Source organism: Parasteatoda tepidariorum, chromosome 6 (genome assembly GCF_982258835.1).
Source record: "Parasteatoda tepidariorum strain Cologne lab strain chromosome 6, Ptep-v5.0, whole genome shotgun sequence".
Taxonomy (NCBI): Eukaryota; Metazoa; Arthropoda; class Arachnida; order Araneae; family Theridiidae; genus Parasteatoda; species Parasteatoda tepidariorum.
Genome location: NC_141760.1, coordinates 8,638,790 through 8,710,878, shown reverse-complemented (window position 1 = coordinate 8,710,878; position 72,089 = coordinate 8,638,790). Strand labels below are relative to the sequence as shown.

The following is a 72,089-nucleotide window of genomic DNA, read 5'->3' as shown; positions in this document are numbered from 1 at the left end:
TCATTCTCCTTTTGACTTGTGGACAGCCGGAAATTACTTCCTGCTGAATTCTCCACGATGGTTGCGTTTGAAATCTCGTCTCTCGGTATTATGCGTTCTATGAAAACTTAAGACTAAGAGCACCGGTATACTTCCTGTCGACACTGCGCTGCTCTGACAAAATGAATTATTGAAACTTTACTCTCTCACTTTCGAGAATTCTAAATAAATCATTTCTCCTCATAAATGCCAACTCATAAATGCTTATTAATGTTTCCTTATTATTGTTATTAAAAACTGTTCATTGGAAAATCTGTTTCAACTCCATTTGTAGTTCAAAATCCAATGTTAAGGGAAAAGTAAGTTTTGGTAAACCAAAAGAAAACCATAAAGTTTCAAATGATGCAAAGAATTTCAAAATAGGATTACTAACCCACTGCTTAATCTTAAGTAAGCAGTGGGTAATGAAACCTTATAAATGTTTATTAATGTTTCCTTATTATTGTTATTAAAAACTGTTCATTGGAAAATCTGTTTCAATTCCATTTGTAGTTCAAAATCCAATGTTAAGGGAAAAGTAAGTTTTGGTAAACCAAAAGAAAACCATAAAGTTTCAAATGATGCAAAGAATTTCAAAATAGGATTACTAACCCACTGCTTAATCTTAAGTAAGCAGTGGGTAATGAAACCTTATAAATGTTTATTAATGTTTCCTTATTATTGTTATTAAAAACTGTTCATTGGAAAATCTGTTTCAACTCCACTAGCAATTTAAAATTCAATATTTTGGGAAAAAAAGTTCTGATAAACCAAAAGTAAATCATCAAGCTTCAAATGATGAAAAGAATTTCAAAATAAGATTACAGGATCACTAACTCACTCTGCTTAAAACTGAGAAAGTCAGACATAACTTGTTTGTATTCTTATATTTTTTGAAAAACTTTTCTTAAATTGAAATTTCATGATATACTTTTTCAATACTTTATTGAAACTACTTATGCAAGTGAAAATTAATTTGGCAAGAAATATTTCTCCCGCACTATGGCTTTCTTTTAAGCTTTTATTCAGGGAAGCAATGTTTACTGATGCTACCTACTGCCCTTTGGATTCACAAAGCCTTTAAATTTTTTGTCCTTAGCTGTTTTTTTCTTCCATTTTTTTTAAAAATCTTTTCCTTTGATTTGAATTTATTTGCGAGTTCATGTTAAAGTACAGGTTTTGTAAATTTATGCATAAAAAAAGAATATGTTGTGCTTTCATATACTGAAATATAATATTTTGTAATGTACATAAATTAAACAAAATGGCATATATTAAAGATTGCACAGGATGTATGTAATGTATATTTTTCAACTACATCTCAGGTACAAAATCTCCATAAAACCTAAAATAGACAAATTAGTGACCAATGCGAAAACGAATTGTGGGTCACTCTGAAAGGAACTGCGGAAGCAATCCCGGGGTTCACGCAATATTCTAAGGATTGGACTCCCTATAAGAAATATATCACTGTGCGAATTGTTACTCATCATCCATTTGCAATTACTTTGAAAGCAAATCATTCAATAGTATAGAATTTCAATCATAATAACTTGGTAAAAATTTATGTGTTATCAATTAATTATTTGTAATTCAGTGCCGAAAAAATGACCCAAACTATTTAAAACTAAAGTTGTAATAATTCTTTTAGATTATTTCATAAATAAAGAAGCAATAAAACTGCATTTTCTAGATTTATTTCCACACAGTTGGACAAAAAGTTACTCTACAAAAAATTAATGAACCCAAATACAAAATACGATCGTAATTCTATCGGAAATTCAATTTCATCCATCTCTCTTTCGTTTTCCAAATATAATTTGACGGTATACTATCCTTAAAATTTTAAAAAAAAGCTGAGATTTATTGTTACGATGCCTAAGCATACGTGTGATAAAAGAATCGAGCATTTCAGAAATGAAATAGCGCTTTAATAGTGCGTTTTCGATGTATCTAGTAACTTTTTTTTTACCACTTAACTTTATTTAACTAAGAATCTGTTCATAAGTTATATAAACTCTCAATATATTTACCATAGCAGTCATACATCATTAGAAACTAAATTGATATAAAGTGCGTAACTAAAAGCCGGTGCAACAGTAAACTATCGACATTAATCAATAAAAATGTCTTAAAGGAGACAATAATTGATAAGAACGGCATAAGGAGACAAGGCTGAAAGTATTTATGGTTCATAAAGGGACGTTAAATATTGTCTTTCGCTACCTTCAGTTTCAATCAATATTTTTATGGCGCTTTATAAAGCACTCTTCGCGTGATTCTTATTGAAAAACTTCATATTCCAGACTTCAGGTTATAATAAAGAAGGTAATGGGGGTAAAAGTTAAGTTTATACAGTCTGGGATACAAAAATGTTAACTGCTTTGAGATATTTTGTATTACAGTTTTAAAACATTTTGTTTTTCGGATTTTTTTAATTACAAACAATTGTTTTCCGTATTGAACATGAAGTGCTACTGAAAATTTTAATGTTTTTCTCCGGGATCATGATTAATTTTTATTTCCTTCATTAGTTCTAAATGATTGGCGAAAAACGCAAACGGTGAAATTAACGTGAAGGGCTTAAATTTTCAGAAATGTCATTTAGCTTAAATTATTGGGATATTGTTTTCTATATTGTGACTAGAACCGCAATGGCTCAGGGGATAGAGCTTTCGCCTTCCAATAAGGTGAACCAGGTTCGAATCCCAACAATTGCTAGTCGATACGAATTCCACATCCGACTTGCACCAAACACAGTGTTGACGTGAAATATCCTCAATGGTAGACTGATCATGGGTTAGAGTCCCCGTTCCCGTCAGGTTCACGGTGTGAGGTTCTCGTGGTCTTCCTCTCCATGTAACGCAAATGTGGGTTAGTTCCATCAGAAAGTCCTCCATGAAGGCAAATTTCTCCCAATACTTACTCCTGGAGTTCCCGTGTCTTCTGGATTGGGTTCAAAATTATAAGGCTACGGAGTTGAACATTAGTAGTCGTAAACCAAAAATTTGCTCAGCTGTTCAACGACATTTATAAAATAAAATATATTGTGGCTATAGTGAGGCGTTACTGAGTGTTTGAAATGAAAAAGTTATATTGTGGCTATTCTATTTTGGGAATGAAGAATCTAAATCGGCTGTTCATTCAGAGAAAATACGTTTTTGTGTCTGATTTTGTAATCTATAATCTTGTCTGCACTTATTAATTAGCCCATTTAAAGTTTAAAAGATTAAGTCCTGGAAGGAGTAAGACCTAGTACTTAAAAATTCTATTAGTAGAACAAAAGATAGTGAGAGTGTTCTTTTTTTTTCTCCGCACAGTACAGCTATAATTTCATTCTAAGATCCTCTACTTACAAAAAGGATCAAAGTTTTGTAGGCAATTGGATTTATAATACTAATGAAATAATTTAGATGCCTTTCTTTTTCTTATTTTTCATTTATTCTTTACTAGGAGACGCCCCTTTTTACCGCTTCACTCGTCAACCCCTGTGAATGCTTCTCTTTCTTCATTTTTTACCCCTAAAAGTTGATGTTTTTCACAAACGCAAAGAGAATTTTGTTAACCTAAATTAATACTATTAAAGAGTATTAATCTAGGTTATAACTGTTTCTCTTAACTGAACAGTTAGGTCTATCGTACTGAAATTTGGATGACAACAGAAAGGGGGAAATTTCAGCCTTCAAATATAAAATTCGTTTGAAAATTTTGAAAAATGACAATTAAAAAATGGAATTTTCTTTTTGTTTTAAGTTAAACTAAAGACAATTCTATTTTTTTCGAATATTTTAAAGATAAAGTCATTGATGTCAGCTAACTTATCCATTTGATCAAAAAAAAATAATAGTTTATTATACGTTCTTTAATATTCAATTATTTTTTATTCAATTAATTTAATTTTTTATTTATCCTTTCTTTTCAGATAAATTCAAAGCATCTGCTTGTTATGTTATTTTTTTTTTAATTTATTTACTTTCTATCTGAAACTATTTGTATATTCTGTTTATAATAAATCTTTTTAAACGTGTTTCTATAATACTAAATAATTTAAAATCAACAATAATAGAAATGAAAAAAAAATTAGTTATGCATTGAAATCATCTGAAAATTTGGAATAATTCATTTAGGAGAAATGCAAAAAATTGCCATACCATTATTATTGCCAATGATGCTTAATTTAAGTAATAGGTACATATTGCAATAAAAAAGGTATAATCTGTGTTCGAAAAAGCAAAGCTAATGAAGTAAAGGTACATAATTATTCGTTTTCAGGAATCGTAAAATATTATCGTACTATTATTGACGCCAATGATGCTTAATCAATTTTGGTAATAAATAATTAGATGAAATTAAAAAAAAAGTAAACATACTGCAAAGCAAAGTTAGTGGTGAAAAGATACGTATTCATTTCGAAGAGCTGTCAAAAATCGCCATTATATTGAAACCAATGACTAATTAATTTTAGTAATAAATATTAATTGAAATAAAAAAAATATGGTATGTAATAAAAAGAAAGTTTATGGAGCAAAGATACTTTTTTCCTTTTGGGGAACTGTAAAAAATCACCATATTATTATTGACGCCAATGCTTAATTAAGTTTTGTATCTTGTATTAGTTAAAATTAAAAAAAAAGAATAAAATATGCACAGAAAAGAAAAGTTAAAGATGAAAAGGGACTTATTCGCTTAGGGGAAATGTAAGAAATAGCCTTACATGGCATAGATGACGCTTAATTTTGATAATATATACTACTGGTATTACGGTTACTAGTGTAGTATAATAATTAAAATAATAATATAATTTAATAAGAATAATATAATTTAATAAGAATAATATAATATAGTAATATTACTATAATATAATAATTTTAATATGTAATCCTACTGCGGATTTTCCGTAGTGTCAGAAAATATTTTTTTCCTGTGGTAGTGAACAGTGAGCTAATATTTCAATAAATTGGAATTAAAAAAACTTTTTCCTATCACTGCATATAAAGATTTTAAACAGCATAATAAATGTCAGATAGAGTCATGTTTTAAAATCCATATCAAGGTCTTATAAAATTAATTTTTGTTTTTAAAGTTTCGACTTTAATTTGTATGTATTTCGCCTAAAATGTATATAATAGGTACCAAATATACTAATATAGGTTCAAAGTAATAGATTTATATATTTGTTAATTATTAAAACTACACCAATAATGAGTAGTTTAAATATACTGTAGGTAAAGGTGTATAACGGCCCCAAGAAAGGGATAAGTAACGGAGAAAATTAATTGATAATGGTAAATTTTGACTATCATGATTTGGTCGCTACCAATTGCATCATGTCAAGTTATACTGGAGATGGTTAATCTATACTCTGATGGAATAAAGCATAAAAAAGTGTTTTGCTTAGTTTAATAACGTAAAGCCACCGAGAGGAGCATAATAAATCTATAAATAATTGCAATTAACTTAGTTTTATTATTTGTGTCGATATAGGCATTTTAGTTTTGTGCATGATTTAATAGCGTCCCTTACAGAAATTTAAGGTAATTTGGAGGTTTATTTGAGGTTGTTTTGAGGTGCCGAAGTTGATTTGAGGTGCATTCGAAGTTGATTACAAAGACAAGCTTAAAAGATCAATCTCCCTAGGTATGAATGAAACAACTTCATCCCAAGGTGTATGAAATTAATTTATTCACATTTGAGGTTGATGATTTATTTTAGAGCAACCAGCTTAGGGAGGTTGTCTTAGAAGTGTACGGATTATTTTTTCTACATTTCAAGCAACTGTGTATACTTGAGGCGTTGATAATTTCAGCCCATCTAAACTAAAATTATTTCTGAGTTATATATGAGGTTGATTTTGTAGGTGCAAATGAAGTTTATTAATGAGGTTATTTTTGGTGCAAAAAATAACCTCATTTTCTACCTCAAATGTAATGTTCTACATCTGTCAACGTCAAAAACAGCTTATTTTTCTATAAAGAGTTGTCAGTATTCATTTATTCATTTTTTTATTCACCCCGAAGCAAAGAGCATTGTGATGCCACAATTGGCATTACATATTTTTTTTTCTATCCTTTTAAATATCTCTTATTACTTAAGCTGATTTCTATTAATAGAAGAATTATTTTTTTAAATAAATCAAAAACTTAAATCTTTTTAAACGAACATAAAATATTTATTTCTTTTCTTCCAGATCAATGTAACGGATACTTTTTATTTCATTATTATGCAGACATATTAATTCACTGTCGCCTCTAAACGAAAACAAAAATCTATTTATAACTTTTTATTCTAATTTCTAACCGCAAAAATGTTTCAGTTGCATGGTTGTAATAATTCTCATAAATTTGTTGGCGACTCGTGATCGCCAAGGTATTATTTTAAACCCAATATTGATATGCTGGTTGGCTTTGTTTTGGCAATGTTATATTTTGATAATTCGCCAATTTTGGATCTCCTACCCATGCTTCTGTGTCCGTTGGGAACAAAATACACGTACTTTTTAATTTGGCTTTTGACTAGGCAGGTTGTGGGGGATTTATTCTCCCATGGCCTGTCCTTATTAATATCATTATGCAAAATTGATTCAACTGAAATTCTTATGGGTAATATGTATATTTGGTACCTCGAGCTCTGCAAATATATTAAATAAAAGCTTTTTATTAATTCTAATCCGGCTCAAGTATTATATTCATCATCTTCTGTTTTCATTACTATCTTCAACTGGCCCACTATACCAATACAACCTCCACCCACACCTTAATATTCCACCATCTCAACATAAATTGGCACCCTTGGCTTTTCTTCCCCATAAGCATGTATTCTGCAACTAAAATATTATTGTAATCTTACGCACGGACGTAATTATTGTAATCTTACGTACGGACGTAATTATTGTAATCTTACGTACGAACGCTTGGTTATTTGTAATGAAATGAATAATATCCTGGATTTGAAAAATAATCAATTGTACTTAATAAAATAAATACTTGAAAGATAATCAACTGTACAAAATTAGATTAGCCTAAGGATTACTGATTGCGTTACTCAACAAGAAATAAATGAAAGTAATTTTACTGGCTAACAAGACTTATATCATTATATTAGCTCCAATCCATAGTAGTAGCCTGAGTAGTTTCCTTAAAACAATGCTTAAATAAGCATTATTTAACGCAAAAAAAAAGTTAACAAATGGTCACGGAAAAAATCACTTAAAATTGTCGTAACTTTCGCACAATTTGAAATTTAAAAATAGAAAAAAAAACTCAAACTTGCATTAAATGATCCCTTAAGCATGTTCAAATCCTATTGTGTTGTTGCATTTCATCGGGCTGCAGATCAGCAATTACGGTTGTTTCTAACTGCAAATTTAAAAGTTTATAATTTTCGAAATAACTATCAGATTTCAAATTATTTTATTCTATCGCAGTTTCTGTACATTTTACACACCTTGGTAATTTCATATTTATAAATTTTGTAGTTGTGTCTCAAAACAAAATTTAACGTTAAGCGATTTGTAAAAAAGTACTAAAAATTGCAACATTTTTCGAACAAATTGGAATTCCAGAAAAATGTAAAACTCATATTAAGTTGATAATCAAAGATGACCTTTCCCACCATGTGTTTTCTCGCCCTAAAAAAGCACTAAAAAATGCAATATTTTTCGAATAAATCGGAATTCTAATAAAAAAAAACGAAACTCATTTTAAGTTGATAATCAAAAATAGCCTTTCAGCTCTTCAAATAATATATGACGTCATATATATGAATTATAAATGTTGTCTTCTTTGATTTTCCAGAACTAACAAAAAAATATCTAAACCACTAGACTTTCAAAAAATCTTAAAATAAAATCTCGTTTATAAATTTAATATGAGGTAAAATCACTGTACTTTTGTTAAATAAAATGACAAAAAGTACATTAAAAACGAAGTAGTTTTTTTTTAACTACATTAACTATTTTCATTTTTCTGGAGAGACAATTAGCAAAATTAATTGTTAACTTAAATCTTATTTTACTCTAGAAGAATATTTTATGCGTTTCTTCAGATTATGTGCTTCAAGTTAGAAAAAAAAAACTTTAATTAAACTCTGGAATACTTTACTCCACCGCTACTTAAATAATATATACGCGAAGTCAACCCGAAACTTCTACAGTATTTACAACTAACGAAAAGGGAAAAAAATTAAACCTATATATGAGGACTTATAAGAACGAAACATAAAAAAACTTGTTAAGAAAATTAATTCCTAGTAAAAGAAATATGCGCTCAGAAGCGCAAAACAGGTTGTTAAGTAGATTAGATACAGTTGCTTATTTGAAAGAAGCTTTGCGAAAACAATGATAAACTTAATTAAAATAATCTTTCACTTTACCAAAAGAAGTTTTTTTCCCTAACATTATGTTTTTTTTCTTTTTTAGAGAATCATTGTAAGTATAATAACAAATAATTTAAACGATGCAGTAATTAATCACACAATATAACTTGTTGCAAAGTTATTTATTTAAATAATAGGGGCGAGCTTTGTAAATTGCAACGAACAGCTTAGCCCTGCCATCAATTGGTAACTAACCAAACTAACCTGATATAGTTGTTCCTTTAGCCATCAAGAGTTAGTGTAGTGTAGCTAGCAACTTTAAAGTGAGATCGGTAAAAGCTAGAAAATAAAAGCTAAAATTTCGTCAAAAAGTAAATTATTATTATTTCATTTTTTTTTTCCTCGTATTTTTTTCTAAAAATTAGTATCAAAAATCAGATAGTGTATTGAACTTCTAATTGCGTTCTACTAGTGTGGTTAATTAATCTAATCAACTAACCGCAAACACTTTTACAGGCCATGCTTTTGTTTTTTCAATGGGTTATACCCAGGAACTAAATTACAGTTGTACTTTAGGACGAATACAATATCTTGTTAAAACGGAAACGAACACTTTCCTTTTAAGAAATGAAACTATCTATGAAATAAATGAAGAAGAAATAATGTGTAAATTGTCTTCTCCCTTAACAGTGCGTCAGAGACCATTATTCAAGTTCTCTGTGAATTTTAGTGCATATGAAATGTCCGTGGACTAATCTGGTAGATAAAGAAGCCTTTTTCTATTTTTTTTCTATTATGTTTTGTATTTTATATTCACTAAGAAAGGTTTATTTGCTATATTTTGTTAATTTTTCATTTTGTACCAATGAACAATATTTTGCACCCAGTACAACACACTACATTCCAAGGCGCAGCATGGTGTTGCAACTTGGGTTACTTAGCAAAGTTGTGAAAAAAAATGTATTACTCTTTTTTTAAATAACTTATTTTTAATTTTAAAGTATTTATCGATTCTTTAAATGGTAAGCAATAAGACATTACATATTTCTTTACGTTTTCATATTTACTTACACTTTAATACATAATCTTTACCTAAGTTAAACTGTTCTCAAACTTTCCCTCAAGGTTCAACGCCTTCCCCTACCTTGCAGAATTACTATCGGGTCTAGGGTTAATCATCTAATAATTCTAAAGAAAATTTCAAGAAGGCTTCCAAAAACCATCAAAACTAACCTTCAAATAAAGCCCTTTTAAATTTTCGATGTCACATTCTATGTAAGTTTATTTTAGAAAAAAATTACAAATCGAAAGCAGTGTTTATAAATTTTAAAAAAATAAATAAGGTATTCATTAAAATGAATGTGTAATTTAAGAAAGAAGTATAATGCAAATAAGTACCATACGAAACATATATGACATTATTAATCCTTAGTTACAAACTTCACAAATTAAGCAGTATTATGAAATGGTTTTTGATATTCATAAATTGAAAGAATCCAGAAGCATATTATTCCATCTCAAGAAATTCCATTCAATAACAACATTTGTTATTGAAGCATGTTTAAAAACTAAATTACAAGACCACAATTTATAAAGCGAATACAATATAGTAATTTATAAAATGAAAAATTATTTCACAAGCAAATACTCTAAATAATATCAACCAAAATTAATTTTAAAAAATGTCAAAAAACGATGAAAATCTAAAAAAATATTAATTAGTTAATGAGTATTAAAAAAGGACAGAAAAATTAGAAATAATGCAAAAACAATCAAAACAATAAAAAGTTGCTCTGCATGTACACAGTTTCATGAAGTCAAGAGACTTCATTTTAGTGTAGCACAAAACACTTTTTTCCGAAAATTATCTAAACTGTTTAAAAAACTGTTTAAATTGCAAAATTCTTTTTTTCTTCAAAAATTACAGAATTTTTTTTTCAGTGTCTTCTGCTATGAATAAGTTACACGGCACATCAATTTTACACGGCTTGCTCCTGCTCATGGCCAGTTAAAATTTATTACTCATTATTTACAAGCGTTAATTAAAATATGCAGGAACTTTCGAAATTTTAATATATGTTTTAAGAATTCTTGACAGAATTAAAGGCACTGTAAGGGACGCAAATTTATATTTGAGAGTGGAAAAATAGAAAACGGAGAAGTAAAAGCCTATAACTTTTCTGATTGAATGATGATGTTTTTGATAATTGCCTAACATCTTATCTCAATTTTATATGGAAACATACATATTTTGACAAACGGAATCGTGTCTTCCTCAATCATAATTCATCAGAATTTGTTTATTCTTCTCCAAAATATTATTGCGGAATGCCTATTGAATGCATAATTTTGATTCCTTTTTTAACAAGATTTTAAGATGACAAATAAATGATAATCCGGTGAAACGTCGGATGATAAGGGGGATGCGATATCACTTCGTAAGCAAGTTCCAATAATTTCGAACGTGCTGCTTATGATCTGTGAAGCTTCGCATTGCCGCGGTGGAACATGATTCCTCCGAGCTTTGTGATCGCCCAAATAGCCCTATAACCTTCCACCATCAAATTATCATTGATTTAAAAGTTTATGAGGCTTTTTCAGTCATAAAAATTACCTATTATTGCAATTGGAGTCGTAGTGGCTTAAATTATAGAGCGATCGCCTCACAATGAGGTATCCCGGGTTCGAATCCTGGCTGTGGTTAGTCGATGCGAATTCCGCACTCATCTCGCACCGACCACAGTGCTGAAGAAAAATATCCTCAGTGGTAAGCGGACTATGGGTTATAGTCCCCTCTCTGTCAAGCTAACAGTGGGTGGATTTCGTGGTTTTCCTTTCCATAAAACGCAAATGCTGGTTAGTTCCACCAAAAAGTCCTCCACGAAGGCAAATTTCTCCTAATACTTGATCTAAGAGGTCTCTTGTCTTCTGGATTGGGTTAAAAATTTCAAAGCTAAGCAGTTGAACATTGGTAGCTGCAAACTCAAAATTGGACGACTGTTCAACGTAGGTTATAATATAATTGCACTTGGTATTTGACGGATTGAAATTCATTTTTTGATTTAAAAAAAAATTGAGTTTTATTTCTCACTGAAAACCCGAAATTACTTTCTTGCAAGTATTGTATTACTTTCTTGCAAGTATTGTATTACTTTCTTACAAGTACTTTATTACAATGTCTAAGGCATATTATATCCTTAATATATTACACTTTACGTAAGTGAGATTGTGAACCATTTATAGTGCTAAAACAGGTTCCTAACGCAAGGTTTAGAAAGATCTTCTCCAGTTAGGATAGCATTAGCCCTTAGAGATAAATTACTTTTTATGCATTAAAAAAAATATTTTTCTTTTTCTTCTACAAGAAAAACTTCCAGAGAAGGAGACTGATGAATCATGCTTATTCCAACATTTTGTTCTGAATAAAATGAAGAAAAGAAAATGTCTAGTCAAAGTGTTTAAAAAATGAAAAACTACGTCCGAAAGATAGATATAATATTGCGCCAAAGTTTTTCTTAATTTTATATACTTGTATGTATATACTAGTTGATAAAATAAAAAATATTTTTGATAAGTGAGATCATTTGACAAAATGATGTATAGCCTTTAGGACATGAAAATTTTAATTTTTAACTTAATGGTTCTTAAAAATATGAAGTTTCTTAGGAAAAAGGTCTAAATCATTAATTAGTATACATTTATTAAACAAAATGCTATGAAGCCAAAAACTTTCAAATTGCAGGAATATAAAGGTTTTATTATTATTATTTCAATGCCCACCTGGATTAACATTTCGTCAATTCAGGCTTATTATGGCAGATTTGTTGGCTACTTTTTCACGGGCACCATATTAGATAAGCCAATGTTGCTCCCACAGTAAGGACAGATGGTACAAAAAAACATACATGCCTTGACCTGGAATCGAACCCATAACCAATCTGATAGAATATAAAAATTCTGTATTATTGATTTTAACCACATTTATTTGTGCTCATCACTTTATCGTATAGAATTTATGCCAGGGCTGAGACAGCCCACTAATTATTTTTTTTTTTTAATTCTAAAACATTTTTCAGCGTTTAATTTGCCAAGATATAATTTGACAAGATGTTAAATCAGACCTTATTGTCAGGGACTACGGCTTTATTTAAATTCTTAAATAATTTATTTTCTTAGATTTTTGGGTCGTGAAACTGATTTTGTTGCTGATTTTGGGTTCTAGCTGAATTCCCACACCAATAGGTTCAAGGTAAACAGGTTAATTTATGAATGTGAAGTTCTCTATATTCGAAATCGCAAAATTTACATTTTTGAGCTATAAAAGTGACTATAAGTTAAATACCAATGCTTAAAGAAAATTAAACGTAAGACGCAAAAATTCTCCATGGTTAGAACAATGGTAATGATTATGAATCGCTTTATCACTTGAAACATTTTGTGTACGGGGTCAATTGAATTGAGTAGAAATTGCTATTTTTCCACCTTTGGTCATCCGTGATCACAGCATGCAGCTGATGTTGAACATTTCAAAACTATCGAAGAATGATTTTAATTTTTCATTGATTTAAAATTTAACTAATAGCAGCGTCACCTGTTAAAACCTTTTTCAGATAAAGCAGAAACACCAAGCTAAACTCTTTGAACTCAGTAAAGCAAATTTACTGGAAATAATGCTTCTTTTTTATCAACTTTAAACATTTTTTATTTTCAATAATACATTTAAGAGAAACTCTGGTTTAATATTTATCAACTGTTCTATTCACTTAGCAGTGTTTTATGAAGTTCAACGTGACAATGTCGCTTACTCCTTCAAGAAAGAAAAATGAAAAGAGCAGCAGTTTAAATACCTTACACATGAGATATGCCAACTTGCCATCAAAATTGTCTGTGCAATACTCTTTAACAGACAAATAATTTAACTCCATAAGTAATCAAACTTTTTTAAAACAATATATATATATATATATATATATATATATATATATATATATATATATATATATATATATATATATATATATATATATATTATATATATATATATATATATATATATATATATATATATATATACATATATATATATATATATATATATATATATATATATATATATATATATATATATATATATATATATATATATATATACATATATATATATACATATATATATATATATGTTGTTGGAGAACCCTTCCGCGGTCTCTCTGGACTTATCAACAGCCAACTATTCGTTTCGTGGTGATTACAAAGAATAACTATGCAAATACAAAATTAAGCGTTAGATACAATATTTCCTCTGATTTTGAATTTGCATTATTACATATCTGTCAACATTTAAAATTAAATTAGCATCGCACTCCTATCTGTTGACATAGAAATTCCCCGACTCATTGAGAATTCAAATTCAAAACTTGTTTTGTTCTCCACCTTCCAATACAGAATAATTGAGCCGTAACAAAATGTGACCCCTCTGCCCCCATTGGTCAAAAGGTTATTTGAAAACCAATCATGCTAATGAGCTACACTTCATTTTGAAATCGTTGTTCACGGTACAATGAATCATTTGTTTGTCTACATCAAACCACTCTAATGAGAAGTCAAAAGGTAAATTTCAATGGATTTAATTCGTCCCTGCAAAGGAAATTACTCTTCGCTATACGTTAGTGAGGATTCCGTTTTTGGAATCATTATATTATTAGTTTCTCTATTGAGTTTATTGAATTCATCAAAATGGTATAAATATTTATGAAGATAGTTTTGTGTAGTCTGGATATAAAATGAAACACAGCCTTTTATCTAAAATTAATAAACCTCCTATCCTAATGATATTAAACAATTTCTTTTAAAACTTTGATAAAGTAGAATCGCTAACAGTTTAATTTATGTCACTGCCTAATGCCGAACCGATGAAAAGAATTCATTTTTTAAACATTCCTCCTTAGCAGAATAAATGAAATGTTTGTACTATGGTTGGAATTGTATGCGAAAATGTTTTCTTGTACTCTAAGTCCAAATTTCAGGATTCCAGCATAAATGGTTGTAGTATTAGCTTACACAGACTTTTATCCCATTATTATAGATGGATGTAGAACAAAAACATCAATTTGTAAAATAGCAATTTACTGAGTGAGAAACTTTTCGGATTACAGATTAATATATTTTTTTTCTTTTTTGATATACTGCAATAGAGGAAATGATTGAGCAAAATATCAATGCTCACTCTTAACATATATATATATATGTTTTTAGAAGAAATGCGTCAGTAAAAATTATTCAATAATAATTCCAGATTTATGTAAGAAACAATTAATATGGGGTATATTTTTGACGGAAAAGAAATGGTGAGTGGTACAATTATTTAATCGTTACAAGCTTTATTTAGTCGCTACATGGCAGCGCCGACTGTCAATTTTGCCCTATAATGTGAAACATTTGGAATAAGCAGAATAGTTTATTTATTTCCAAAAAAAAAAAAAAAAAAAAAACTTTTAATGTTTTACTCTTGAAACGCAGATATGCACGTTTTTCTGCACTACCAACATTGAAACCTTTTATTTCAGTTTCTGAAACATTTCAAAATTATTACAAAAATAATTTAATGCAATTTAAATTAACTAAAAAATAAATTGTCCCAAAAATATCTGAATCTCTTTATTGGTGATCAAATTGTTGTATTGGATAAGAGGCTGAAAAAAAAATCTGAAGGCTGCTTCTCTGTAAAATTGTATTTTTTGAGCTCTGCTCCCCAGTAATTTGACACTGCTGTCTTAAGGCTCCGTCGTCATACAAAATTATTCTTGTTTAGAATAATATAATATTTTTATAACTGCTGTGAGTTTGCAATTGCTACTCATGACTGTTAGTTCAAGTTTAACCTATCTAAAATCAGCAAGGTCAATGATTATTTTGAAAATGGCGCACAACGTCAAGGGGGAAAAACCATAATTTTATGAAAATGAAAAGTGTTTGAGGTCTAATTTTTAATATTTAAAAACCTACTCCAATGCTGCATTATCTGAGCTGATAAAAATTTACAAAAAAAATGAGAATATGACAGTGATTTTCATATAGGTAGAAAAATATTGCTAAAGTTGCGATTTTTAAAAAAAATTAAATATCTTTTAAAATATTAAGTTATTTGTACGTTATAAAGCCCAGATAATTCTTCACAGCAAGATGATACATATAGTTTAAAGTCGTCGCATTACTTATGTAAGGCACTTTAACTATGGTTTTTTTTTATTTTCCTTGGAGAAAGTGCTTCGAAAAAACTATAAAATTAGGGAAATTCTTTAAGTTTTGGATCTAACTTTATCAAATAATTGTCCGCGATATTGCGTAATATCATGCAAATTTTTACAAAGCCATTCATTAACTCATTTTTCTTTATTTCTCGATGGAACACATCATTTAACAAAAACTTAATTTCAGTTAAAAAAAATTTTGATTTTTCTGATAGAAAACCTTTGCCGTATTCAATTTTAAAAATAAAATTTCTTGATTTTTCCAGAAAAAGATGAACAAAATTTTTAACCACTTTTTTTGCTAAATGCAACATTTCGTTTGAAAAATAATTTTTTATTTGAAAACTTATAAAGTTTGAAAACAATTCAGAATTTTCATTTTTAAAAAAAAAAAAAAAAGCTCATCACAATTATAAAAATTCTGGCTAATGACAAACACTCCGAATTTTGTCCAATGCTGTATGTTCCTATATATTCTATTTTTTTCTGTTGATTTATGTTTTAAAATAATGTCAATATTTAAAAATTTTTATTTATAGATTTTACAATAACATAATCGAACAGAACATACTAATTTTAAGTGCATTTATTTAATATATATATATAACGTAGATGCCAACTTGGAAGTCCTATCAACCCAGAATTTTTAAGGTGATAAAAAATAACAAAGGTATAAACACAATTAGTTCAATTTCTGCAGCACTTAAAATTAAGCAGTAAAATTACAAGGTCATATTAGAGTTAAATTACATTGCATATTGCAGTGGTAAAAATTTGTTGTAAATCTAATTTATTAATAACAAAAATAAATTGGTGAATGTACGCAGTTCGCGAAAGCTGAAATAGTTGGAGCAATTTAGTTTACTTGAGTGGGGCACGAAACCTTGTTTGATTATGAAGAAATAAACTGTATATTTCTAGTAAAGAATTTTTTCCTGTTGTTGTTAAATAATTAAACTAGAAATTTTAAACTGCACAATTTTAATTAAAATGTATTAAATATGGTTATCAACGCTCTATATGCACAATTGCTAAACCATTTCTAAATTCTCATCCATATTTTTCGATAAGTCTACCTTGTCGTTTCTTTTAGATATATTGAATATTAGATATTTCTCATCAAATAAAATTTTCAGATAAAGATGTTGCTATCCAAGTTAAACTAAACATTGGACAGATTATAGTGAATCTTACGAAAAGATATCAAGCCACATTTATTAGTTATTTTGAGTGCTGTACATGCACATTCGAATAAAGAGAGTCAAAAGTATATGAGCAACAGTTAACTGCATTATTTGTATGAAAGTTTTCAACACTGGCATGAAGTAAGGTAGCGTGGCCGAGTGGTCTAAGGCGCTGGTTTTAGGCACCAGTCTTTCGAGGCGTGGGTTCGAATCCCACCGCTGCCAAAATTGTATTTTTGATTACTAAACATTTTGCAAAAAAGATATAATTATGGAAAAAAAAGTTCAAGTGCTTTAGAATAAATAAAGGATTTATCTGAGTATAATTTTCTTAATAAAAAGATCTGATTTGAAGTCGTTCTTTCATACACTGACAACTGAATAAAGAGAGGAAATATGCGTGTGTTACAGTATAATTTTCTTAATAAAAAGATCTGATTTGATTTTGTTGTTGTTAATTTACGTCGCACTAGAGCTACACGATGGGCTATTTGCGACGGTCTGGGAAACATCCCTGAGGATGATCCTAAGACAAGCCATCACAATTTTGATCCTCTACAGAGGGGATGGCACCCCCGCTTCGGTAGCCCAACGACCTGCACGCGAAGTCGAGCACTTTACGGTAGCACAGTTTAACGAGGACCCATACCGCACACCCTCGGTCCCTACGCAGACTGATCCAAGTGGTTTCCCACCCGCACACTGACCGCAGCCAGTGATGCTTGACTTCGGTGATCTTCTTGGAACCGTGTCCTAACGATCAGTCCACTGCGGGACAGATCTGATTTGAAGTCGTTCTTTCATACACCGAAAACTGAATAAAGAGAGGAAATAGGCGTGTGTTATAAGTAGCTTGGCCGAACGGTTTAAGGCGCTGGTTTAATATAGTTTGTCATATGCTGTACTATTCTCTTTTGAATTTCCTGGTTAAATCTCGTTTGCCATGCATCATCCTCCCTTACTAAATCAAAAATATCTCAAGGTTTCTCACAACCAGGTATTCTGTTTTTGAACAAAGGTTCAAATTTCAAACCTAATAGATACCCATTAGACTCATAACATTTTTAAACTCCCTAAATTACTTTATCTGTGTTATTGCTTTAAAATTTCTGCAGGGGAAAAAAAGTAACAAAATAAAAAAAAATCTGTAGTTACCTGCTGTTACAAGGAGTTAATTATTTTACAATGAGTTTAATTATTGAAAATGGTGCATATAGAAACTAGAAATTAATTTATAAATGTTAAAAATAGTCATCAGATTAATTAATCAAAAAGTATGAAAATTAAAAATATTTACATTAATTCACCTGATCAAAATATAAATGAAACAAAATATAAACTTAGCCGTAATTACTATTGCTGTTTTTTTTTGTTTTTTTGCAGGAACCCAGTGTATTTTTCATAATGAGTCAACTCATCAACTGTGCTAAGCTAACATAATAAACTAATAATGATTCTTCATAAGTAAAATACAAAAACGAACTAAAGGATATAAAACAATCTATTAATCATAAGGATGAGAGAATGGAATAACGAAATGTTTTACTAATTTACCACTTAAATCCATGGATCATGAAGATTCTGGTTTAGTAAACAAAATTTAATCTTATAATAAAAATAAAATATGGCAACACCTATGAATGAACTTTCAAATCATAATAATTTAATATAGAACGTGTTTTAAAAATATTAATTATTCAAAAATATTAATTATCAAATTTTTCGATTCCCTTTATATATTCAAAAAAAGAAAAAAGTTAAGACAATTATTAACTAACTCATGCCCATTATTTTATCAGTCAAAATAAGGATTCAAAATTCACTAATTATAAGATATACGTTAACACACGCCCAATGATTCTTTTAAGCAAAAAGAAACCTTTCAAAAATTATAAATTCAAAGTATTCAATATTTAACATCTAATTTTGTTACCAGCAAAAGTTTGCCCAAAATTATGAATAAAAAATGAATCATCTGGTTAGTTCAAGGCATGCAAAATCTGATTTCAATATGAAATTTAATGTAACCAATATCAAATCATATTCTCCCAAAAATAATAAAAACATAAAATATTATAAAAAACCGAAGTGAAATATGAACCCTACATACAAAGTATGATAAAAATCAAATCCTAATGAGAAATATCTAAAGAAAGGAAACTAGAACTGTACTTTAATCACCTAAAAAAGAATCATTCATTTGTGTAACCAGAATTCAATAAACAACTTTAATCGATTTTAAATAATTAATATAAAGGAATTTAAATTAAGTATCTAAGATTAAACAAAATTTATAGAAAAAAATATTTGAGCATGAAGGCTGATGTCTCCTTAAGAAATAAAAAGGTATCTACTCGTCCGTTATCTCTTATCCGTATTCACCAACACAGATTACCTCCGGGTAATCTATAAGTAAGAGTAAAATCACGAGTTAAGGCCCTTTCTACGCTGAAAGACAAGTCAAATTGAAGGAGCTATGGGTAGGAGAATGGGAGGAATAGGCGTGGACATTAGTGGACATAGGGGGTGGAGATATACTGAGCGACCATGGAAGTCCGGGTTACATTTTTTGGCAAAACTCAATATTTAAAGGGTGCGTCAAAAATAGATCACACAACTACACTTATTACTTTTTCACTATTTTTGGTGTATAAAACGGAGGTAGTGTGATTCCTTGTTACTCCTCTTATTTATTTAATTATTTTTACACCATTCATATTTCCTCATCATTCCAAATATTGGTAATATCAAATAAAATTTAAAATAATGTATGACACTGTCTTTTATTCCTTCATATTAGGAATGCCTTAAAACATTTACTCTGCTCTAGAAAAAGATTTATATAATAAATATTAATAGTCTAACTAACAATAATTTTGTATAAATTGTTTTGGGTCTTTCAATCTTCTTTCTGCGTATCCCCACCAGTAAATAAATATTACAGCCTCGATATCATTTTGAATTTTCTTTCACTCACGTAACTATGTAATATAGCGTGTATATAGTCATTACATCTCCGAATATTTCAGACCATATTTTACTTAAGAATTAAAGTGCGCAAGGGTTTTACTAAACCGGGGACAATTAACTTGATCCTGAAGGTATATTCAAAGGTTTATTTTATATTTCTGATGTTATTGAAAAATGTGAAAACTGTATTTTTCATGATTCACGGCGAATAAATCTTAATGTCTTTTTCTACCTTCTCTTGGAGTTTCAATAGATCTAAAAAAATACAACTGAAAAATTAAATTATAAACTTTCAAAAATTTAATTTTAATGTATGCAAAATTTTTTATTTGAAAAAAAAAAAAGTAAGTAACTTTAAAATAACACAGTAGTCATTTAAGGATTAAAAGAAAATACAACATAATGTGAAATTAATATTTTTACAATGTCTAAACAAAATAATAATTCATAAAATCCAAGTTTAAATAAAATAATAAAATATAAAAGATAAATAGCGTAATTTCTTAAATGTGTGCTCCGTATATTTTATAAAACAATGTGTAATAACAATACTATAGACTAGTTTTTTACATGTTATCAGTTATAAACTGTTATACTAGATTTCTTTTTTGTTAAAGCTATCTTTATCATTTGAAATAGTGCTGCAATTCTAAGACAAGAATTTTGTTTTAAAATTTTTTAAACAGAACTAACGTATAGTTACCATTAAATTACAATTGACAAAAATCAAAGAACAAGCATTTTATCAGTGACCTCTACAATTTTTAACAATCACAGGTGGTACTTTAGTAAATGAATAAAAGGTAGCATATACTTTCAAATGTAAACATTAATAAGTTTACGAGCAAAACAAAAAGCAAGTAAAAGAAAAAAAATCTATATATCTAACTGGTTCGAGAGGTCTTGGCTAACAAAATTATATACTTACTCTAGCTTTTGAATTGGATTCTTCAAAAATACTTGTAACAACGAGTTAGAGGATGATGTTTTAACATGAGAGTTATCTTAATTTTATTATCTGCTGGGTCTTAAAAAATAGTAGTAAAAAATATATTTTAATATATCATTTCAAAATTAAGTACAATTAATTTCCTTTAACTTTAAATTAATAATTTTATAAACTTTTCTGCATTCAGGTATAGATACTTTAATTTTGTAGATGAAAATAGATGAAAAAAAGCAAACAAAACTGTTAAGCGAGTCTCGCTTTTTATAACACATTGCTTCGTTTCATTAGGAAAAAGCCGAACATTTATTTACTAAAACGAGTACACTATTGCGGTAGTCAACCTTAAAACCGAAAATTAAAAATTTTCTTTCATTTTAATTTTTTTAATTTTATTTTTATTACAAAAATTTTAACGCATCCCATAATTAGCGACACAGAAGAAGTAAGGAGCCTACATAGTTTTCAAATAAAACAGAAATCTTTGTACTAATTAAAGAATTTTTGATGAGTTGGGTTAAAAAGTGTTTGATTTAAGTACTTCACAAAGCAAAAGAATAAGTAAAGCAGTTTATACAAAGTAAAATATATCATAAAAACTAGATGAGAAACATTCAAGTAATTTTCTCTAACGAAATCATGCTTTATTAATACCCAAGTACAGATCTCGGCAGTTTTCAATTTATCTCTTTTTATTAGATATAATATTATCATTTTGATAATAATGTATTTTAAACAAACTCTACGTATTTCATGAATACTTTTCCAAATAAAAGTGTTTAGCGGGTAGTAAAAGGGTATCCTCTTTTCTTTATTATTTTATTCTCAGACTATTTACAAAGACGCGGAAGTAACACTCCCTCCTCCTTCTAGTTGAGGGGAGATTAAAACTGGTTCTTGAGCCCCGACTCCCCAACCCCTAAGAATTGTCTCCAAACAAATGCCAAGAAGGCTTTTGGAAACCAGCCTCAATCAGAACCATGAGCTTGTAGGGAATAAAAATAATTAGTTTAATGATTATCCATAGTAATTTTTTAATGCTTTCATAATTTATAATATTATTTTTATAAAATTAGTTTATTTTATTATTAATATTTTATTATTTTCAGTTTATTTTTCATTATAATTTGTTTAAATTATTATTTTTATTTTCGCCTCAATGCTTTAGCATGAAAAGCATACTTACTAAAATTAATTTTTAATATTTTTTTCTTCAAATTTTGTAAAAAAATTTAAAAATTAAAATCTAACTTAATTTACTTTTTAATCCAAATATATGACATACATAAAGAAATTCCATGATTAATGCAATTACTCTCACCTAATAAACATTAAAACTAGTAGACATTTACAATAAAACAAGTTAATCTGCTCCTGATATTTAATTACAATCCATCTAATTACAAAAATGTATAAGACGTAGAAAAGGGATGAAAGAGTTGAAAACAAACGAAGATATTTATCTCAACTACATGTTTATTATGCCATAGTGTTTTAACTAATAAAATCCAATAAATGCGTTATAGAGTATTTGAAATGAAAATCTCGGATAATATCTAAGTGAAGTTCTTAAATCAAGTCATTGTCCCTTTTCATCTTTAGTTATATTATTTAATCAAGATGACAGATTGGGTCACTGAAGTATTCCTAATTCGATAACATCCTAACGAAATTAAATACTTCATATCCCCTCAAAAAATAGTATACTATCCCCTCAATATATATTGAGGGGATATTAAGTATTTAATTTCGCTAGGATGTTAAAAATAACAGGCAATTGCGAGGATTGGAGAACGAATCGAGTATGAAACAAAGCCTTCTAGTAATTCATATTATCACAATACGAGGGTTGCTATTTATATTTCTGGCCTAATAATGAAGAAACAAATATGTAGGATCGAAATTGGTTTTATTGTTTTTCAAAATATTCTCCATGATGATCAATACACTTTTGCATGCGTTTGAACCAATTTTCAAAGCACTTTTTCCAGTCCGATTGAGGTAACTCCAAAACATGCGCTTTGAATGCATCAACCGCTTCTTCGGGGGTCGAAAATCGTTGTCCACGTAATTTATTTTTGATGTGAGGGAATAAGAAGAAGTCATTGGATGCCAAATCAGGGCTGTACGGTGGATGACCCATCAGTTCGATCTTTCGCTCCGTCAGAAATGCCTTTGTTTGAGTCGATGTGTGAGAGCTCGCATTGTAATGATGAAGAATGATTCGCCTGTTCTTCTGCTTTTTTCGAATTTCTCCGATGACTTCTGGCAAACAAATGGTCGTGTACCATTCAGAATTGACCGTCCTGCGTTGCTCTAACGCCACTGTTGCCACATGACCGTTAATGCCGAAGAAACAGGCAATAATTTGTTTCGATGCGCTTCTTCCTCGAACAACTTCTGTTGGTTTTGCCTCGTCTTGGAAGACCCATACAGTAGATTGCTGTTTTGTTTCCGGCTCATATGCATAGATCCATGATTCGTCACCTTTGCAGATGTTATACACAGCCTTTGTACCTTGAACGTATTATACACAGCCTTTGATGTACCTTGAACGTATTTTTCCAAAATTTGCTTGCACCACCAATCGACACGAGCCTTTTTTTGAGCGTTTGTCAGATTATGCGGGATCCAACGCGAACAATTTTTTTTTACGCTAAAATATTCATGCACTATTTTATTGATGCTAGTCATACTAATGTCCAAAGACGCCTCTATCTCACGGTATGTCACATGACGATCTTGCTTTATCAGTTCACGCACAGCATCGATCTTTTCTGGCACAACAACGGATTTTGGACGACCTGCACGGGATTCGTCCTGGATCGAACATCGACCACGATTAAAGTCCAGCCGAAATTTCGCCAAGCTCGCAGATTTCATCAACAGTTCTGACTCTCCGGGTAACCCTCCGTTTTTGCCGTGTTATCGGAGGGTAACCTATTGATGAGGTGCTTGTAAACAAAAAAGATGGAGGATTCTATCGCTGCGTTTGAGCTTGAAGATCTTGAAACTGTTGAAAGAAGGGAAAGATATGTCCCAACTATCAGAAATAATGACCTAAGAAGAGTTAGATGAAATAGACTTTTTTGAAAGATATCGTTTCTTAAAACCTCTCCACTTAAATTAGCGATACTCACGCTAATTTGTTTATGCACGTGTTTATATTATATACAAAGTCACATGGTTTTACCTTGCCCAATCAAAGGCCTCGTTATATTTCCTGCAAGAGTTAAACTCGAGTTGTGAAATCCTCTGTTGAAAACGGTTGAAGAATAAAAAGCGAGGGTTAATCCTAGAGTAACTCTCTTCTAGGCCCACTCCGATGCAACTACATCATGATTTCCAACTTCATATGGAGAGGTAAAAGGCCCCTTCGGGGCCTAAACGCCTCGACAAATTTGCTACGACGACGACCGTGGATATTCCGATCCCCGAGTTACTCTTGAATTTAACTCGGCGTGGTGAATACGGGTGTAAGTGGAGTGTTGGAAGATACGTTAGCATTAGATCCTGCAGTGTTTCCCGAAGTACGCGTTCTAAGGCAAAATAACTTGCAACAAACGAAAATTTCAAATTTTTTTATTTAACCCCTTATATCCGAAGCGTCACGAACAAACATCTACATGCAAACTCCGGATAGGTGTTGTTTCGTGACTCTCCAGGTGAATTGGGTGGGGAAGGTAGCTTCGCGGTTGTTGGGGTTCGTTGGAGTGGGGGGAGAAAATAGGATTGACAGTTAACATCAATTAGTTTCCTCCCCATGCATTGTTGAAAAGTCTTCTCCTAAGGTTGCTGTTCTTGACTTTAAAAATTGCAGGTAAGGCTTTTAGAGACAGCGCCAAACACCAAAATTTTATCTTCTAATGCTAACTTTATTGGAAGAAACTGGTTTAAATCAACAAATCGACGTATCCTGTGCTATAACGAAATGCTTCACGGCCCTTTTTTATGAAAAAAAATGAATAAAAAATTTCTAAATTGATGTTAAACTTGTTACAATTATTTAATCAATAAGAATTTATAATTTTCTCAAATTATAATTAAAACTAAAACATAGCGTTTTTTTTTTTCTTCCTGGGAATTCCTAAGAATTGCTACACTTTAATAATTCTTTTTTCATAGCCACACGGGTTTCTCATAGTGCAACCGCTAGGCAAACTTTGAATAATTATGGAACATATATTAATTTCTCTGGTTTAATCATTTTTCTTTGCATAAACCCTATAAATTTCGAAACGAAATTATTATTTTTTTTCATATCACATTATGTAATTTTATTTTCGAAACAAAAAAAAAGATTTAATCGACGACTATGTTCATTTGTGACAATTTGACTTGCTAAAATCGAGCTAAATATAACTATATATGAAATTGAAATGTTTTCTTTCAACTGAAACGTAAAATAAATTGTTGCCACATTGGATTTTCATGTCAAGTTTACTGACAAAAGAGCCTAAACTGACAAAACATTACTTCGCTCCAACCACATTAAGTATTCCCTATTCATAGGAGGAACAAGAAAGTTGTTTAATTAATTCCGTCAAACATTGATGATATTCCTTTTATACTTGTTAAAATACATTCGTGTAAAAAAAAAACACTTTTGTAACAAAAAAAGAGTTTGTAATTAGCGTATACAGAAATTTGTTTGATATTTCAACTTAATTACCTAATACAATTCTTATTCTCCAGTGTTTGGAGGTTAATGCTTAAGCAATTACCTTATACTCAATTTTTCTCAGTAAAAAGTAGAATCAAAATTTAATTACATCGTTTTTCGCAAAATTTTTCTTCAAAACAATTTAACAAGTACACAGAGGAAATGTAGTGTTTTATATATACATATACGTATCAATGGGCTTTTGAGCGGGTACATAAAGAAACCTCAGGAACACTTACCTAAAACTTTCTAATAGTCTTCGATTAATAAAGATCAATGCTTTATAGTTAAATAATAATAATACACCACATAAATCGAAAAGAAAAAAAAAAGGATTGAAAGTGAAAAAGGACTGGTTTCTTGTTTTAGTTACTTTTTTAAACTTAAAAGTTTATAACAATATTAAAACTTATATTTTTCATTATAATATGCGTCGTTATGTTATTTGATATTGATCGCGAAAAAAGAAACTTAGACATTATCTTTTAATATTTTATGGTGCATAAGAATATTGAAAAACTCAATACATTAATGTCTACAAATTTATTTCAATGCAAGGAAAGTTACCAATTTATTCTTAGGAAAGTCATTTCAGTATTTCTGCTTTTTTCAATATCTTTTTCGTTTATTTTTGTTTGGAAAATGTTTAGAAATATACGACCTAACAAATTTTTGAAAATGTTTCAAAGTTTTTCATTTATCACATAACAAAAATCATCTGTGCTTTTATCATTCAAAAGACTACTTTAATTTTTCATTGATTTTTTATCAAACCGTTTTAAAGTTATTCAAAATGCTAATGATTAGTGTTAATATTTTACTAGCTTTAAATAATAATTTTTTTTCTTTCGTTTTTTTAATCATGCGTAACCAATTTCTTTTTAAAAGTCATTCAGTATTCTATTTCTAAATAATTAATTTATATTACTTTTGTAGTATTCCCTTGAAAATATTTCTTTTTTTTTTTTTCACCGCAAGGGAAAGACTAATGTTTGTAAGTATTCTGAGAAATGATTTATACAATGGGGTTGTCCACTATTTGCTTTGCTTAGAAAAATTTCACAAAGCTATTTAACTCCTCTTCACCACAGGACATCTAAACTATCCCGCTTACCCACTGTTACCAGAGGCAGAAATTCTTTCAACACTTGTCCATTCATTCTTCATTGTTACATATGGAATTACAATAGCTCGGAAACGCATTGTAAGGTATTGCACACAGTAAACGTCCCCAAAGAAAAGTAAACAAAATTCAACAGCTTAATTTTCTGTTTTTATTTTTTTTAAATTCAAGAAAAAATTATGCTATATTTTTTTCCGGGAGAGCGAATTTAGTGATTATTGTAAAAATTAAGGAAAAAACACCGAACAGATTAAAAAAAGGTAAAGAAAAAAACTGATATTGGAGAAAAAAAGTTAGAGAAATTTATATTCTGACATAGTCACATCAAAAAGTCGTGTAATTTTCATCAAATTGTTAATTATAATGTTAATTAAGTACTGTTGGTTTTTCTATGATGATAAAATTAAAGGTATCTAACCTTTTTTTATTGCACTTTTTATATTGTATTTAATTTCTTTTAGTAGATAATGTCTAATATTTCAACTATTAGTCTCGCTCTCTTGAAACAATAACATGAGTTAATTTAGGGGAAAATAATATACTTCGATTAATTAAGTGCAAATTTTTCATGCATACTCAATTTCATATACCTTCTCTGACCGACTACGTAATCTAGTTTATAGTGTTTCTTATAGATTTAAAAAAATAAATAAATAAATTTATCCACATCTAAAAGTAAAAAAAGCAATTAAGTAAGTAAATAATTAAGCAAAGACGTATATTGTTACCGATGCAAATTAGAAACATAAAATTATAAGAATTAAACTTCCTTCACTTAATTATTTTATTCACTTTTTCTAAGTTTTTTTTTTTTTTTTTTTTTCAAAATACGAAATGTGATTTTTATTAGAATTAATGAAATTTAAAGTCTTAAAACTAATACTTAAAAATTAAAACATTTTAACCATTGCGGACCTTCTTTTTTTTTTTTTTTTTTTTTTGGCAAGCAGCCAATCTTAAAACAGATTTAACACTATTTGGAATATTTAATAAAGATTTTGAAAACAGAACTTTTAAGGAATTTAAAAATATTAATTGTTAAAAAAATTCTAATTACGCAGAAATTATAATTTAAAACTTAAGACATTTCAATGATATAAGAAATGAAGTAATGATATTTGAATTTTAAATCGTTTTACAAAATCATTCATTAAATAAATGAAAACATATTCATAAAATAAATTTATTTCAATGGTACCATTCAATTGAAATTATTTCAAAACAATTTATTCAAAATCTGATGATTAATATTGTGGCCTTAAGAAAAAGAAAAGTAAGTTTTAAGTAATCAAATTTAATCAGTTTTAAGAAAATTTTAAGTAATCAAATATTTTTTTTTTCTTAAAAAATTTTTTAAAGATAAAACAATAGTTGTTTTTGCAGTCTTTTCAGCTTTTTTTTTTTCCTTTTCCAATTTTTTTTTTTTTTTTTTTTTTCAACTAGCAATTGGAAACGGTATACCTAAGTTTTTTTTGTTTTGTTTTGGTTTTAGCAATTTCAATAAATTTTAAATTTTGTCAATAAATTTATCATTTGAATACAATTGAAAAAGGCTTTAGTCCGTGTCATTCTTAATTCTCCTTTATTTTCTTTTAAATAACCTCTTTGTTTATGTATGCTTAAATTAAAAAATAAATAAAAATCAACTGTTTCACACATACGAGGGAGGAAAAAGGGGAAAAAGTAATAACAATACAGTTAGTTCTACGCAAGAACGAAATTATTTCTGTATGCACAATGCTGATGATTTCTACTCCACAATACGTTCACTTTAAATTTTATTTTATGCAAATCTAAATAAAAGAGCATTGCGTAGATGTACGTATACTGATCTAGAGAGCCTCCCTATACAGAACCTTTGTCCAAATTCTTAGAGATTTGCGCAGTAAGGAAATTTTTATTTTTATTTTAAAACCGGCATTGTACAGCCAACATAATTCTGAGTTAATGGCTACCATTAATCAACTCCGTAGCCTTGTAATTTTGAGCCCAACCCAGAAGACAAGGGAACGAAAAGCATTTGGAGAAGCTGTTCTTTGTGGAGGTCTCTATGATGGAAACAGCTCTATCATTCGTGTTTCAGGGAGAAAAAAACCAGTAAGAAGTAATGTTAGATACCACTTTCATCAACAAAAGTATAATTAGAAAAATTAAATAAATGAAAATTGTAGATCGATCGCATGCGCAAATCAATTTGTTTCGACCAATAGTAAAATTATATATAAAAAAAAGCGTATGATAGTTTTATTCGTTCTAAACATTTATATTTTAATAAATGAATTATGTTTGCAATGACAATATTCAAATTACTTTTATTTAGTTTAAAATCTTTAACGTGTCTCTGCATGTGTGGAAAAATACAACTTAGTAGGACGAAAAAAATCAAAAAATCAGCTGATAATTCTGGCATAATATTCAAATGTGCTTTATATTAAGAGACGAATAATAATAATGATTTTAGTTTTCAAATTTTTTTTTTATCGTCAAAAATTATTTTTTAGGACAAAGTCCAGTAATTTTCGTTATGAATGAAATTTGATCTGCAGTTTTCCTTTGTGTTCTAATTTAGGAAAAAGTGCAATCATTTTTTTCTTCTTATATGAGGAATGGATAAAATTTCTGGAAAATCGTTTCTATTTTAAAATTATTTTGAGAGTTTGATTGTTTGTGACGACGTACAAAAGTATTTACTGTTCCCCTGGAAGAACGTGCAGGGATAATTTTACGACACCATGCATTCTATAAGTTCGGATTCCTGAAAAACTAGGAAAAAAACCTTTTCATCCCTTTCATGTCTGCATTGAAACAATTTTGTCGAGTATAATATAATCATTTATATTCAAATAATCAGTGAAGTAAATAATGCTTTAAATTTTATTACGGGAAAAAAAAACAACGGTACACTCCTTTCAAATAATTAAGCAATAATTATTCAAAGTAAGTCTACGACTAAAAAGGGATATATTTCTATAAAAAAAATTATAGTTTTTTTTGGCAGCATATAAATGAATTTGATTTTGCGTCAATCAAATTTGAATCCAATTTTGAATCGCTCAATACTTTGGCTAAAGTTGAATAGAAAATATGGCTTAACTTGATGTCTCCTTGCTGTTGTAGGACATTTAATCTTGTACTGATTTTTCTGACATTGCATGTATCTCTACTTCTTTTGTTGTAAAAAATTAGAAATGCTTTTATTTCATTAATTAAATTTAAAGAAATTTATTCAGTGTGATAAAATTATTATTATTATTTTAATAATTTTTCAAGATTTAATTTATTTTAATGCTATTAACTGTGCAACAAACTATTTATATCTATTAAAACTATTCACGTCAATATAGAAAAAAAAAGAAGATAAATGAAACATTTTACTTTAAAAAAAACTTAAGTATCAGAAGGTTTAATCTGAAATTTAATAAATATAACGGAATTGATATTATCACTCCCCTGCTTCCTGCTCTTTACTTTATTCATTTATTATTATTTTTTTTAGCAACTGAGAGTAATAAAAATGCTTTTGTAATTTAGGAGAAGCCTTCCAAAATATTAAAATTAATCAGATAGTATCTTTAATAATTCTATTAATTTCTTTATAGCTCATATGTATTTTCAATAGAGAAAATTTAAAAACTTTAGTTCGGTTTTATATAAACTTTTGTTTTCGCAGCAATAAACAATGCTTAGCACCTAGGTGACATATTAAAGCATTCTAACGTAAGAAATAAATAAGAAAGTGATAATTAAACAGATTAATTAATAACATTTGCAAAATTACGGCAGTAATTATTTATTTTTCTATTAAAATTATCTAGGACGAAATGTTTCTAAAAATAGATGTCGAACGAAGGCAAACAGTTTCCTTTTCCCCCCTTTTTTTTTCGGAGGAGGCCGGTAAACCATGATCAAAGAATATAGTGGTGTCGATCGCCATACAAAAGGGAATGAATTCCCGATGTCTGCTGTGAATGATTGAACCGGTTGGAAACTTGGAAAGCGAATTGAGTGAGAAATGTACGAAGAGGTTAGCCGAATACCTGCTGCATAACTGAGAATATAATGATATGCAGAACACTTCTTGACATTAGATAGTAAAAGCTACAATTTATTTTTCTTTGACCATTTTTGCTGAAAAGGATTGCAACCAGCAAGACACATTTTCTTAGAAAAATAGCAGTTGGTCTTCATTTAACCACATTCTTTAATTTATTGTTGAACTTTCGTGCCCTAGATGAAACAAATTCCGATTCTATGTCAAAAGTGGTTATTGGAGGGAAAAAAAAGAATCTGTAACTAAACTTTGACTAAATAGTATACTTTCAAATTACAAAAAAATATTCGTTCATTTTTATTAAAAACTGAATTTAAAGAATTCTAACAGCTTTGTAATTCTACACAATTAAATATTAATGATAACAAATTGATTAATATTAGACTTATACGGTTAAAAGTAAATTATACCTGATAATTATAAACAAATTAGCTAAGATGATAGTATTCTTTTTTTTCATAGATTTCCTTTCACTGAAAAAAAATATATAAAAAGATACTAAAGAGACTAACCCATCTTTCTGATTCTTCAACCATAAACTAACCATATATCTACAACAATACAATCAAATAAAATCCCTCAAATAAAATGTGATAACTTGTGGCCACCAGACGCGGGAATAGTTTTTGTTATAATTTAATTTAAAGTTAAGGAAGGCGATGACGCTATCCGAATGTTTTTGCGTACAAAATGGCGAGCACGCTATGTAAAGGCTTAGTTCGTAAAGATGAAAACGCAGGTCTTGATATTATTCAGTTTTATTACTAATTTATTTAATAACATAAGATGCTGTGTAATAAAATGTTGCTCTAAATACGATGATTCTATTTAATAAAAAGAAATAATATTTTTGTCTTAAGAAGCCCACTTAGAATATGCATACTATTTCATATAACTATTGATTTCTATGCAAAATTCATTACATAGGTGATTCCTCAGAATAAAAATAAATATTTTTCAAAATATTGTTTTCAGAAAGGTAAAGATAATTTGGAATATGTGGCCTTCATAGATCAGTAAAGAGAAAGGTTGAAACTTCATGCCTTTAACTATTATGCCCTTCCATTACTCTCTCTGAATCTAATTACTCAATCAAAAAGAGTAAATACTCAAATAGTATAAGATTTGTTTACTCTGAGACAATTTGGCTCAATAATCATTTTAATATTCCATTACTATATTAGAAAAATCTTTAAACTTCGAAGTATAAAAGTGCAAGTCATCATAATCTAAGAAAGTGCAATTTAAAAATAATAATAATAATCTCTAAAATTATGGTCAAAATTTCTTAACCCTTTGATTTGATGCAAAATTTTTATTAAAGATATTTTCATTTTTAGTCAAAAATAAGTGAAGAATATTATATTTAGCATTTTAATAACTTATGATTATGAAATAGAGCATTAAACACCACCCGTGTCTTTTTTTGCGTAAAAGATAAAATCTTCCAAACACGGCTCACACGCACATATATATATATATATATATATATATATATATATATATATATATATATAAAATAAATAAATAAATACAAGGAAACTGTTTTTTTTTTTTTAACTGTTGTTTGTTATTTTTCTTATTATTCCCCCCCCCTTTTTTTTTTCTTCATTTCTCTATAATTTTTCTTTGTTTTATCTTCATTTTGAACTTATATATATTATATATATTTTAAGTTTGCCTTTATTTTCAGGCACAGTTATTTTGATCTAAAAGAAACAGTTTTCTTTAATTTTCAAAATCAATTTCGTATAAATTTTTTATATGAATGAGAATAAAAGTTTTGTTCAAATTTCTTTATTCATTTTAGTCAAAATATAATTCCGATAATCAAACACAGTTTTTTAGAAACTATCAAAGAGTTTATTACATTTAAAAAATACCAAAATATGTTTTATCTGTTAATTAGAGCACCAAAAAAAAAATATATATATATATAAAAGGGACACCGGTGTCCTTTCTGCGTCAAACAGTTGAATAATAAAATCTCGGAAATGGAACATTTTTCGAAAAAGTATTTTTCAAGGACTACTTAACTGATCATTCGAGCCCTGGGTATTGTCATTTATAAAAATAAGAAAGCTTGATCTTTCAGATTCTGCAAAATTTTAATCTTTAAGATTGAGCAAAATTTTATAATTAATCTTCAATATTCTGAGAAATTTTATGCAATGTACTATTAAAAACTATTCAATAAAAATCTCTATTTAATAAAAAATAGTAGGTTATTAAAATTATTTTTGAGTCAAATAAAAAGTTTGAGTAAACAAGTCTCAAGATTCGATGTCCGAAGTGGTAAAGAAGAGAAATTTGTGAGGTATGGTATATATATTACTTCCAGCTAAATTAATTATTCACTAAATATATTATAATTAGGCAATTTAATAAAAAATTTATTAAAGAGCGATTTATCTTAATCTTAACTTTTTACATTTGATGATTTTGTAAAAAAAATTGAGTAAAAAAAAAACATTTTAAAAGATCTAAAAAGAGGACAGAAAACAAGAAGGAAAGAAACTTTTACAAGGTCTAGATATTCGTCGCCAAAAAAGGGCTTAACTAACGTTTTGGTAAATGGGGTGTTTTTAAATTATCCAACAATTTGTTGCTGCGTCCATGCTTTTTCCACCAGTCTGAGTTTGAATGAAGAGAAAGGAGAATCGTTTACACCCCCTTAACTACCCTCACTGGGTGGGAACTGTGGTCGAGTTCAAGTGAAAAACCTTCCTTCTGAAAACTGCCGTAACAGGGGAGCTTGAAATCCCAGACACTACCGGAATGAAAGAGTTAAAAGCAAAGCTAGCCATGAAAATTTACGATTAAGTATTTTTCTATTGGCTATTTTTTCAAAGTTAACAGTTAATAATTAGTGGTGTCACCAGCCAGTTGTGATGTTTAACTTTGGTGAATGTTTTTATAGTAAAAAATACATTTATTTTTTATTAGGGGTACACAGCGTTACAAATAATTTAGAAAGGGTACACAAAAGTCATAAGTTTAGGAAACACTGCTGTATAGGATTACTTTCTATTTCAAAGGACAAAGGGTAACTTTACATTTGACCTAAAAGAATGACATATAGGATGTACTGGAACAAATTCAACGTTTATGTAAAAATAACTGCACAAGAAAAAGAGAGCAGAAATGAAAGGATTATTCTAGTCTTTTTGATTATAAAATGAAAGCGAATACTCTACACTGGGGCTGCACAACCTTTTTGAGTGAAGAAACACTTCCACAGCAGGTTGACTATCTGTCGAGTCGCAAAGTCCTCCACGTTCCCATAAGAAATCAATACTTCTGGGGGAACTGGATTGGAGATCGATCGTTCTCTGATCCAGGTCAAAAATTACCATATGTGGATGAATGAATGGGTCCGCCCTATAAACGGGTATGACGTGTGTGGGGCTGAAGACGAATTCTTGACCGTAGATGGCGCCACTGTAAAACAAGAAACGCACCCTCTGCCTTAAAATTGCTCGGTTTCACCAAGCAGGCTTGCTAGTGTGGCAAGTGGCATTAGAAACAACAACAGGGGTGCACATGTATTTAGGAATGTTGACGGCAAATGTTGTAATATTTACTTAAACATTAGTGTTCGAATTTTTTTCATCCATAAACTAGTAATATATTTGTAGAAAATTAAAAGCGTTCAATCATTCGAATTCATTCAAAAACTAATACTTTTCAAAAATAAAAAAAATTCCTTCTTTATCATATCAAAAATAGATTTATCAAAATAAATAAACATTGGAGAAAAGGAATGCTTTTTTTATCATATGAAGCAATACACAAAAAATTATTTTAAAAGTAAATTCTAATGGAAAAAAAAAACTGCAATGCTCACAGAAGGAAAGTAGGACAAAATTTAGTACATAAGTAACATAAATTCAAACGAAATATTTCAATTGAAGAAAATTTATAAGGTTTAAACAAAAGCCTAAAATAAAAACAAAACTGTTATAGTTTTAAAAAAAATTCAATACTTATTTGGTAATGTACTATATTATTTCTTTTAATTGATTATTAGATTTTTTTATATAGTAAACATTTTTTTTTTACCGAAAAAAGATCACTTAAGCAACAAAAAAATTGCAATCAAAATCACAAACAGTGAGCAGTTTAAAAATTCACGTTTTCTGCCGCTTTGTAAATTTCTCAGGTAGCAATAAAATTACTTTAAAATTTTCTTTTGAAAATTAAGATTGATCTGTTTCGCGTTTGTATATAATCTTAAGTTTTTATGAAAGCGCTGCATTTTCAAAAGCATATCTGAAAGTCCTTATATTTTAGCGTTTTTTATGAATACGTTTTTCCAGAAAATATTACTCCTCACATTGAAATTTGGGTTTTAGTGTTGCTATGCTGCTAAAAATTGGTGCTGTTTGGCCCCGAATTTACGGTATTCAACCGATTTTTTTAGCCGAACATTCGGTATTCGACCAAATCACATTCGTTGCCAAAAAAAAAAAAAAAAAACGAAGGAAGAATAACTAGGATTTACTATAAAATGGTATCGAAATAGTGTATCAAAAAGTGACTATTTAAATGCGAGATTAGAAATTCGCGTGTCCTAATAATATCGTAGTTAAATAACGTGATTGTAAAAATCACGAGGAAAAGTATAGCAATAGTTTAAAAAAAAATCTCTTAAATGCTGAACTCAGCACGAATAAAGCGTGTCATAAGTGCAATTTAAAATTCGCATGTCCTAATGAAATTATCGGAAATTTTTATACCACATGGAAATGCATGCCAATAACTGCTAAAAAAAAATGGTTCAAAAAAGAAAGAAATAATATCAAAAAAATAAAATAAATAAAAGAAAAAAATCACCTAGATTTACGACGAAATCGGCACAAATAAAGTGCGCCAGAAAATGATTATTTAAATGGACGATCTGAAACTGGCTCGTCATAATAATATCATAATAAAAATTTGGGATTTTAGAATTCATGTTAAGCGCAAATAACTACTTAAAATAATCATTTAGATTTACGCTAAAATCCGCTTTAAGAAAGCGCGTTAAACATACATTTACTATAGAATCTGTAAAAATTGAGCGTGTCGAAACGTGATGACTCAAAAGTGCGATTAAAATTTTCAGACATTTTTTTATTGTGTTTAGAAGCTTGTGCGGGCCACACTTCAGTAGTCGGTGGGTCGCAGGTTGTCTACTCTACACAAAATAATTACCCTGCTGAAGTAGTTCTAATAGATGAAAAGAAACACTGCACATAGAAAAAAATATCTATAATTTAATTAATATAAACATATAAAAAAATCAATACTAATCATATATTCTCTTGTAACAAAATACATCTGTATATCAAAAAAGAAAAATCACCCAAAATATCTAAATTTGTACATCAACAAAAACAAAAAATTGTTGTAATTGCTCATATATAGTATAAAAATTCACAACATAAAAATATTACATCTGATATCTATTGTGACTATGAAATGACTTAAACATTTCTGATAATGTATAAGTAATAAATCATTCACAATAAGCATAAAATACTGAATGACTTAAAAGAAAATGACTCATAAACTGGAACAGCATTTCCTCTTCTTTGGACTATCTTCAGTGAGGCGGATTTCATGAGTAGGTTTACCGGTGGAAATCACTTTCGGTAATCTATTGGCTAAAAACAAAGATTAACCCGTTAGGCATGCTAGAAGAATTAACGTGTGTGTAAAAAAATAAACGTACAAGAAAAACTGATGCATCAAACAGGATATGTATGTACATGTGTATATATATATGTATATATATATATATATATATATATATATATATATATATATATATATATATATATATATATATATATATATATATATATATATATAGATAGATAGATATAGATATATATTACACTATATTACAATAAAGGTAGAGACACTTTCAGTTTTGCATGTATTTTTAAATTTCTCAAGAAATACTTAAAGGACTATTTTGTAACGTAAGAAGTGTTTCAAGCTATTTTAGGAGTTCAAGTAATTTTTCAAACTTAGCAATGAAGTTTAAAGCTGTCAGAGATTGGAGAGACCGACAATAAATTACAAAAGAAAACAAGCACTCTTGAGCACCCTATGCCAAAAAACAAGCAAGAAGTTTGTACTTGTATCAATTACTTTAGTTTTTATTTGCAATAACTGTATAAAATTTTGTAAATCTAGCTTAAAATTTTATGGAGATGAGAACATTTTTATAAGAAAACTAATTTTTTTGTCATATGTTTTTTTGTTATAACTTTAAAAGTATTTAGTAAAATTAAATTTTTAGAACAATTCAAATATAATTACAAAATTATTGGGATAAAATTAGAAAATATGTACCTATTTTAATAGTTATAAAGATTATAGACTATGAAATCTCTACGCAAGTTATAGTAATTCAAATCTAAGGGGCTGCTGAAATATTTCGAAAGTACATTTTTGGCAATTTCGGTCCACCCCCCCCCCCGCACCTACTTCAAAGAAAGTCGTAACATCCTTTTTGCTTTAACATCAAGTGCAGTAATCTAATTTTAGGATTAAATTCAAATAAAAGCTTCAACTTTGCACAAAACAAAAGCTTTAATTCATTTAATATTTTTTATAGAATATTCATTAGGAATCTTTTCTGCATATCTTTTGTGGCTAAATATCCTTAACTTTAAAACTCATAGAAGAAATTTCCTAAAAGTAACTTTCCTTTCAAATAAAACTTTTATAAATTACTTAAAATTTTTCATCCAAATCTATTACAATTCTTTGTTTTCTCCTTTAAAAAAAGACATGAAAATAAGATGATCTTACAATTCTTTGTTTTCTACTTTATAAAAAGAAATGAAAATAAGCTGATCTTAATATTTTATGAAGGCACCGCTCTTACATCTTTTATATAGAATTAGATTCTCAATATTTGACACATTATTGCTAACAATAAAACCTTAAAATTATTCGAATACAAAATCGAATTTGTGTTTGATCTGCATTAACAGTGTGAAGTTATGCAAACGTGTAAGTTTTTTTCTTTGTTTTATTACTTTTATTTTCTTAACATCACTATGTGAATCAAAAAAAATGATGTAAATAGTAAAAATAAAAAAAAAAGAAAGGAAGAAAGAAACGAGAACAAACATCATGATAGGAAAATAAAATCTGATAAGTCCATTTTATTGGGAAATTTTATAAAATACTCCACCAATCTCCAAAAAACTCAGCGCTACCACTGATGTTTGGTTTCGAATGGGAGTGTAGCTACGCCCACTCCAACAATGAGAAATTCATATAAAATATCCTGTTATTCCCTCAAAACTGATCACTGAAGCTTAGTCTCAATTGAATTAAATCTTAGAATTGAAAAGGAGTCATGTTGGTACCCATTTCATCAAGTGAAAAGACTGAGGGAATATGAGAAAAACAAGAGAATAAAAAGATATCAAATCACCCTAACACACACATGTAGCATATTTGTGGCATAGGCTTCAATTCCAGGGTTAGAGTATTTTTTAATATTTTTTTTTACACTGTAAACAAATCAGGTTATTATTTTTAAATTATGGCCTTTATAAGGCTAATTCTTAGTTTTTTTAAAAGATTTTAAATAAGGATGTTGACATCAAAATCAGGATGTTAAATTAAATAGTAATTTTCAAAAAGCCAAACTTGATTCTTTTTGTCTAAATTAATTTTATAATTTAAGATACAGTTTAGACAGACAACTAAAAGATTTTAAGAAAAAAGAAAGATATACTAAATGTGAAAAAAAATGAGTTTTTATTAAATGTGATTTCTTTATTTCATTTTTATGCAACCTGTACTCAAGCAAAATTGTATGTAATTCTTTTAAATTTATTCTACAGATGGTAAAAAGCTTAGAATAACTAAAGATGATTACAGCAAACACATAAAAGATGATTACAGCAAACACAAATATGCGGCCAATAGCATTAAAACTCTTAACTGAGAATTTAAGGGCCCAATTTCTGAATTTGTGTTGTTTAAAGCAATTTTAAAATAGTATAATTGTAAATATCTTGAATTTACATTGACCCCTTATTTTACATATAAGTTTTAAAAAAAGGATAAAAATCACAGGTTTGAAGAAAAAAAATTTGCTTTGTTACGGTAGAATTTAGCAATTATGGTTTTTTGATGTAAAATTTTTACAAATTAAAATTCAGAAAGAAGAAAAATACCTTACATTTTCAATTAATAATCAAGAAAACATACTAAAACTATATAAAAATTTAAAGTACACGAAAGAAAAAAAAAACATTTCGATAAAGTACCACACTTTGCAGACTAAGAAGTATAGAACACAATTAATAGTTACTTTTAGTAGGAGGGCAACTAAGACTAACAAGCAGTGATTGAAAAATTGTCTGATAGTTGCCCTCCGATCACTTTTTTCATCAAAAGTGCACCTAATGAGCATTTTATAAATTTTTTTAAAAATTCATAGGGAATCATTATGTACATTTTATGACATTCTGAAAGTTGTTTTATTTAAAATTTTTTTTTTGCAATTTTTGCAATGTTTATCATATTTTGAATACTAAATTATAATACTAATTTATTTTAATTGCATAAATCTACAAATTTTTGAAAACGTTGTTACATATTTTTAAAGTGGCTTTTTACAAATGCTACAACGAACCAGACAAGTAACAAAATTTCCTACTTTTGCCTCCTATCAAGAAGTTAATTTTCACAGTTTGTGAATAACTAAGTAGTGATGTTAGAAATAGAGCAAAAACTAGAGTGAATTCTGTAAAAATCGGTAGTTTTTAATAATCTACAAAATTTTTAATACATTTTTCCTTGCGTTTCAATAAAAAATTTTTATTAACAAAAATAAATAGTAACAAATTTATCTAAAGATAGATACTAACTCTAGATAGATTTTAATATAGACATAAACTAGTTTTTCTTTCAAAGATATTTTGTTCTCCAAAAAATAAGCAGATAAGAGGAAATATTTTTCCCAAAACTATAGCAACAATAAAACTATGGAAGTTAAAATGAGTCTGGAAAAATCTGTTTGATATTATGTCAATTTTGATGCACTAAGGTATAAAACTTTTATTTCATTTCTTAATTAACTAAAAGTAAAAAAAAAAAATATATTAATCAGCAGTAATTTAAAAGTTGGTTTAAACTCAGCATTTTTTTTATTTTCTTTAAATAATAACATAATTAAAAAGTTACGCAGATAGAAGTTATAAGTGTAGCTGTAAGGAATCAAGTTTTCTTAATCTACAAAGTATAAGGTTTTTATAAATTTAAAGCATATAAATATCATTACTTTTTTTCATCAAGCTTTCTAAGCATTTGTCAAGGCTTTTTTTTCCTTTTAACTTTTAAGCAGTATAAAACCCAGCTTTCTCCAGATATAAACATTTATACAAGTTGTGTCATAATTCCCTCCGGGAATTGTAAGGTTTAAAACAAACAAAATATTACCAATATATCAACACATTTTACTTTACCTGATAAAAAAAAAAAATTAAAAATTTTAATACGTAAAACTTTTTGATATGGCTGATTTAAAATTCTTGCTATAACATGTCACGATCGGAGAGAGTGACTGTGGTTCTGATCCTTTGTCATTGTTCTGTCAAATCAAGTGGCATAAAGGAACGAATCACAAAATCTTAGTCCCCCCCCCACAAAAATCATAGAGAGTCATGCGTGAAGAGCGCAGTAGTCATGGAAGAAGATGATAGTTGTTGACTGTTCAACATTCAATCCAGCAACATGGGAACTCAGTACAGTAGAGAACCATTTATCCGGTATCCAGATAACCGGGAAAAATTTTGCTCGAATTTCCCGCCATTTTAAACTAGAACGATTTTAAACTGGAACGAAAAAAGCGGAAATTGGACTCATCCTTGAAGTTGAGTAGAGGAAAATGTAAGGAAGGGGAAGATTTTTTCCCCGTTTACCCAGAGAAACGTCATTTCCTCCGTGACCTTGAAGGCAGGGAACAGAGGAATGTTTTATTTTTTCCTTCAGACCGTCAATCAAACTCAAGGGTGTGGCATGCTGATTTCGTTTTCTGCTTGATTTACGAGGGGGGTGGGGGAAATGCATTGCATGCATATCAGTGAACAGAAAAAGAAAAATATATTTATTTGACATCGACTAATAAAAATAAAATCTTTTTCTTTTGAATAAATTCTTATTCTTTGGAAGTGCGGTATCAATTACAAGTTTTTCTTGGTGTGGAATCACATTTGCTGTAATTAAAAATCTTGTTTTTATCAACAAAAAAATAAAATAAAAGGAGAATTGTTTATTATTTTAAACATAGGATTATTTTATGAAGCAGATTGCAGTTTTGTTTTTCTGATTCCACTACGTTTGATTTTTTTTCTTTTCGCGATAAATTTCGCACTCAATAAATTAATTCTTTTTATTCATAAATTTAATCATTAGGTTTTTTTTTTTTAATTTTTTGAATTCCGTTGATCTTGCCTTGTTTCGGGTTTTAATATTTATGCTAGTGCCTTTTTTAACTATCGTTTCGGTTCGATAATTTTCAAGTGTTTTTATTTAAATTAATAAGTTTTCCTTTTATTTTATCGTTTCCCCCATATAATTAGGTATGAAATATATGGCATTATTTAATCATTGGTTTTGTTTATATTATTTAATTTAGGAATTGTAATTATTTTTAAAAAATAAATATGAGAATTTTGTATTTTTTAAACTTGATTTTCTTGTCTGAACTTGCAAATTTTTTTGTTCTTTTAAATGTTATATTTCTACCTTTTTTTCTTCTTTTTAAAGTTAGGAATACCTTTCTTTTTTCTCTTACTTTATGCATTACACTTTTTCCTTGTACTTCGGGTTCGATAAAACATCGATTAACGACACTTTTTGGTCGATCCAGAAAACCGGGAAATTCAGATATCCGGGATAGCGATGGTCCCGAGCATCCTGGATAATTGGTTCTCTACTGTATTTAGGAAATCATGGTAATTTGTCAGATAATGGATGGTGTCTCCTATCTTGTTAAATAAGGAAAAACGCATAATCTTCCTGTAATTGGCATTAACCATAATAGCATCATATCAAGGATTAACTACACCATTAACTGCAAACTGACATAAAACTTGAAGTCTTCTGCTATATTAAAGTTTCACACATTGAAAATGTGTGGAAAAAAACTTGCAATGTTTCTTTATTATGTAAAGCAAAATGTGTTGATGTATTGGTAATAACCGACCAAACCATGAAAAGATTTGAAACACACCCTGAATGTATTCAAACATTTTTGTATTACTCTGTTATCAAAGAGAATTGCTATTTATTTGCTCGCATGATTACTATTTTTTTTAAAAAAACATTATATATCTCATCGAAGCAAACTTAAAACATATTTCACACAGGAAAATGCTTTTACTTTATTTGCTAGAGCAAAAAAAATAGTAAAAAATCATTTCATTCAAAAAATTTTAAAAAACAAAGCATTCTAACAAAAAAAAATAGCATGGTACAGCAACTCAATTTACTATGTGTAAATAACCATCATTTTACCAAGCATAAAAAGCATTACACAATCTAAAGATATTTTGATTAAGTTCAGGTAAAAAGATATAGCCATAAGAATCATATTATTTTATCAGAGTAACATTTAAACATTCTCAACAATGATAATTACCAATTTCTTTAAAAAGTTCGTGAATGTTAACAGCAGTTAAAGCACTGGTTTCTACAAAGGCAGCATTAACAGACCTTGCATATTCTTTGGCTTCTGTAACAAAACGATACAATATAAAGAATTAAATGCAAGTTTGAATTAAATATTTCAAGAAAATAAAAATTAAAAACAGTATTTTTCAAACATTTTAGGTGATGACTGATAAAACCTAAAATGCATAAATAACTTCCAAGATTTTTCAGAAGTATGATGAATTTTTATCCCTTCCAAGATTTACTACTTATTACTTCCAAGATTTTATTATGAAGCCACTGCATAATCATGACAAAAAAAAGCTTAATATGTAAACAAGTGCTAGAAAGAATAGAAGAGTAGGAATTTTTCAAAAGATTTTAAGCAATCATTATTAAAAAAAAATGCGATCACCAGAATCACCTGAATTTTGACCTGAAGACCTCAAAACATCATATATTATAAAAATTGGCCCAAAAGGAAAAGATTAAAAACAGTGATATTTAAAAGAATAATTATTGTAAACAAATATATTTCCCCGGAGTTGCGAGAGATGGCCTAAGCTGTCTGACAGCAGTTGGGTCTGTTCGAAAATCGATCACAGCAATTAAATAGGAAGACCTCTAGAAAAGGAATCTTGAGCAAAGCAACATCCTGGCTTGATGAGAGAGATTATCAACCTCTTGCGTGACAATTCATAGTGCAGGTATAAGTCAAACATTGCATCAAAATTTCAAATCTGATGTCTCAAATCTCCCTCATCCCATGTAACTCATATTTAGCACCAAGTGACTATTACCAAAATTGAAAAAACGATTATCTAGCATCTGCAACATCACCAGAGCAAAGCCCAACGCTTTGTCTCATCATTTCAGGATCCCTAATTCATTGTTTATTCATTATTTTACAATTATTTAAAGAAACAGATAATTTCTGACATTGTGTAACTATTATAGAATATTGACTAACGGTATTTAAGACCCATGAGAGCTGAGCACCAAAAACAGCGACCCAACAGAAGAAGCGTGGCCAATAACATACCCTGAAAACATATCTGAATAAACAAATACATTGAGATAATACAAGAAAAACGCTATCACGATGCAAGAAAATTAAAGGGAAGTTGGAAAAATTATATACCTGGGGGATTTATTTTTTGGAACACAATTTGCATTTGAGGAATTTTCAGTATCAACTATAAATGATTTTCAATAACAGTTGTCAATAATGACTTGATCTAAAATTGGCAGTGATTATGCATATGCACATATGATTCATGTTACATGATGATAGACCATAATCAGGATATGCCATTTTGTTCATATAGATGCATTAAATGAAATATGGCTTGTTAGTAGATATTACTAGTAGATATAAGATTTTTAAGCCGTTACATATACAGTTCGTAAAAACTTGATATAATTTAATAATACGAATGGTAATAATAAATTAAAAATTTATTTAACATTCAGGGGTAATTGTAAGCACAACTCAAAAATCCTGAAAATTTTTTGAGTGAAATCATTAATGATGCATTTCAAAAAATTAATGTCTTTATAAATTTAAGTCATTGATATTTTCAAAACATGAAATTCTAAATAAATTATATGCAGCATAATTTAAATTAATAATTTACTAATAATAAGTTTACATGTTAATAAGTTTACTTTCATCTTTAATCACATTTATTATTCTACCATAAAAAATATTTACAAATGAAAAGTATGCCAAGTATAAATTCTAGTTCTAATATTTCTAAATTAATTATACAAAAATTTTACATAATATACATAAATGTAATCAATGATTTCTTGAAACTTCTGGATCGCAATTAGCAAAAATCCGGAAATCGGGATTTTTTCCTCAGCACAATCATCACGAAACATTGAATAAAACTCATTTCAGTACAATTTAATAAAATAAATGGATGTTACGTTCAAAACCTAATTAGTAAACCATAAAGCAAATGCTATAATTGAACAGCAAGGGATATCAAAACAGAAGTTTGGGTACCTTTGTAAGTAACTTCTCTCCTTCCTTCTAAATCTGCTTTGTTGCCGGCAATGGCCATAATTACATTTGAGGATCCATGCAGTTGCAACTCTCTGATCCATCCTTTGACTGACTGGAATGTCCCCTGAAAATAAAAGCAACAATCATTAAAATAAAATAAAATAGAAGTAACAATCATTAAATTAAGGGCAAAATCTTTATTTCATTTACTACAGGGTTAACTAAATTAAAAAGCATAACACACACCTACAATACATATATAAATAAATAATTTATATTAAACTATTTCAACAATAAAGGCTAAAATATACAACAGTGAATTTTTATTTCAGCTCTTTGTCATTTTAATGAGACTCTTGCGTAAAGAACACAGCAATTTTGAAACAAAATTTTTTTTCTTAAGACTTAAGATAACTCAGAGATAATTTGAAACAATACTTTTTTCCCCATCTGTGTAATCATTCCCATATACAGAAAGGATAAATTTCTTTTCTACATATACAGTAAGACCCCGCTTAACGCTGTTTCGGTTTAGCGCTCTTTTATTTCAAACCGGGGATTCTCCGAAATTGCGAGCGGGGACTCCCCCAATTATATACATAACATATCCGAAACAGTGTAGTTGTGTTTCATGTTTGGTGCGGTGCTGTACGGACGCATTTTTATCATTTGAAACATTTGTTGACATATAAATTTATATAATACTATAACGATTAATACAGTGACAAATATTATGATCTTTAGTTTTTATCATGGGTGATAATGAAAAACAAGGAAAGAAAGCAACCAGAAAAAGCATTTCACTAGAAACTAAAATGCAAGTGATTAGAAGATTAGATTCTGGTGAACGTCAATCTCAAATTAATGCTGCATTGAATTTGGCAATTTCAACAATGATGACAATTCTTAAGAATAAAGAAAAAATTCTGTCATCGGCAACTGCAGCTACGTCAAGTTCTGCAACTAGAATTACCTGTTCTAGAAATAAGTTCAAAAGCAAGACGGAGTGTTATAGATGCTTTATCCACTTATCAACAACCTCTAACAGAACGCAAAAGGAAAACACAAACTACATTAGATGCCTTCTTGACAAAAAGGCAGAAAATTGGAAACACAAAATAGACTGCATGATCTGACTGGCTTAGAATTTTATTTGTTTTTATAAGTACGTATATTCGTTTATATTGCTTTTATTTTTGTAAGAAATAAATGTTTGGTTTTATTTTCATTAAAAAAAAAACACAATTATTAAATTTAATATCTAACCAATTTTCTGACCATCTTCCCCTAATCCCAATATTTACATGTTAAAATAGCCTCGTTTAGCCGTGTTTCGCATTATGCTCTACTTTGATGGAACATATCCTACGTGTTAAGCGGGGTCTTACTGTATGCGTATAGAAAAAAAAATTATCAGTTTTGAGTATAACTGCATTAAAATTTTTAATAAAACTATGCAGTTATTAAAATTCTCTCTGTTTTTTTTTTATCTATTATTATTTTTAAAAAAAGAGACTTATTTCCAATTTTTACAAAAATTGGGTTTACTCATATTTAAAACAAACATGAGATTAAGTTTATAAGTTTTCTAAAGATGATGATTCCTCCAAATTATTTTCTTACTTTTTATATATATATTAATATGTTCTCATTTTGAAAATGATACTTTAATTAAAGTTTAATTGTTTATAAATCAGTTATCAATTTTACAATGTAGGTTGCATTATAATTGTAAGACTTAAAAATGTACCAAATAATGAAATTAAAAGAAAACAAAACTACAATCAGTAATAACAAAGCATTTTAACTCCAATGACATGTACATTAAAATAGCAATTAAATTATTCAAATATTTACCAACTCCTTTAAAAAATGAGAATTTTTCAGTAAAATAAATCAACAAAAGAAATTATGATTTGCTATAAAATCTTTTACTTCTGCTCAGTATAACAGTAAGAATTTTGATAAAAATTAGAATAGAAGATTGAATAACTCCTAAAAAGATGCTAATTTTTAAGTAATACAAAAAGCAAATCATTTGTAATTTTTTTAAATTCATTTTTAATCAGAAATTAATTTTATAACTGTTTCAAGGAAATTTGATAAATTTTAATTTTAAAATTTTGAATATTTTAGAGAATTTTTAACAAAGCTGCTTACTCTGAATCAAAAATAACATAAATTTTTGAAATTGTAATAATGGCATACCTGCCAACTCTTCAGGATTTTCCAGAAGATTTAATTTCTATATTTAATGTGGTAGCAAAGTTTTGGAATTCATGCTTGATTTAAGTAATACATAAGCAAGTATTAGATAATATTTAGTTAAAATACAATTTTAACTAATAAGTATAAGTTTTACATATTTAGTATCATATTATATAGGTGATTAATTTAATAATTATATTTGCAAGACATCTTAATCCTAATTGCAATCTTACGAACATACTAACAATTTAATACTGGCATTTCTATTGAATGTGTTCTTAGATGACCCAGAAAATAAAAAAAGAAAGAAAGAATCAAATGAGCTGCATGCAACGATTACATATTTATCCAAAGAAGGTTGCACCCATGATGTAATATCGAAAATTTTGAAATCAAGTGCGACATATATGTTGGCTCGATTAAGAACAAGAGGAATAAACTCTACAAACAAAATACACACACAGAAAAACCAGAATGCAAAACAATCATGAAATATATAGTTCGTAAGAGCTTGCCACGCGACAAAGTCTGAAGCCGTCTGCTGCCATGGAAACAAGAATAGCACATTTCAGGGAGGGTAACTCTCTTCACTATAGCGCAATACAACTGACCATAGAAAAAGATTCCCTTTCTCTCGCCGACCCAAACCAAAACAGTGACCACACACCCCTACTTGAAATAGTTATACCTTGTTACCATAGTCACTGCAATGGGTGCAGACGAATGACTAGGGTTGCTCTTATTTTAGATAAATTATAATAACAAGCAAACATACCTTCCAGTCACTATGATTAGAGAAGAGTTGAATAAAAAAAAGGATAAATCTAATATCAGTTCACACTGTCAAGAGGGAGGTGACTATGTAGTCTTAGTTTAAATAACCGCACATTTTGCTAAAAACCTCTGCAGCAGCATGTAAATAATCAAAAATGTCTTAAAGGGGAAAAGCATATAAAAAGTGGACTTTGAGTCAATGGAGAAAACTGTTTTAGGCTGATGAATCAAAATTTGAGTTCCTCTAAATAAGAAGACTAAAATATGCCCGATGATTGGTTGATGAACATGAAAATCATAATTATTTACTTTATTCAGTGAAACATAATGGAAGTAATATGATTTAGGGTGGTTTTTGGAGACGGAAAAGTAAGTAAATTAGTTCAATTCAAGTGATAAGTATATTAGTGCAGTGCCATCTGGTATCTGTGATAATGGAAAACAATTAGTCTTTCAACAAGATAATGACAAAAATCACACATCAAAACTTTGTGACGATTGTTTAAAATGAGAGGGAAGCAAAATGTCCTCTAAATCATGATGTGGTCTCCACAACTACTTGATCTTAATCTCATCAATAAACTATGGGATAAATTTGGCTGACGAGCACGCATATCGACCCCAACCAATATAACAAGGCTCTGGGGATATCTGGATGATGCTTGGAGAAATTTTAACTGCAAAATATGAGAAATTTTTTTTTTTTTTTTTTTTAAAAAATGCCAATTCTGTGTGATGCAGTCATCCTGACAAAAGTAAAATATAAAGAAAAAATGTATATATATGTAGAATTAAATTGTTACTCTTTTAACTAATGTACTAAAATATTGTTTCTAAACATGTAGTCAATAAATGTATTTATTGTACACAAAAATTTTGATTTTTATTGATAATTGACAAGTTGAACAAGAAATTTTTCATGCTAGTGTAAGCAAAGAAATAAAATAAAGAGTTATAAAAATTCCCGGTTTATTTTATTTCTCTAATAACATGTTATTTTTGCCTTTTTACAACAGGGCGCCTTCGTTTAAGATGCTCGCTCGGGACAAAGCGGAAGTGAAAGGAATTATACTACAGGATCGAATTTTTGCACTACTAGGCCCAAGTTTAGAAAAAAAAAACACAAATAATGAAGTTACCAACATAATTTTTGGCACCATTTTAGATAATTACGTAATCTGCTATGTACATTAAAACTGGGCTATGAAATAAGAAGACAAATGCACAAAATATGTCCCGAAGCAACACATACTATAACAAAACATAGAGTAATAAATAGGAGGAGACGGCATGCCCGTAAACTCGTGAAGCCTTAACCGCAACCGCGGCGCCATATTGGTACAACCAAAACAAATCGAACTTCGTTGAACTAGAGCTGTACGTGTTTAAACATTCTTCAAACTGAGTAATAGATTTTAATTTAGCAATTAGTCTATTGTTGAAAATTATATTAAATCAAATAGAAATTTAAATAATTCAGTCTGAAAAGATCAATTTTTCAAATACAGAAGCAATTAGTCTATTGTTGAAAATGATATTAAATCAAATAGAAATTTAAATAATACAGTCTGAAAAGATCAATTTTTCAAATATAGTTGCATGCTTTATATATTAATTATCAGGTTATAATTATTAATTCATATGTTTAAAAAAGTTGAAAAGAAACAGTTTTTTTTTTGTTTTTTTTTTCTTTTACTAAGTGATACATTAACAAATTTAAACAGTTTTATTTTCTGACTTTAAAAAAGTAAGCTAAAACTTTTTATAAGAGAAATTTTTAAAATTATTTATCTAAAAATGAAATCATTTTCTTTATTTTTTTCTTTCTTCATTTATTTGACAAAAATGGGACAAGTACCTGATACTCTTTATAATTATACGTAATTTTAATTTCACTTTCTATTAATCTTATTATAAAAACATGGAAGACCATTAAGTATTTATTTCAGATTTTTATTAAAGTCAAAAGTCAGATGAAATTTTAGTTTTTACTGATTATAAATATTTACAGATTATAATTTTATAATATATATATATATGTTTGTTTAATAAATATAGTAAATAAATGTGTGTAAAAACAAAAAGATTAATAAACTTGTTCCTTTTATATTACTGCATTTATATTTTACAATGCTTGAGTTAGAAATTGTGAAAAATTATGTACTTAACACTAAAGAAGATTCAAACATATATTAGTGATAATGCGCTATTTAAACTTAACATAAAATACATATAACAAAATTAAGATAACTTTTTGGATTTATTTCTATTTTTAAGCTTATACGACACTTTTTAATAAATAAAAATATTTACACAGTAAAACTTAAAGCTTATGAGCACTAAATGAAAAAACACAATTTTTTTAATAAAACCCAGGCGGGTTGGGTTTTTTCAAACCCTGCTAAAAAGCAGCAAGTAATTATATATTTACTCATTGTATTTTCAAAGTGTTGACATTTAAATCTTTTTCTTTCCAGGATTTCTATGTGCCTTAAAAAGGCTTTAGTATTCATTTTATCTTTTAAAGTTCCTTAAAAGCCTTAAAATTTGTTTCATCTGAGCCTCCACCTTCCTCTACTTACGTTTCAATTGCTGTGTCAAAGCTTTAATTTATTATAGAGCATTCATTATAGATAATAATGCCTGGGCATTTATTATAGAGCATTTATTTGCTCACCACTTCATGTATTTTGTGAATGAGATAGAGCATTTAATGAGTGGAGTTTAAACCTCAATTGGAGAATAAATATTCCTATATATTAAATACTCTGGGTATTACCTAAATAATAATAATACTAATAATAGATAAAGGTAAATACCTTTGAAAATAAATACACAGTTATTTTACGTTGCTATTTGTAAATTACAGTTTTGTACACTTCATATGATCAAGTGCTTTGCAAAAAAAAAAAAAAAAAAAGAAAAAGAAATTAGACTTCTCTGCTTAGTAATAAAAAGTATGTTATGGACTAGTTTTATTACCCAAGTGTTTACTCAAATGGCTTAATGTTGATTATTGCTATTCTTTTAGAACAAACCAATATTTTTCGCTTTAAATATTCTAACTTTAAAGAAAAGTGCGTTTCATATTATTTTGTTTATATTCAAAATAGTGTGGATTTAATGTGATATTCTTTGAATAAATTTTTAATTGGAAAGCTGCCCTCTTAAATAACAATAATATATTACTTTTAATGCCTAGATAAAATATAAGGGAACCTAAGTTCCCGAAAACTGCTGTAAAGTTCTTTTTTTAATTCAGTTGTAAAATAGAGCTATCTTAAAATGTTATTTTTTGGGAAGAAGAAAAGAAACTAATGTTGAAAAATTGAATGAAGAAAGGTGTTATGTATTAACAACAAAACTATTTCAATCTCGCTTTCGAAATTTTCCAATCATAAGAGAAAAGATCAAAAACAACCTAACTCTTTCTCTTCAAACCTGAGCGGCTCCGCGAAGTTTCTGGTTATACCAACATGGCCGCCGCGACTTGACAGTTACTTCAGTCGCGCCAATAGGGAAGGCGAAGAATGCCCACTCCCACTTATTTATAACTCTATGTAACAAAACTGATGCTAAAACCCTAAAAGAACACACATAGCAAAAAAATAAAATAAAAAAAGGTTTCATAGAGTTATCAGAAGTGAGAATGTTCAGATCCCACAGAAAGTTAAAGTTCGGTTGAGATTAGTTTGATAAAGTTATTCTGTTTGTTTACTCGACTATTTCCCCCCTCCCCAGCCAATGTGCAAGATACCAAAGACAGAATATGGACAATCTGAAGGTCAGAAAACCACAACAACATTCAATTTAAATGTAATCAGAGGTCTGTTTAGGTTTTTTTCAGAGGTAAATATTTTGTGAAAAGACATAATTCGTGAAAATTAAAAGTTACATTAAAAATCAACACCAAAATATGGTAAAATAAGAAATTATTTTCAAAAATTGTCACTACAAATAAAAATCATTCATGATTGGTAAATTTCTATATATTTTTCCCCATGCATTAATGAATAATTTTGCTATTGTAAAATTTTGAGCTTAAAATTTCATCCAAATTTAAAAATCCATTGTCCATAGTTAAATTTCAACTTGCATTTAACAGTGCTAGAATTAAAAGCTATTTTCATTAAGAGAACATTTTCGACTAGGTCATAAGAAAAAAATTTCAAAGGGGAAAAAAATTCGTAAAAAAAATAAAGGTCTGTTAGAATTAATTTACAATAATGCTAAAGATATTGTTTGAATGTTTAGAATGATGTTCGAATTTTGACTTCCTGTATAGTTTATAGAGAGAGAACCTCGTTGCTTCATTTTAATAAACTCTGAGATTTATAGTTTTTTATGGGGAAAAAAAAAGAAAACTTAAAGAGAAGGAGAATCTTAGAACTTGCTTTTTTTAAAAGTATTTTTGAAACTACCGTTTTTTTCTAAAGTTGAATTTGCCGCTAAACGGTTGTAAATTTGCCTTGGGCAGACCCCCATTAATGGACACAGAGTGCCATCTAGAGGTTCTTAAAAATTGTTTCAGCTTAAAATGCATATATGCACTGCCCGTTCACAAGGTTTTTGCAGGCCTAAGATAAGTCTGTATGAAATGCATATGTGATTCGCAGTCATTAAGGGGAAAGATATACATTTTACAAAATATGACAAATTTTCTTTAAAATCTTAGGATAATAGTTATTTAACTAAAAGGATTATGTGAAGTGTAAAATGTTTCAAGAAAATACTAGACAAATACATTAGCATAGTTTTTAGATCATAATTATGCAAATATATATTGTTTAATACAAATATCTCATAATCAAGATATATCAGAGAGTTTTGTCATTCCCAATTTAACATAAATTCCGATACATAGCAAGATAAAATTTGCTTGAGTGAACAATTTTAAATGAACAATTTAATTAATGAATTAACATAAATTATAATTTTTTTCATCAAAGTTTTGATTTGAAACATTGTACAATAGCATTCCTTATGCAAATGGAATCAAATCAGCAAAAAATAATTTTAGTTTAAATTAAAGTATTTTAGAGTAAAACACTTTAAAATTGTTGTTGTTGTTGTTGTTAATATACGTCGCACTAGAGCTGCACAATGGGCTATTGGCGACGGTCTGGGAAACATCCCGGAGGATGATCCGAAGACATGCCATCACAATTTTGATCCTCTGCGGAGGGGATGGCACCCCCGCTTCGGTAGCCCGACGACCTGCACGCGAAGTCGAGCACTTTACGGTAGCACAGTTTAACGAGGACCAATACCGCACACCCTCGGTCCCTACGCAGACTGATCCAAGTGGTTTCCCACCCGCACACTGTCCGCAGCCAGTGATGCTTGACTTCGGTGATCTTCTTGGAACCGTGTCCTAACGATCAGTCCACTGCGGGACATATCTGATTTGAAGTCGTTCTTTCATACACTGAAAACTGAATAAAGAGAGGAAATAGGCGTGTGTTATAAGTAGCTTGGCCGAACGGTTTAAGGCGCTGGTTTAATATAGTTTGTCATATGCTGTACTATTCTCTTTTGAATTGTACTATTCTCTTTTAAAATTAAAAAGTCAAACAATATTAAAATTTGTTTTTACTTGGAATTGAATTAAGCTTAAATGATTATTTTCTCAGAGAAAACAAATTTGTGAGGAAAATAGTAAAAAGGCAGATAACATAATTTAAATTTTTACACAGTAATTACAAAAATACATACTTACTACACATTCAAGCCTCCTAGATAAGCATAAAATATTAATAAAATAAATTAATAATGATAGACATAAAATAAACTCACAAAATGATTATTTAAAGTATAAAAAATTATGTTCTTTGTAAAAGTGAATTATTCTTCATTTATTGTGTCTAAACTACTTATTTAAGCTTTTCAAACATCTAATTTTATAGATTATATTAGTATCTACTTATTGAAAAGAATACATAAAAAAAAAAATCAATTTGCAGCTGAGCAGACACAAACAAATAAAAATGTAGAGATGTAAAGTTCTCAGTATTATTCGTCTGAGAAACAATAATAGTTTGGCCGAGTTTGTAAATACATACTGATGAAGAATTTGTTTATGTTTTTCATCCTCTGAGAATAAAGATAATGAAGAATAGAAAAATAACAAAAATCTTTTTTTTTGTACTGTTTTTAAAAAGAAAACAAATTTATTATTATGATGTTTTATTAGGATAGTTGAAGAGTGTATATAAGGTCTCAAAATTCAAGTTTTGCATGGATTTTCATGGATTCAAGTTTCAAGTATTCATGGATTTTCATGTTAATAACCTTTAATTAATTATTCATAATATTCGATAAAGTAAACTTACTCAATGTTACTTTAATATGATAAAAAAAAAAGATGAAAGAAAATATTTCTTTGGTGAAAGCAAGTAACAAAAGTACTCAAACAAAAAAAAAAAAAAAACAAAAAAAAAAAAAAAAAAATGACAGAAAGGGAGGAAAAAAACATGCAAGACTTTAAGAACCTAGAAATCAGTAAACAAGCTAGAGTGGAGAAAGAAACAAAAAGTCTGAAAATACCTATCAACTCAAATCATAAAAAAAAAAGTGTGAGAAAATATTTTGCAGAAAATGAAAATATTTTATATATCAAGAGAATATAATAATAATAAAGCCAAACAATAAAATAATGTAGAAATATTAAGAAAAAAATATACATTTAACATAGCATTGTCTTTTATTATTTTCCCTCTGTAAAATTTGATTGCAGTTTTTATTATTTGTATTCAAATATTCTGATAACCATTTTCAAATCACTAATTTAGCAAATATTTTTCATCAAGATGAAAAAGCTAACAATGATTAATTTTATTTTTTAAGTTGGAAATTCTACCATAAGTCAAAAGAATCATATACCTGGTAAAATAAAAAAAGAGAAAGAAACAAGTGCATTTTAAAAGAGTACTAAGCTAGCAGTATTATGTATTAATTGGAATTTTTTCAGGATTCTATGAACTTTTTTAACTCTTGATATATTAACAAATAATTGAAAAAAAAATACTTTGATACAACAAATAGGCAATTAAAAACAAAAAATCTTATATATATAAGCAAAAAAGAGAGTATTTTCAACCTTTGAATACATAAAAATTTTCAAGAAGTTTTAATTTTAAAAACCCATTTTTTAAAACTGAATATAAGACAAATGAATTTGAAATAAAGATTGTTAATCAATAAGTATAAAAATTTCATTGACATTCTTACTCGATTAGTAACATCATAAACTATGACAGCTGCTCCCGCATTTCTATAATACATTGGTGCCAAGGATCTATACTAAAGATAACATCATGTTAATATTACAAATATTTTCAGAAACTCACAATAAAGCACTGAAACTGAAATACTATTAATTGCATTAACCAACAAAAAATAAGTAAAATAAATCACACAAACATAACGGGTTCTTAAGTTTTGGAGAAATGACTTAAAATGCACTGTGTAAACATACCAAAATTTGAGAGATTGAACCTAATATATGATAAAATTGACATTTTATTAAGCATTAATGATGGCATTAAATAGGAAGGCCTTACAGCAATTTTTACTAAATAAAAACTTCGCAATCTAGAATGGAAAAAAAATAAATTATTATGGTTACCACATTTTCCATTCTTAGCAAATTGAAATAATAAAGATTAGGAATTCAACTAGAAACTCTATACAATAAGGTGATTTTTTATTAACATGGAATATATTTATATATTGTATAAACATTTCATAATAAAAAGTTATAAAACTTCGGAAACTTCTTGGTTATAACCAAGAAGTTTCCGAAGTTTTATAACTTTTTATTATTACAAACAGTGACCATCCACAGGGAAAATATGGGGACTTTAGAGTTTTTACCAATTTTTGAAAGTTTAAAAACATAACTTTTTACTTCCACACATTTCACTAAGTTGTAAACTAAGAAAAAAAAAATGCTTTTTAATTTTATGATTAAAATTTAGATAAATAATTTTCAAATGATAAAGAACTAATTTAAAAGACAAAAAAAAAAAAACAATTAAAATCATCCATCCTGTTAATTTTGAATAAAAAAATATGTGCACTCTATAATTTCATACAAGAGATACATCAGCACATGAAATAGTAATTAATAAGTTATGGTTATGAGAAGGCCTCAATTGCCAAGCACTCCATTCAAGTCCAAACTTGCGAGCGTTTAAATGGTTCATTTCGGGAGAGGAACATATACAAGATACAACATTTGATAACTTAATTTATAGATGAAAATAGATAATTTATATATACTCACACGTTCTTGGCCAGCTGTATCCCATATGTTAAACTTGAAAGTACAATCATCAACCAGAATACATTTAGTCATGAAAGATGCTCTGCAAAATTGAGTTATATTTAGTTATGTTCAAAATACATTATAAAAATAGTTCAATTCACATCTTTTATTTACAAAAGTTTACTTAAAATCTTAAAAACTATATTAGAAGGAAAATTATTATAAATTTATGACTTATTTGTGAAATATGATATCTCAAATTTCAAACAACACTAAGATTATTTTGCTCACCCGATCGTACTTTCAACAGCCGGGTTAAAAGTGTTGTGTACAAATCTTTGTACAATGCTTGATTTTCCAACTCCAGAATCCTGTTTAGAAAATAAAAAATAATTAAAATCTCGATAATTAAACCTATTTTCAAGTTCTTTACGATAATTCAGCATAGAAATTGACAGATCATTACCCCTAAAACGCATAATTTTATTTCTTGATGTGCGTTTGCCATGACCAGAACAGCTCAAGAGGATTATAAAGCTCCAGGTGTATATTTTAAAAAGACAAATGCGCTGAAGAATGACTTAAAATGGAATGATTTATGGAATTAATTTGATGAAAGTAAGATTTCGAAAATTCTATGTCCACCCCATTTTATAAATCTTTAAAGAAGCATAACGAATTTAATTAATTTTGCCTTGACCGAGCATCTGAGCAGACAGCCACAACAACAAATGTAAACAAATAACGCCTCTTCATTTATCTGTTGCCAAGTTTAGTAACCCACATATTATAAAATTAAATAAACTTCTAGAATCAAAACTACTAAATTAAAAGATTTCATAATGATAATTAGGATTTAATAGCTATTTATTGCTCCTTTTAATGATTCTTTTCTCAATTTTATATTTTAATATATCATGAACTTGAAACAGTTTTTAGACAAGTCAACTTCAATTTTCAGAATTTGACAACTGTGTAAACAGTCTACAGATAAACAAACAAGCAAGAATCTGCCGTCTATCCGAAGATTACACAGTGATATAATTTGGCTGAGATTTTCGTTTTCTTAGTATATTTGATTCTAAATAAAATCTGCACGTTTTAAGGATATATTCTTCTTGATTGACATTAAACATTGTGCTGCTTATCAATTGTTTATGATCATCGTATATCTTCGATCTTGACAACGATAAAATAAATCTCTCTTTCATTTCTAAATTTTCACGTAATTATTAATAATAACATTTCTTTTATTAGATGAAAATTGGGTTAATTTCTTATTCATTATTTTCGTTTCTTTATTTTATTAATTATATCTTCATTACCCTTTTAATGTTTATAGGTGAAATTATGGGAAAAAACACTACTAAGGACACTAGTCATGCTCTCCCAGTTGAGTCATACAGAAAACAAATTGGTAAGTAAATTTTTTATTTATTTTAATTTTACTTATTTATTTTATTTTAATGTATTACTGTTCTTTATTTATTTAAACAAATGCTCTAAAATTGTTTTACATTCTCATATAATTTTGAGTGCTTTATTTATCATTCAATACCACATTAAGTAGTGTAGTTCTAAAGTCTTTTTGAGAAAAAAAAGATGGGGATATTTCAGTATCGTGATCTGTTGCGCCGACTGCAATAGCCAAGGTGCCAAATAGATTTAACCTTGCAAATTTTTTTTTAAGAAAAAGGAAAAGCATGCAGATGTTTACTTGGGATAGCTACAAGTTATACTTTTCCAGTCGGTTTCCTTCTGTGATGTTTGTTTAGTTAAATGTGAGCCGTTACCAAGACATGGCAATTATTCTGCCACAGAACACGATACAAAATCTCCTTGAAAAGATTTCTGTATCATGATCTGCAGCGGAATAAATACTAAGTTTTGGCAACTTCAAGACAGCAGCCAAAGAAAAAAAAACATTGCAAAAGCGAACCAACCTGAAGGATATAACTCATATCCATCCAGGACTAACTTTTACACTGTTTTTTTTTTTAATTGCAAATTTAAAATCCGCTGCATGGAAGTTGCCAAAACTTGGCAATTATTCTGCCACAGATCACAATACGAAATTTCTTTGGAAGCATTTCTGTATCATGATCTGCAGCTGAATAATCGTTAAGTTTTGGCAACTTCAAGACAACAGCCAACAAAAAACTTTAAAAAAAAAAGCATTACAGAAGGGGACCAACTTGAAGGATATAACTCTTATCCATCCAGAACAAACCTCTATACATTTTTCTTTCTTTCTTTTTTTTTTCTTTAATTTCAAGTTTAAAAATACTTGGTGATTCTACAATCCCCAAATATCCCTAGTTTTTGTGTTACACTTAAAGTGTATTTTTTAAATGTTTTTATTTATAGTTTTGTTTTATAAAAATACTAATAGTATTTTTTAATAAATAATGAAAATATTTTTAATGAGTTGGGAAAGAATTACATGATTTATTTAATTGATGTATTTTCTGATTACTGTTAAGAAAAAATTCCTACTGAAAAAATTACCCATTATTTATATCTGTTACTTTTTTTAAACATTATTAAATGTGATATCACTTCAGAAATTTTAGTTCTGATGCATAATAAAATCATAGCAGTGAGTTTTTTCATGGTTATATGTACTTATTTAATTTATCATAAATAATCTTGAAAATTAATTTTTTTTTCCTGTTGTAACTGTAAAATAATTATATACTTATTATAGTTTTCTTGAATGTTTATTATATTTAGGTAAACAAGATTACAAGAAATCAAAATCTGAATTGAAAGAAGCTAAGGCTAGAGCTCAGGCTAAGAAAGGGATCAGCAGTTTCTACAAGGTTTGTAGACACAGTCAAATAATACACAATTAATGTGTCAGTTACAAATTATTCAGTTATTAAAGGACAATAATGCACAAGCATAATCTGTGTTTTGAAGTTCACTTCTTGATTTTTAATTTCACTTTTTAAAACAGAAGGATGGACTCTCAGTAAAAAAAAATTTGGATATCACTGCAGGCATGTAATAAGAAACTCTAAAATTTTGTAAAAAAAATACTTAGAAACAATTGTTGTATAAAGGTTACCTTTGAAAAAATGTGGCTTGTTGCTATATATTGCCCTGAGCCTTTTTAATTGATGGATATGTGTGCGCAATGTTATGTAGAAATTATGGAGCAGAAAACATACCATATCATCAATTATATACATACACATATTCCTTTTCACTCCAAATTAGGGCATAGGGCTTCTATCATAGCTTTCTATCTCATTCTATTTTTCATTTGCTCTTCTAAGGATTTCTGCATTACAAATTTTATAGAATCAATTAATATGCACAATTCTTCTTAAACAGTTGTTAGTAAATATGATGTTTTTATTGCAGTGCCATGTCTCAAATCCATATAGTAGGACAGATTTAACATTTGTATTGAGAGTTCTAATTTTTGTTGACTTCGTAATTTTGTTTTTCCAGCATTTATTAGGAATAGCATAACTGGTTTGGGCTTTGTTTAATCTATCTAATATATCTTCATCAGTTCCTCCTTTGTTGTTAATTATATTTCCAAGATATGTAAAACTGCTCACCTCCTCCATTTTATTATATTCTAAGAATATGTCATTTAATTGTTTAGGATTAATTTTTAAAATTTTTGTTTAATTTTAGTTAAAAATAAGCCCCATTTTTCTTTCATCATCATTTAACAGAAATGATTAGCATAAATGAAAGGATTCTCAAAAACAATTGTTACTTGTCACTTTATTTTGTAACTTTTTTGTTTCTATTAATAATTTGTTTTTAAATTGATTTGTAGGATGTTGCTGTTATGATTGGGGCTTTGGCTGCTGTTATAGGAGTATTGTACGCAGCACTGTACTACTTTTTGGAGAAAAAGGAAAAATAATCTCTCAAGAATGAAATAAGTTTTACCGACTTTATTACTGTTACACATTATGTGCCTTAGATTTTTATGACAGCATATTTTCTAGTGAATACAAACTTATTTCAACACTGACCTATCAGATTAGTCAGTGTTGATGTAAGAAAAATCCTTTACTTCTTAATTATTGTGAATGAACGAATCTTATTTAAACAGTATATGATGTATATTATGAATTTTAAAGCCATCGAATAGTTTATTGCAATATTATTTTATGAAAAGAATTTTAAATTATAATGAGTATAAATTCTTAAATATGAAGTATTTGGCTCATTCAATTTATTTGAGATTTCATTTGACTTTGCATTTTTATGTATAAGATAAAGTTTCATCAGAAATTGAGTTAGTTTTTAAGATTAATTAAAAATATTTAAAAACCTGTAGGCATTAATTGATGAGCTTCTATTTAATTTGATGGATCTAAAAATTGTTTTTATTCGATGTTGTGCAATTTTATTGACACAAAACTTGCTCTCACTGATACCTTATCAAAATTAATTATGATACCCTATTAAAATTTATTATATTAATTTATTACTGTGCTATTTTTATTTTGTAAAAATTATTAAAAACGTTTTGTGTCAAATACATATTGTTTCATGCTATTTAAATACAGATAACATTTAGATCAACTGGATTTTTCTTCAAAACATTTTCTGTGCCATTTCATGATAATTTGGTTTTATGTCATTTATGTTTTACCTTAAAACCATTACCCTCAAACTAATATTGAATTTCTGTAGTTCCTAAAAATATTTTTTCTTGTGGTAGCACTGGTAATATATTAGTATTTCAGTAAATAAGTGGGTACAGAATTTTGTTCACCACACTAAAATAATTATATTAAATGTCAGTTCAAGACATGATCATGCTTGAAAGTCTTGATCAAAATTTTAAATAAATTGTATTTGCTTAAGAAATTTTAATTTTAGATACCCGGACACTATATTTCACACAAAAATCAAATGTTAGAAGGTATGGTTACAAACATGTTCGAGCACAAATATTTTATCTAGTCTGTCTGAGCACAAATATGAATATAGTATTTTATCTAGAAAACACTATGTTTATCTTGGAAATCCATTTTCTTTTGAATTTTATTTTACAACATTTTGTGCTTCTTTTTTTAATTTCAATTAGAATTCAAAACTTTTTTTGTTACCTATATTTTAAATATTTTTGCCATACTCTTTTTGTTTATATTGTAATATAATGATTTAAGTTTCCATTTTTGTGTATGTCTTTTTACTTATAATGTTCCTATTATGTCATGATCTTTTTTATATTTATATACACTAAATATTCATTGTTTTTTTAATATTATATTTCTTTGGTATTTATTTTTCTTGTGCATTAAAGATGCAATACCTTTGGTTTATCTTAAGAGTCAACTGGTAGGAAAACATACTTTTACCCATTTTTAAAACATAAATTTAGCCTACACAATCCTTTTCATAGGACAACCATAGAATTTTTAATTTTTAGATTTCAGGTGGCACAATGAATTTAGTTTTTATATAAATTAAAAATGACTTAGTTATTTCCTAATCTAATTAATATTTGCACACCTTTAGCGTAAATTATATTGTTTGTTCAATTTATTTTGTATCATTTAATTTTAGTAAACATAGGAAGTTGATTAGGATATCATTTTAAATTTGCCTCTACAATTTTAACTTATGATTATGAAGGCAATTTACTTGAAATTTCTTTTTTTTAAAAATAAGGTTACTTATTTATAATGCTGATTAGATCATTCAAATTATCTCTTAGCTAAGGATCAAATAAAATAAGTATTATTGGAAACGGTATTGCGCATCAGTCACTTCATTATACTACATGACATAAAAAAATGTCTTAAGAAAACTAAAGTAATATATATATAATGTAATTTTTAATTTGGCTTCTAAAAGCAAAAAGAAAAAATAAGAATAAAAAAAAGATGTGACACCTGTTACTTTTCTGCATTAATAGGGTCTTTTTTCTGATTTTTTTCTTCATGTTTCAAAACATTATGATTTCAATATATTTAACTTCCTATAACGTCTAAGTAGAATTTTTATTGCTTTTTTGTGTTGCCCTCTATTTTTAATAATCTTGAATTGTCAGCCTGTCTCTAATAAAAATAGTTTTTTTTTTCTGTCAGCATTTTACAGGACAATATTTGCAAAACTTTTACCCTGCTGGATTTTGGGACAACTTTTATGATTAATATTTTATGTAAAGAGAAAAATCTATAAATCTGCACAATACATTTTTGTGCATGATCTAGCATTAATTAAAATAAATTTTATGGAATTATAGAGAATAATTGACATAAATCTTTTGCAGTCCAATTCTATGTAAAACCAACAGTTAGATGATCGTTTTACAGACTGCTTTTCTTACCGTTGGAAAAAAAAAAAAGAATCATTGACCCAAAAGAACTTGAAATATCGATAGTCTGTTCTAAACTATTTTCTTTCCTTATTTTTTTTATTTATATGAATAGTGAAAACGTTAATACCTGTACTGCCACTTTTAAAAAATGCTTGGGTTTGGGCTTATGGTTGCAAATAAGTCTAACAAGATTGTAATTTTGGGTGAGTGTAAATATTTAATTTATCGGTAGTTTTTATTCTGTTTGTAGACAGTTTTCCAATTTTATGGAAAATTTTAAAGAATAACGAAAACTTTAGTGTATTCATTTCTTTTCATAGCAGAAATTTTCCGATTTTGATATTCAATATTTAAAAAGAACCCTACCTAATTTTTTCATAGTAATAAATATACGTTTATCTACCTTTCCTTGAAATGTTTTACTCTGCTCTCATGTTCTTTCTTCCCACTGCAAACAATGCTTTAAATCAGTTAATTTCTTCCATTTTCGTTTTCATTAACAATCATAGTTAGAAAATAGGAATTTCTAAGTTGCAGTTGCTGGTCCACATACAGAGGTGTTATTTATTTTTGCGATCCATTCCTTTGAAAAGAAAGTTATTGAAATCTATTTCTTATTGATTAAAAGCTCTTTTAAATGCTAAAGGATATCCTGCAAAATACTAATTAAACAAAAAAAATTTAATATTTATTATTATGTATGAATTTTTTACAAGTCTAAAACGACTTTTGTTAGTTAATGCTTTTATTAATTTTTGATAATTGAATTCGTAAAAATAAATTTTTATTATGTTTCTGTAATGCTACAGTTTTGTTAAAAATGGGTTATAGATAGTAGTATTAAGTATAGATACTATTTATTTTTACGAATGGGTGAAACTCTATTTCATTGAAAATCCTAATAGTACGAACACTTTTGGGAGCCACATATATATTAGGCAGTGTAAGTTTCTCGAAAAAAAAATTCATTATTTAGATTAATTTATGCTATAAAACCACGTATATTATATTGTTTGAAAAAATATATTAGAAGAGAGAAACTATTTTAACAACTATTTCATGCATGTGAAAACTATTTTGGAGATTATTTCTTATATTTGAAGCGACTATTTTTAAAATTAATGTCAGGGTCAAACCTGAATTCCATTTTAATTTTTTTTAAATATTTGTGGTTCTTTTGTTACAGTGTTTCAATTTCGCATCTTTAAAAAAATCACCCTGTACTTAAAAAATATTTTTAAATATCTGAATAAGATATATAATCATTATAATATTAATATATATATATATATATATAATTACATTTTGTTAGTTAAATGCATCTAAATATATTTCTCATACAATTTTTTTCTTAAACGCAGTTTTCGTATATTTAGAGGTAATTTATTTTGTTTTTAGGGGATGGATTTTAGTTGAATAGTTATAATACTAAAAGAACGAAAGCATATAATGTTCAAGTAAGCATGTAAGAAAAAAAATCTGTTTACAATTTAAAATTAAAAAAATAGCTTGTAAAGAAATTATTTGACTCAAGAAATGTTTTAACTCAAATGTTTTGACTCAAATATAAATAGGTTTCTGTGTAATTTTCTAAATTATGAGTTCTTTTCTTTTGTTATCTGTAAGTGTGACACTAATGGGAATTAATTCATTCTAAAGAATAAATATTGTATATATTCTGTGAATTTTGTGGTTTCTTATTTAATTGTTCTGATATATTAGGTGCAATTTGACAAAAGAAAAATGTCCACAATTATTGCTTACATTCTGGTATATTTCTTTTTGTACTGTGAAATAATAAAAAAAATTTTCTGTTAAATTACATCTGAAGATAAAATTTATTATCTTCAGAATTTATTTTCTATTTGTTGATGATGCTTGATAATTATTATATTTATTTTTTATTATATTTAATTATTTTAGTTGTTGTTTTTATTTCCAGTAAGCTTATTTCCTGGTACAGAAAATCATCTTCTGTTAACTATTGTTGTCTAATATTACACTTTTGTTCTCATCTCATTTTACCGTTTCATTATATATAGTAACAAGAAAATTAAGAGTCAGAGAAATTGTGGGAGTCAGAATTAGTAAAGTTTTCCTGACTCAACTCCAGTTAATTAACTGTTAAAAAAATTGAAAATGATAAACGATTAAAAAACTGTTGATGTTGGTAATGCAAAACATTTTTCTAAAATATTGTTATATAAGTACATTTCTAAGATGTAGAAAGCTTTTAAGAAAAAGCGTTAAATAAAGTAATTTTCAAAATATATATTCCTAATAAATGCTTATCACATTTGAAATTGTAAAATTTTGCTTCTGTGCAGTTGCATCATTTTTAACAGTGGCCACTAAAACAAAACCATTTTTTTTCTTTCAGAAATTGAAAATGGTAAATGATTAAAAAATTTTTGATATTAACTATGCAAATCATTTCTTTTGAAACATTTTTGTAAAATATTGTAAATGTTGCAAAGTTTTTTTCTAAAACAAAAGAAACTTTTAAGAAACAAGCTTGAAGTAATTTTCAAAATATTATGAAATATCCATAATAACTTAATATTTATTTAAAGAAAATAATAAAGTGCAAATGAGCTACAATTTCAATGAAAAAAATTACGACTGGCAGGCAATTTTTTAACCCCAATTAAGGCCGATATCAATGGTTATCAGCCTATCATAGTATACAATGTATGACTTATTTGCTTATCATATTTGAACATTTCTTAGCCTATGTTTGATAGAATAATTGAAAAAGAGCTCAGAAAATTATCGAAGTTATGTGAAAATAAAGAAATGTTATAAATATATTTGTTTATGTGTATTAATATATAGTTATAAAGTTATATGGAATAAGCTAACTGTGAAATGTAAACAACAGGTAATGCAACTAAAGTACAATTACGGTTATTAACAAGATTAATATTAATAATACAGTTAAAGTTAATATTCATGATAATAAATTAATTATTCAAGAGTTATTTTTTTTTTATTCATGAATTCCAAAACCAAATTTATTTAGCTAAGTCAATTATAAAGATATACAAATGTAATATTTTTCTAGTTCATGAATTCTTCATAAAGAATCATCTTGTCATGTAATATTTATTTGTGTGTTTTAGATATTGATATTTAATCTAGTTGTTATTTTATAAAGGTTTTTTACAACTTCAACATTCTGTACAGATCTACTTTTTAAAATGCATTATTTCAGCAAATATTTTATAATTTAAAAAGAAATTTTAAGTAAAATATATTTTTTTATTTAGTTTAGAAAAATTATTAACATTATTAATGCAAACTATTCTATTGTAGTGGAACAATTCATATTGTTCCAAAATTATATATAATACTTAAAGATATGTTTGCATCAAGTTTATTGAAACAATGGTTTTTTTATTTATTTATTTTTTAGAGCGAAAGAAATATTGCACTTCACTAACTTTATTGCACGAAAAACCTCTCTTTTTCTTAATTTAGAAACTAAAATAATTTTTATTGAGTTTATTGTTGTATTATTGTTAAATATTTAATTGAGATTCAGTAGACCATTTATTGCCAATATAAGACAATTTTTCTTGAAATTTTTAATTTATACCATTTTAAGTTAAACTCTACTAAATTTCATTCAAAGTTTTAGTTTAGTTAAAGTTTAAAGTTAAAGTTTTTTTTTAATCATTATTTATTATTTTTAGTTTTTCTAGAGGAAGATTTTAGTACAATTTTATTAAGCAGAATTGACTTAGAATAGATCTACAGGTTTAATTATTGTCACTGTTATAAATTATTTTAAAAAATAATTATCTATTTGTGACAATCAATACAGTTAGTCTTCTTTGAGTTTTGTTATATTCCTTTGTGTTTTATTTTCTTATTTTTTTTGGTACAAATTATTCAGTGCATTTATGATTTCAAGTTTGTGATAATTTATTTAATTTTTATTACAATTAACATGCATAATATGCATATTATAAGCTGATGGGCATTATTTTTAATGTAACGTTTGTATTTTGACGTTTATGGTTTTATGAACCACTAATAAAAATGATATTTTCTTAATTGTGTGTCATACAGTTTTATTATGTGTGTGGCTTTATATGTGGGAAGATTAAACATGGTGGGAGGGTTCGATTTGTTGAAAAAATTCAATAATGAAGTCAAAAGAACAAATAAAACTTTAAATTCCTTAGCATTATTACTTTTTTCTGGTAGTTTTCCATAATATTTTCAATAGTATTTTAAAAAATTATCACAAATTAATTTAACTCTAATGTATAACAAATAATTGCGCATTCAAATGCAGTCGCAAACTATTTTTTTGCGAAATCGTTTTTCCCAAGACAATTTAGTTCAAAAATGACAATAATAAATAATGAAAATAAATAATTTTCAAAATGAATAACTCAGTGAAGAAATTTTAGCATATGATTGCGTGAACTCATTTACCGAATAAAAAATTTTTAATAAAATAATTTAATATTTGTTTATTAACTTAACAATGGGAGTAAGTTTTTTGAACTATTTTTTCTCCATATTAAAAACATCATAAAAACCGCCGTCTCTATTTTGGTGTTAAACTTTACGTTAAATTTTGTTTTGCTGTGCAAAAACTTTCAGATTTAGAAGCTTCAAAATATGAATGTTTGTAGAAATGTGGTATGATTTAATAAAAAATACTAACATTCAAGAAACATTAACTACTAATCTTCAGGTAAAAAATACCATGCAGGCCGTAGAAATGCAACTACAGAGTAGAAATTTAGTGTGCTGAAAGGGCCACTTGTTTGTATGAAGTGAAGAGGATCTCTCTCGAGATCTTCATTTTATAAGCTCGTCTTGATAACAAAACTGAACAACTAAAAAGATGATTAAGAGATTTGATGTTGCCAGATGTTGCCAGACTTAACATTTATATCGAAGTTTTTATGTATACAAAGGACTATAGAGAGATGAAAGCTGTTTTTAATTTAACTGTTGTATGATATAAGGCTATCGTTACATTTTGCTAATTAATAAAACCACTTCTTAATTATTTTTTTCATTGTATTGCACATTTTGTATATTCCTTAGATTTAAAAAAACGGGAAATATTTTTTAATTAATAATTTTTTATCTCGTTAACACATTAACAAATTATTCTAGATCTTTTCACAAACCCAATTCTAGTATTAGACTTTCTTGACCTGATTTAGCGTTGCTAAAACAAGGGAGATTATTCTTATTCCTATTTGGAGACTATTCTAACAGCAAATTATTGTTACATGAAATTATAATAATTAAATATTTTATAAACAAAACGATCGTTTTTTTGTTTTTTTTTTTGAAAAATACTGTTTTAAAAATAATGAATAAGAAACAACTACGGAGGTTGGTGAGCGGAGCGAGTATTGTGGCAGGGTCTTTTATTTTCTTCCAAACTTAGTTAATTGATTGTTATTTGTCTTAGTTAAGAATTATATACTATCCGAAATAAGAAAACTCCATAGTGGCTTCATTTTCAACAAGGATTTTTAAAAAAAAATATTTAAAATATTTATTAAATCGAATGTTACAGAATATCCGATTTTTTTTTAAATAATTCATAGCTTAATTAGGGGCTTTTCTACATTATCTATATCATTATCTAATCATTTTATATTTTTTGTGTAATTAATTACTGTAAGCTTAGTTTAAATTATTGTTAAAAAAATTTTAAAATTAATCATTGCTAAATTAATTATTGTTTAATTATAAAAACTATTATCAATAGTTATTTTTAAAATTGATATTGACAATAATTTTAAACGTAATTTTAAAACCAAAAAACCCAAATTTTGAACGAAATTGGTTGATTATTTTCCAACAAATAAGAAACAAATTTTTGAAAACAAAACAATTTTTTAAGAAAGAAATAATGTTTTTAAACAATGTTTGTCAAATAAAAGTTAATTTTTGTTTCTCTTGGATATTGAGAAACCGCTAACGAATTTGCGGCCCTTGATGTGCAAATCCTTGTGCCTTGATTTCAGAAAGGACCCGAAAAATATATCTTAAGTGCGAACTTTACTTAACACCCACTACTGATTCTTTGGCTCTAGGAATACAGCACTGGCTTCCCTATCAGAGGTGCTTCGGGTTCGAATCTCAGAGACGGTTGATCGATTCGAATTCTGCTCTCAACTCTCACCGACCACAGTACTGACGCAAAATATCATCAGTGGTAGACAGTCGGGAAGCCGGGATGGGAGGTTACTGGGACCTCCCAAAACTTTTAATTCTTCGGCTGATATTGTCTGGCCATCCGGCATACTCACAATATTCATGTTCTCACTTTTATTTACTTATTTTTTTAAGAAGCAGAAATCAAATTATTACACGTTTATTTGACTTTTTTTTAAAAAATAGATATGAAAAAAAGTATTCTTAAGGTAGTCATTTTACAATTTTGTCTTCACGGAATCTAATCCCCTACTTGCCATTGTCAATCACTTGTCTTGGTTCAGTTTCATCCGAAGTAGAGAGATACAAATTAGTTTATAATAGTAGTTTTTTGTATCACCCATCAAGCAAATTTGCAAAAACAGTACCGTCAAGTGGGGCTACTTTGTGCAAATCCGAATTTGGCACTTTTCAAGTGCTGTTATTCAGTATTATGTTCTTTTCACGTTAAAAATGTGTGGAATTTGAAGATAGAAGTCTCCTCTATTACTACAAACATTTTTTCGAATTTTAAAACAATCTCAGAGTGTGTTTTGTTTGTCCAATGTTAACAACTTTCCGAGAACGTCGGACGTCGAAAAGTGTGCGTGGAAACTTTAGCTGTGAAATGCAAAGACGTTGATAAAACAATTGTCGCAAGTGCAAAATTTTTTATTTATACATTAATAAACAATTATATCATGTTAGCGTTAAGAAAATTTTAAAATTAATAACAAATAAACTGAAAATGAAAAAAAATGCACTGTGGGGCTACTTTGTGCAAAGTTTCATTCGTTTTTTTTTTTTCGACAGAAAAATTGTCGCACGTTATGAAAAAAATACCATGAACGAGAAATTACCGTGATTACACTTTAGAAAAGCTGCAACAATGTTTGAAAGCAGTTGCCGCTGTTATGTCGATTGCAGAAGCTTCTCGGAAGTAAAAAATCCACAGAAATACTATCTCCAATAAAATTCACAAGAAACACGTGAAACTTCCAGTTAAACTATTATTTTTCTTCTACAAAGGTTTTCTAATGAATTAATAAAATGATTTAACACATAAAGATATATTTTATAGCACATCAGGTGATTTTGACAGAAACTGAATAGCAAGTTCTGTCGTGTTCATTCAAGCATATTATGTTCAAATTTATCAATATTATAAATGTTAATGAATATGTAATAATTATTATTTTTGAAATTTCATCCATTTCAATGTTCAAAAATGTATATGATTACTTTTTGTCTAAACTCAAATGTTTTGAAATAAACATTATTTTTAAGAAAAAATTCTTTATAAAAAATGGTTTTTTAACGCTGAAAATTATTTTCAAACTAATATCTTTACATATCTTGATGTTTTTGTTAATAAAAATGTCAACAATTGACTTTTTTAACAATTTTATATCAATATTTTACTAAAAACATGATTATTAAACTGAATTTCTTTCGCTGCACAAAGTAGCCCCACTTGGGGACTACTTTGTGCAAGGTATGTTATGACTTATTATTTGTAAATATTACATACAAATAATGCCAATATTGATCAAATTCACTCGTCTGAGTCCAGTTATGAATAATATCGATGAATTTTACTAAAGTTTGAATTAACATAGTTTTTTTACATGTCAAAGTTCAAAAACTGCGAAATCCTGCACAAAGTAGCCCCACACGACAGCATTTTTCAAATTGTGAACACGTTATGAACGTATAGTTGAAACAGTTTCATTCGTTCCGAGAGCATAATTCCAAAACAGAAACTATTCAATACCTTATAGTATTAAACAACTATTCTCCTCCTGCTATTGAACTTTGCCTTTATCTAATACATACGCGGCCCTCGCGATTTCCTGAATTATTCTTTTGGCCCTCGGATTTTGCAAAAGGTTGAAGACCTCTCTAGATTAATATGCTTATTTGTAGATTTTATACTATACCAATCATACTTAATTTCTAAGCTGCCATCATTAATTTCTTAAGCACCACATTATTGATTATCAGATAGTTTATAAATTGCTCATGGGCTGCAATAGTGCCACAACTCAAAAAGCACTCTTTTTGAACTAAGAACAGGTGTAAATATGAAATCACACATTCTTTTCAGCAGCAGTGCTAGCACAACTCATAATTCAACTTCAAGGTAATCTTCGTTCAAGAAAACTAAAGCATTTCTTATGAATTTCCCTTAGCAATGAAAACTTTTAACCCATCACTTATCTCAAAACAGGATTTTCTGAGTTGCGCAGCTATTGCAGCCCATGAGCGATATATGGTTAAATTGATTAGGTATAGTTGTGAGCAATCACTTTAAAATTAAATTTATTAAATGCTGAATAAAATATCAAAATATAAATTTTTCTGACACCTAAATTAAAAATGCAAAATTTTTCAGTGAAAATAGGAAAAGTTAACAACTGTTTTAGTTATAACTTCATCACCAAGAAAATTTTTAGAGAAGTTTTTGATGTCTCTTTTATAATATGTAAGGTTAATTGTCGTCGTTAATTTATGATTTGGTCAAAATAGAAATTTCATTCGAAAGAACGGAAATGTTCTTCGTTTCAAAAATATAAGTTCGCGGCGACCCTGCGAGACATATCATAGTTTTGAATAGAATCCTCTTGCCGTCGGGTAAAATGTGGGAGGTTTTCGTGGTTTTTCTCTCCGTGTAAAGCAAATGAAGGTTAGTTAAAAAAAAAAAAGTCCACCACAAAAGCTAGTTTAGCCTAATGTTTGATCCAGGAGTTCTCTTGCCTTCTTTGCTGGTTTCAAAATTACAAGACTGCGGGTTTGAACACGAACAGCTATTAACCCAAAAAAGGGACGGTCGTTCAACATCGCTTATAAAATACCCTTTGCTAATAAAGTTCGATATTCAAATTTTACTTAAGTGCATTTCTGCTTAGTTTCGGCACATCATGAATTCAAATAATTATTCTCTGTGGAACTATTTGAATGAAAATGCAGTGTTCGTTAAATAAATAATATGCTTTCACTATCTAAATTAATGAGGAGTTTGTATGCTCTTCTTAATATACCGTTGTATATAGCTTTATGAGTCTTAGAGCCTTTCTCCGGTATCTTAAGGTCAGCACATCTACAGTTCTGTTTTCTGGTAATTATAATTATCGCGATCCAGCGAATCAATAACTATTGATTTGGCCGATCTGTTTAATATCCTCTCTACAATCATTGGATGCCTCATTAGTTATTACATAATATGCCTTTCGTATTATAGATATTAAATTGCTATGGCGGCGTATATTATAATTATTCGAACCGATATGTTTTAGATTTGGAGGAGAGAGTACAGCTATTATTGTTATAATGCCTGATAAGGAAGCATTAATAGTTCAGTCAAATTATCACGAATGGTTGCAAAATTTAGGGTGTTTTAAATTTTCGATACGTTATCTGTGTTGGAACAGTAAGGAAAAACCCAAGTTTTCCATTTTTTCCGATGACCGCGCACGCCACCATCTTGAAAATATCACTAAGTTTTCGGAAATTTTTCCTGTTTTCATTCTTAATTTCTTCTTTAGCATTTGTGCTGCGAAAAATTCGATAAAATAATTTTTTTACCCAGTTAAATTATCCACGATTTGAGACCAATACAAAGTTTGTAGCTGTAATACTTCCTTAAATACAGTTCTTTGAAGATTTCTCCAAGAAATATTTTTTTTAAAAAATCAATTAGTTATTGCTTACTATCAACTAAAAAAATGAATTCAATGACAAGGTTTGAAGCAATAATAATTGTAATAGAGATAAATAGTTGCATGAGACTCTGAGATACAATATTTTAGACTAGACTGTTATGACATTGTTTCTTTTTGAAACAGGCATCGTTGCTTGAGCAGCCAAAAACTCTTAACATGGTTTTTCAATTGGGTAAGTCAGCTTACTAATCATAATTTTCTTGCTATCACATACGTTGAAATGCCAAAATTTATTCTAATGGTGAAATGCCAGTCGCAGTTGAAAAGCATCTAAATATAACATTCGGATTGAAACTTAACTTCAAAAAAGCATTAAAATGACTCCATCACAGGAAATTATGAAAGCGAAAGTTTACAGGACAGCTAATTATCATCGTGTCGAACTTGGCACAGAATTCACTTTTTAGTCGAGATGATTGAAAATCTTGAA

The 72,089-nt window shown here is 28.1% G+C and overlaps 2 protein-coding genes and 1 non-coding gene across 3 annotated transcripts; 2 read left to right on the top strand and 1 right to left on the bottom strand.

Annotated features, from left to right (window-relative positions):
* Positions 1 to 16,910: 16,910 nt before the first annotated feature.
* TRNAL-UAG (transfer RNA leucine (anticodon UAG)) lies at positions 16,911 to 16,990 on the top strand. The gene has a single exon. It is a non-coding gene; the product is annotated as a tRNA-Leu (tRNA).
* Positions 16,991 to 35,756: 18,766 nt separating this feature from the next.
* LOC107449325 (ras-related protein Rab-22A) lies at positions 35,757 to 56,210 on the bottom strand. The gene is made up of 7 exons (XM_016064823.5): positions 55,923 to 56,210; positions 55,748 to 55,827; positions 55,475 to 55,556; positions 54,418 to 54,489; positions 44,206 to 44,329; positions 42,181 to 42,273; positions 35,757 to 36,166 (listed from the first exon to the last, which is right to left on the bottom strand). Exons 1-7 carry the CDS (start codon positions 55,962 to 55,964, stop codon positions 36,066 to 36,068), a joined length of 594 nt encoding a protein of 197 aa, XP_015920309.1. The 5' UTR covers positions 55,965 to 56,210; the 3' UTR covers positions 35,757 to 36,065.
* A 205-nt stretch (positions 56,211 to 56,415) lies between these two features.
* Positions 56,416 to 61,790, top strand: LOC107451287 (triple QxxK/R motif-containing protein). Its single transcript, XM_043046630.3, has 4 exons — positions 56,416 to 56,681; positions 56,799 to 56,873; positions 58,190 to 58,278; positions 59,256 to 61,790. Exons 2-4 carry the CDS (start codon positions 56,807 to 56,809, stop codon positions 59,343 to 59,345), a joined length of 246 nt encoding a protein of 81 aa, XP_042902564.2. The 5' UTR covers positions 56,416 to 56,681; positions 56,799 to 56,806; the 3' UTR covers positions 59,346 to 61,790.
* The last annotated feature ends 10,299 nt before the right edge of the window (positions 61,791 to 72,089 follow it).

Bases quoted from the DNA above. Each gene is read 5' to 3' on its own strand.
- LOC107449325 (XM_016064823.5), bottom strand. From the start codon at position 55,964: ATGGCAAACGCACATCAAGAAATAAAATTATGCGTTTTAGGG. The intron at 44,330-54,417 runs GTAAGAATGTCA...TTTTATTTTCAG, and splicing joins TTTATGATGTTACTAATCGA to GGGACATTCCAGTCAGTCAA. The intron at 36,167-42,180 runs GTAATTATCATT...CTTTGTTTTTAG, and splicing joins CGAACTTTTTAAAGAAATTG to CCAATAGATTACCGAAAGTG.
- LOC107451287 (XM_043046630.3), top strand. From the start codon at position 56,807: ATGGGAAAAAACACTACTAAGGACACTAGTCATGCTCTCCCAGTTGAG. The intron at 56,874-58,189 runs GTAAGTAAATTT...TATTATATTTAG, and splicing joins GTCATACAGAAAACAAATTG to GTAAACAAGATTACAAGAAA. The intron at 58,279-59,255 runs GTTTGTAGACAC...ATTGATTTGTAG, and splicing joins GGATCAGCAGTTTCTACAAG to GATGTTGCTGTTATGATTGG.